The sequence below is a fragment of the Perissodus microlepis genome, chromosome 3 (assembly GCF_051167445.1).
Source record: "Perissodus microlepis isolate ML-2025 ecotype Zambia chromosome 3, ASM5116744v1, whole genome shotgun sequence".
NCBI lineage: Eukaryota > Metazoa > Chordata > Actinopteri > Cichliformes > Cichlidae > Perissodus > Perissodus microlepis.
The window spans coordinates 3,752,295-3,820,258 of NC_140463.1; the positions used below are offsets into that span (position 1 = coordinate 3,752,295).

General features: G+C 40.3%; 1 protein-coding gene across 2 annotated transcripts; it reads left to right on the plus strand.

The window, feature by feature from the left end:
• The first annotated feature begins 2,774 nt into the window (after window positions 1-2,774).
• Window positions 2,775-38,020, plus strand: LOC146389482 (uncharacterized). 2 transcript variants are annotated; one of them, XM_084912308.1, is made up of 10 exons: window positions 2,775-3,819; window positions 6,483-6,721; window positions 12,045-12,086; window positions 13,374-15,165; window positions 15,338-15,511; window positions 17,418-17,591; window positions 17,780-17,953; window positions 34,470-34,643; window positions 35,762-35,808; window positions 36,494-38,020. In XM_084912308.1, the coding sequence occupies exons 4-10, from the start codon at window positions 14,204-14,206 to the stop codon at window positions 37,024-37,026; spliced, it is 2,238 nt and encodes a 745-aa protein (XP_084768434.1). In that variant the 5' UTR covers window positions 2,775-3,819; window positions 6,483-6,721; window positions 12,045-12,086; window positions 13,374-14,203; the 3' UTR covers window positions 37,027-38,020. The 2 variants fall into 2 exon arrangements, 1 of the variants encoding a protein (XP_084768434.1); XR_014797578.1 differs by lacking the exons at window positions 6,483-6,721; window positions 12,045-12,086; window positions 13,374-15,165; ... (4 more) ...; window positions 35,762-35,808; window positions 36,494-38,020 and adding an exon at window positions 3,904-3,923 and having other exon boundaries at window positions 3,704-3,819.
• The last annotated feature ends 29,944 nt before the right edge of the window (window positions 38,021-67,964 follow it).

Consider the following 67,964-nt stretch of genomic DNA (forward strand, 5'->3'; position numbering starts at 1 on the left):
GTGCACCAATACAGTGAGTCCATTTAACCCCACCCACTTAATCAAAAAAGGAACTCATATGGGTCCTACAATCTGATTACGTTTCTGTGAGTATTATTATTTTTGAGTCTGCTAAATGACTTTAATAAAATCTCCTGCAGTTAAATTGTTTCCTTTTGAACGCTTTGTGAAACATGAATGAATGTGAGTATTAATGAGTTTTAGTGTAAATGGCTCTTACAGGTGACACCATCCTTTCAAAGTAAGAGTCCATCGGGGCCACTGTCCAGGCCTCTAAAACCATCCCAGGTAACAAGTTGGTAAATCCATTTAAAGCTTTAATGTCAACCATTAAAAGGAAATTCTTTGATCAGCACCAGATTCCTGTTGATTTTCAGAATAAACTGATAAATCCTTTAATACAACGGCTGATAATTACCAGTATGATTATTTCAGTCAAAGCTGAATCTGCTCAGAGAAACGGGAAAGAAGAAGTGACACCAAGTTACTTTAATTCTGTCAGCACAAAGTTAAAAAGTTACAAACTGTCAGTGTGATGTTACTTTAGTTACAGATTGCTTTTATTGTGAAAATCGGTCTGCGCGCAGGTGAAGGCCTTCCTTTCCAGGAAGCAGCTGAACTATCAGGAAGTAAGTGGAGCTTGTTGTTGGTGTGTGTGAAGAAACCGTAAGTTTGCTTTGTTTCCTCCTTTAACAGTTTGTTTTTAGGAACTTTACTGTTTGCTCAGCTCATGTTTGATTTCTTCTCACAACAAGCTGTGTGTTTTTATTTCCGGTCCCTCCATTCAAGAGAGAGACCGCTCGATAGTTCAGATAGTGATGGCTCGCTTGAAGCTGACGCTCCGGTGCATGTGTCAAAAAAATCAACACACTGCTTCAGAAGCACTGTGTCGAAGCTTGATTCGTTTGACCAGAGTCACGTGATCAGTGATACATACTCCAAATGCGCCGTCGATTTCTCCAAATATCAAGCGTGGTCCGGTGCACGCTTCGTGGTCCCATATATCCCACAATTCATCGCGCGGCGGTGGGTGTGGATAATTTTGCCGCAAAATACGGCAGAAGGGAGCGGCTGAAGAGTGAACTGTCAAAAGTAAGTACTGAATATGAGGTCACGTATTTATGTGCGAATGTTTAATACAAAGAACATTAAAACAGTACTGTTGGCCACATGTCGGGAAAGTTGTGTGACATTAGTGATGTTTGTACTTTCAGCGTTAACTTGGTTTTAAAGCCTTTACACACACACACACACACACACACACACACACACACACACACACATATACATATATATATATATATCATAATAATCTGACAATACTATAATATTGGCCATATTATATTTACATTACCACAGTGAGATGATTTTAGTCTCATGAACAACATTAGCTAATTGTTATTTACTAACTAATCTTAAATGACTGTTCAGCACAGAATTGAAGCCCAACAATCATGTTTTACAGTCCTGTGGTCTCAGCCTCAGATACTCAACTAACCACAGTGATGTCATGTCAAATATGAATGACCAACAAAACATTTTTTCTCCTTCATTTCTGTCAAACAAAGCTGTATGTAACGTTTCTCACGGTTAGTATCATGGTTGCTAGGCAACCTGAACAGCGCGACGAAGGCTAGACCGTCCCATTTCACAAGCCTCTCACTTCTGCACTTCTCGTACTTATAGTATGCACCGTACGTAGTACGCGTAGTGCGCGTACTTCAAGCGTGCAGACCCTGAATTGGGACACAGCCAGTGTCTGATTCCATGGTTTATAAGGAAGTGAATCACTCGCGGGATTTGTGGAGTGTTTTGATGGTGACAGATAGCAAACCACTGATCATTCTTCTGAGAGATATAGAGCCAGTGAGGAAAAGAGGAGTTTCTGTTGTGCAGCAGTATTTTGAGTTGATTTTGGTCAATCAAGTGGGTTTTTCAGCTTTGTGTTCTGGCTGTTTTTGTTTTGTGCGTGTTTAGTTTATCTGAAAACGGGAAAAACTTAAAATGTCAAAAGTCTGCTTTCATAATATAAATATCATTAAATAATTTTAGAAAAACTTCCATTTGACTTGTAACATTTAATGTTATAAAAAATATATTTTATTTTTTAAATAATCTTAAAATGTTAGTCTGCCAAATGTGCAGCAATTTAATTTATTTATTCTCTTTAGCTGATAGTTGGTGGGGCCCAGGTAGACTGTATAACTGCATCTCTACCAGTTTCTCTGCACTCCAGCCTCTTCTGTGTCATGTGAGGGATTTTTCTTAAGGCAGGAGAAATTATCTCCACGAAAAGGAACAGGTTCGGCCATCGCACAGTGGAACAAACTTTCTTCTTAAATAAAATTGAAAAAGGGTTACCTTAAATGCATCATGTTTTTAATTTGCAAGTTCACAAGTTCACAATCAATTCGACCCCCAGGTCAAAAATATGTATAAGAAAATTTCCCTAATGTAATATTATTTATAAATATACCCGTCTAGCGATTAATTGCATAAGGGCGCACTGACAGAGGCGAAGCTGCCGGACACTGGCGCCACCGGGCCCTCTGACCACCACCAGTAGGCAACGGGTGAAGTGTCTTGCCCAAGGACACAATGACCGAGACTGTCCAAGCCGGGGCTCGAACCGGCAACCTTCTGATTACAAGGCAAACTCCCAACTCTTGAGCCACGATCGCCCGTATACTCCATAATGTGTTGTACATTATTATATGTATATTATATGTAACGTGGTATTTTTCAATTATTGTATTTACCAACATGAAGAACTCACAAGCAAAGAAAGACCACACAATGGTGCATGTTTAAACAAGGAGAGTTTTCTGGTCAAAATTATTTATTAAACAAAGAAACCACATTTTCTAACCCCCAAAAAATACACGTTTAAAGCAACACAGCGGCGGCCCAATATCAGACAGAATTCCACTCTGTAGAGTGAGCAATCTTAATGAAGCAGTTGGTTTTATTTTGTGGATTAAAGCTGCTCTTCATATTTTTGGCCACCAGATGTCACCAGAGAGGACGGTATTGAAAAGCTTCTAGTAATGAACCGTTTTTCAATACAAGCTTTAGTGCTTCAGAAAGCTTCATTTGGCCATCACTAGTTCACGGTAACGGACTCACAGCTGGACCAACGAGGCCGAGTGTGTCCGCCATTCTGAGCTACGTTCGTGTTTGTGTTTGTACTTTGAGTTCACTCAGAGTCCGCAGAGGACGCAGCTTACTTAATGACGTCACAGCCCTTTACCTCCTTTACTGTCACTGTGTTTAATATTTACACACAAAACACGTGCCAGAGCTCTGACGCTAAGCTAACAATAAGAACTCTTAAAGACACGAGTTAAAAAGCTGCTTTTCCTGTGTGATTAGAATCCAGGAATGAGAGCAGCAGCAGAGTTGGTGGTTGATGAAACTCCCTGATTACTAAATGGAAGAAGCTTCTCATTACCAGTAAATCCATGTGTGTCAGTGAATGCATCGTTTGTGCTTCATGGCTCCATCTAGTGGACTGATAGTAGAAGTAGAGCAGCGATGGCAGCTTCCTCTGCCTCACACTGCTGTCTGACTGCATTCAGCTGACACTGACATGAAGCAAGAAAGCAGCAGCTGATATTTGGACAGCACAGTGATGGAAAGGAGGGTTTCAGTTGATGTGAACATGAATGACTTGTGTTTCCTCTGCAGCTGAAGGTGGAAAGTGTGTGTGAGCTGATGTGAATTGAGCAGCATGGATCAGTGTGAGGACAGAGAGGAGGGAGTCCCTCCCTCTAAAACCACTCTGTGTGGGGAACATGAGAGCCAGACCAAAGCTCAGAGGTGAGATGACCATCTCTAACTGTCCATGACTCTTCTCCATGTCACAACTCAGCACTCACATCACTGCTCCATCATTATTCACAGGAAGAAACGAGGAACTAAACATGAACCTGGACCTTATTAAACCCAGATTCTTTTGTCCCCATGATAGAACAGAGAAAACCGACTCATAGTGGTCAAACATTTATAATTGTTTATTTAATTATCTTCCGGAAGAGAGAGCCCTGCACACCCCAAAGGCAGCCGCAGATCTCTAACATTAGAATCATAAACTGTCTCATATAGGTATTATTTTGGTACTTTACACGTCACAGTTTCGATACAAACATTCTTGTATAGCTCTACACTAACTTCCTGTTTTTCAGTCTGGCTGAGCACTTAGTTTATGAGTCAAAAGTGGCCTTGCTTTACAAACCTTCATTATTAAAGTACATAAAACAATATAATAAAGAAAATAAGCACTAAGGATATATTAATTACATGACAACCTCCACCCAGATCTGTGTCCTTACTGAGTGACAAGTTAAAGGGCGGTGGTTCTCCTGCAAAGAGGTAATGTGTGTGTAAATGTTGTTGTGACTCAGTGTTTGTGAATAAATCCTCTATCATGTTTAATGTCAGCTCAGCTGTGTTTCACACACATTTCTATGTTCATATGTGAAGCGGTGTATGTTGGAGTGTTTTCACAAACACAGCAGTCAGAGTATAAAGAGTGGATGTTGTAGGTGTTTCTGTAGTGAAGAGGCTGAGTAGGACACCTGCAGATGCTCCAGCAGGTGTCTCCTTTGTGCTTTGCTTCAAACACAGTGTAGGGAGGAACTTCCACTCAGATGTCTCAGGTGGTGCTGGATAGACGAGGATGAATAGTTTGAGCGTCAGACATTTCCAACTGTAACCAGAAGAAAGATGTTCTGAGTAATTGGGATTTGTGTGAAACTTGTGTGTTTTAGAGCGAGTGATCAGCTCCAGCCTGTGAGTGCAGCCCTCAGTGGCCTAAGTTTAAGCTCAGCTAATACTTGTGTTTGTCTGCTCTGACAGAGGAGAACTAGCTCATTAGTCAAAGGAGCTTGCAAAGAAAAGCGTCTGGACTTCTTTAAGTTTACTTGAAGACGTTTCACCTCTCATCCGAGAAGCTTCTTCAGTTCTAAGGTCAAATGGTGGAGAGTCCCAGATATAAACCTAGTGGGAGTATCCCCCCACAGAGGGACAAAAGGACCCCCTGATGATCTTCTGTGTTGTGCCATGTGTTGCATGGCACAACACAGAAGAGCCACCTCCACAGGACAAGACTCAGCAGTCCATCTGCATCTTAAGGATAAAGGACACTCTTTCGAGGATGCCAATGTTCACATTTTGGACAGAGAGGACAGATGGTTTGAAAGAGGAGTGAAAGAAGCCATCTATGTCCACTGTGAGCGACCATCTTTGAACAGAGGCAGGGGTTTACGACACCAACTCTCTGCCATCTATAATCCAGTTTTGAGATCCCTTCCCAGACGCCTTAACGCCCACTCACATCCTGGGCCATCTGACCTCAGGAATTCGCATGATAAGGTGGGGCCAGGTTTCACAATGAGCTCACCCGAAACTCTGGCTGATTGGGACCCACACCCAGTTTCACACCTTGGCTCAGGCGATTAGAAGATCATCAGGGGGTCCTTTTGTCCCTCTGTGGGGGGATACTCCCACTAGGTTTATATCTGGGACTCTCCACCATTTGACCTTAGAACTGAAGAAGCTTCTCGGATGAGAGGTGAAACGTCTTCAAGTAAACTTAAAGAAGTCCAGACGCTTTTCTTTGCAAGCTCCTTTGACTACGATGACCTGGATGACTGAGAACCTTCACAGACAACTAGCTCATTAGATTCAACGGGAACCTGAGAATATCTCCAAGGACCAGAGTTAACCCATCATCAGATAATTATATTGTAAATGTTATTATAATGATTTCCTTGGTACCAGATTCCTGATTTAGAAACCTCACTTTAAACATCCTCAGGTATAACTCTTTAACAGCAGTGTTAGGATTAAAGTTGCATGTCACACTTATTTCTGCACAATTCTCTTTTAATGATTCTTTGGTGTTTTGGGGTTAGTTCTTATTGTATCCGGTCTTATTGTTGATTCTTTATTATTCAGTTTGTGATGTTATTCCCATCCCAGAAGAATCCATCCAAGAAAAAAAAATGTTAAGTAAAACCTAAATAATCCAGATCAAACATTTAATCAGCTGTGCAATATACAGTGGAACCCCGACTTAAGAATACCCGTTTCACAAAAAATTCAGGTTACGAAGGCGCTGAACCCTCGGGAATGAATTAATTTCGTAAGTCGGGGTTCCACTGTACTACATTTCTTTAGTAAAATTCTTGCAGAAACTTGTAAATGCTAACTAGTCGTAAATTCTCTAATATTTAATAATTTTTTTCCCCTCCTTTTGTCTTTTATTATTACCACTGGTAATTTCTGTTATTTTCTCGTTAATATAACTGCACACTCTCTCTATGCTCATGTAAAGCTGAGGGGCACGAGCCAAAGAATTTCATTATGGATACATGTGGCTACACTATTTATCTGTACATGACAATAAAACTTGAAACTAAATTAGTAAAATGTAGATGTGATAGAGACTGTGACTGTTCACATGATTTCATGTTTAACAGATCAAAGATGGAGAAGCCCTCACCAGCGCAGCTGCTGGAAATGTTGAAGAATTTGGGAGAAGAGGAGCTGAAGCTTTTCCACTTTTACCTGCAGTATGAACCTGGAGCTGACTTCCCTAAAATCTATAAGTGCCAGCTGGAGAACGCAGACAGACTGAAAACAGTAGAAGTGATGGTGCAGGTGTATTCAGACCATGTGATGGAGGTGGCGAGGTCGATTTTAGGGAGGCTGAAAGGAGGTCAGTAAGAGAAAAAAGAAACATTAAACACTGCTGACACAATCAGAATCAGAAAGGGTTTATTACCTAAAGTTGAGCAGGTTTACAAGATTAGGAAATTGCTGCAGTACTTAGTGCAAAACATGCTGTAAGACAAACACTTAAATAAAATTTAAAAGTGCTGAGCAGATTGATATATACAGTGGGATGCAAAAGTTTGGGCAACCTTGTTAATAGTCATTATTTTCCTGTAAAAATCATTGGTTGTTCCAATAAAAAATGTCAGTTAAATATATCATATAGGAGACACACACAGTGATATTTGAGAAGTGAAATGAAGTTTATTGGATTTACAGAAAGTGTGCAAGGATTGTTTAAACAAAATCAGGCAGGTGCATAAATTTGGGCACTGTTGTCATTTTATTGATTCCAAAACCTTTAGAACTAATTATTGGAACTCAAATTGGCTTGGTAAGCTCAGTGACCCCTGACCTACATACACAGGTGAATAGAATAATGAGAAAGAGTATTTAAGGGGGTCAATTGTAAGTTTCCCTCCTCTTTTAGTTTTCTCTGAAGTGTAGCAACATGTGGGTCTCAAAACTACTCAAATGACCTGAAGACAAAGATTGTTCACCATCATGGTTTAGGGGAAGGATACAGAAAGCTGTCTCAGAGATTTAAGCTGTCTGTTTCCACAGTTAGGAACATATTGAGAAAATGGACGACCACAGGCTCAGTTCAAGTTAAGGCTCGAAGTGGAAGACCAAGAAAAATCTCGGATAGACAGAAGCGACGAATAGTGAGAACAGTCAGAGTCGACCCACAGACCAGCACCAAAGACCTACAACATCATGTTGCAGCAGATGGAGTCACTGTGCATCGTTCAACCATTCAGCGCACTTTACACAAGGAGATGCTGTATGCGAGAGTCATGCAGGGGAAGCCTTTTCCCCACCCACAGCACAAACAGAGCCGCTTGAGGTTTGCTAAAGCACATTTGGACAAACCAGCTTCATTCTGGAATAAGGTGCTGTGGACTGATGAAACTAAAATTAAGTTATTTGGGCATAACAAGGGGTGTTATGTCATGGAGGAAAAAGAACACAGCATTCCAAGAAAAACACCTGCTACCTCCAGTATAATGTGGTGGTGGTTCCATCATGCTGTGGGGCTGTGTGGCCAGTGCAGGGACTGGGAATCTTGTCAAAGTTGAGGAATACATGGATTCCACTCAGTATCAGCAGATTCTAGAGACCAATGTCCAGGAATCAGTGACAAAGCTGAAGCTGCGCCGGGGCAAGACAACGACCTGAAACACTGCTCAAAATCCACTAAGGCATTCATGCAGAGGAACAAGTACAACATTCTGGAATGGCCATCTCAGTCCCCAGACCTGAATATTATTGAAAATCTGTGGTGTGAGTTAAAGAGAGGTGTCCATACTTGGAAGCCATCAAACCTGAATGAACTAGAGATGTTTTGTAAAGAGGAATGGTCCAAAATACTTCAACCACAATCCAGACTCTCATTGGAACCTACAGGAAGCGTTTAGAGGCTGTAATTTCTGCAAAAGGCGGATCTACTAAATATTGATTTCATTTCTTTTTTTGTGGTGTGCAAATTTATGCACCTGCCTGATTTTGTTTAAGCAATTATTGCACACTTTCTGTAAATCCAATAAACTTCATTTCACTTCTCAAATACAGTGGAACCCCAACTTACGAATACCCCATCTAACGAAAAATTCAAGTTAAGAAGGCACTTAACGGCAATATTTCTGCCCGTGTTATGGGCAAATGCCCGCGTAACGAAATCCTCTGGCTCTGATTGGCTGGGCCCAGAATGCCTTCCGAATCATGTGACAACCCCTTTGCTTTTGTACTTGTGCTTCGCTGTTCCACTTTAACCGTGTATTGTTCTTGCAGTTAGCAGTTATCCTATAGACCAGTGGTTCTCAAACTTTTTTCGCTGGGCCCCCCTTTGTTTTACAGAAAAATGTTCGTGCCTCCCCTCGCACGCGCGCACACACACACGCGCGCACACGCACGCACGCACTAACACATCCTCCAACCACACACACCCATATTTTGCTCAATTGCGGTTTATTTCACACCTCAAACATTTAGTAAACAATTAAGCAAATACAAGTAATCTGCAGGTAGTAAGAAAATAAACTACTAACTCTTTTATGCTACGTCCGCACCTACACGGGTATTTTTGAAAACGCAGCTGTTTCGTCCACACGTAAACGGCGTTTCAAATCACCGAAAACGAAGATTTTTTAAAACTCATTTTTTGCGTTTATGTGTGGAGGAGGAATACAGAGTTCCTCACGCAATGTTAAAGGTATGTGCCTTTTTTCACGTCAGCTGTGCGCCATGTTATTGTTTACATGAGAGGAATTGCAGAATGGCAGATAGTCAGATTAACAATATTTTGTCTATATCTTCAGGTTTTACACTCTTACATATAAACACGCAGTTACTGTCCCTCTATTTAGAAAGGCAGAGGCGTCACGGTGTAATTATTTTACATGTAGTTGTTTTTTTCCTGTGTAATAATATTCAACATTGCTATCAATACATTTTTCAAAAAAAATGTCTCTCTGTGCAAAATTGGTTTAAAAACATAAACAGCTGTGGGATACTGTTTGTCCGTGATTTAGACAGGGGGAACAAATCGTGGCAGGATCAGCCTGATATTATTTGTATCCCGCTGTAACTTTACTGTATAAAGAGCTAACATCTCCAAAATGTCAGGAGTAGTTAGTCATTACAACAAGTGTTTGTGAACTAAAAATCAAGAATATGGGATACTGTTTGTCCGTGATTTGGAGAGCCCAGCGCTGCTCCCCACGAAGGGAAAACCAATTCTGCAGGGAGACCTACCTCGGCACTTGTGCAGGTGAAACCAAAGGGAAGATATGCTTCACCATATTTTCTAGTTTTTGGCTTAGAATGAAGTTGGTTTGGAAACATATTCAGCGATGCTTCATCTCCTGCTTTGCGTTTGTGTGGGAGCCCCATGGTTGTTTTTTTTTTTTGTTTTTTTTCCTTTTCATGCCGCACCCCCCCTGCAATGGCTCTGCGCCCCAAACTTTGGGAAGGTCTGCTATAGACTATCGTTCATTCAAAGGCGCGATGGGTACTTAATTAGCTTGACAGACTGGTGTTTGGAGGTACAGCAGTTGGTGTACAGGGAGAAGAGCAGAGGACAAAGAGCACAGCCCTGGGGGGAGCCGGTGATGATGGTCCGGGAGTCAAAGACATTCTTCTTCAGTCAGGAAGTCAGTGAAACACCAGCAGATGGGATCAAGTATAATTATCTGGGAAAGTTTGTCTTGGAGATGGTCTGGAAGAATGGTGTTGAAGGCAGAGCTGAAGTCCACAAATAGGATTCTGGCATAGGTTCCCAGGAAGTCCAGATGCTGCAGGTTAAGGTGTAGAGCCATCTTGATAGCATCGTCTACAGACCTGTTGGCACTGTATGCAAAAAGCAGGGGGTCCGTGAGGGTCAGGCACTCAAATTATTTTATGACCACGGATGTGAGAACCACAGGTCTGTAGTAATTTATTCAAGTAAACCTTGGCTTCTTGGGGACAGGGACTGTGGTGGAGGACTTGAAGCAGGCATATTTGCATTTGCACAGTCTCTGAGAGTGACAGGAGACACATTGAGTCAGGAGCTTTCTGAGCATTCAGGCTCTTAAACTGCTTCCTCACATCTGCTTCATGAATATGAAGGTTTGTAGTGGGAGAAGGTGGTGTGAGATCCTCATAGGTGTGGGGTGAGAAGGGGGGTGTTGTGGGTGAAGTCTTTGGTTGTAGTGATGGCTCTGTGGTGGGGGAGAGGGGGAGGTGGGTTGATGAGTGTCCAGAGTGTCCCTATTGTTGGGGCTGGTGGAGGTATGAAGGGTGCTTGATGGCTCATCAAAACGACAGTAAAAGTCGTTGAGGGTGTTGTCCAAGAGCAAGTCATCAGTGGAGTGGGGGGTTTGTTTTCTCTCTGTTTTGGCCTCACATCCACATTGAGATGTCGTTTTCCCCGAAAGAAAACGCAGCTTTTTGAAAACGCTCTCGAAAATTCCTTTCTTTTAAAACGGAGCTTTCGCATCGCAGTGTGGACAGCGAAAAATTGAGACTTTCTAAAACGATGACGCATGTTAGTCATATGATGCAGTCGTGTGACCAATTAAACTAAGATAGCAGAGGGAATTATACAGCATTTGTTTTGTTTGCTGTCAATTTAGACAGCCCTATTAAAGATTAATATCAGTTTGTACATGCTTCAAATAGCTTTTCTTCACATTTTTTAACTTTCACTCGTTTTTGCAACTTTGTACTTTCTCGCAGCAACAACTCCACCTCATTGTTAGTCCATTAAAAAAAAAAAAAACTCTGTGCTTTTCCTTGACATGTTGCCCCGACGTTTCAAAGAGCCAGAAAGTAAATAAGTGCCAGACAGAAATGAGGCAGGTTGAATCTTCTTGCATTTCACGCATGTGCAGTACTGGAACGTAAGTGTTTTCGGCCGTGTCAATGAGGACGCGCAATTCTGTGAAAACAACTGAAAATGATAGTGTGGACGTGGAGCGTTTTCATATGAAAACGCCGTTTTCAAATCTATCCGGGCTAGTGTGGACGTAGCCTTAGGCTTGTAGTTAGTGATATTCCTAAATTATTCCTTTTCCACACAGAGGCTGAGTCGTTATCTGAGATCTGATGCGTCTTCTCAAAATGCTGGTGTTTAGCAGTGTCCACTTCTTTACTGAACCTGTACTTGGCGTCTCTGTAGTAGTCCCTGACTCCGCATCTGAACGCCTTTCACTTTTCTAGCCACAGCTGTTTGATTTTAGGAGTAAACCAGTGTTTGTCATTATTATAACTCACCGTGTTTGTCATTATTATAACTCACCGTGGTGCGTGATGGCACACGCACCACGCTATCCTCGCAGAAGTGGAGGTGACAGTGTCTCTAAACTCATCCGCGCTGTTAGAAGCAGCCCTCATTGTGTCCAAAGTCTGTAGTAAATCCATCGCAGATGTGACAAATACTGGAAAAAAAACAAAAGTGTTTTAGTCCTGTAGTTCTCTGGTGTAAGAATATCCAGAAGCATGTCCAGACACACAAATTATGCACAAAAACAAGACGGAAGTACCAGGGCATCCATTTGTGACGCCATCTTGGATCTCATATTGTCATTCTTATTTTATAAATGTATTTAAGTATTTTAGTCTTACTTTTTATTTTGTCTTTCCTTCTCAAATAATTGAGTACAAATATCATACTTACATTTTTTTGAAGACATATTTATTACTCAACCTGAACTTTCCTCCAACAGGAAGTCCTTCAGCCCAGGCAGCTTCATCACTTTCATCAGAAGGTAAGAATTCAGTAGTTGGTCTCAGGAAATACTGATGAGTCCATAACACATAAAGCCTGATGTGACTAATCAGAGCTCTGGTTTCTCTGTAGCCTCAGCTCTGCATTACGACAAATGTCCGAGCTCTATTGAATGAACACCTGGTTGATTTAATAGTCTCTTTAGTTCACTAGATTTCTTGATGGATACAGAGCTTCAGTTGACACGTGAGGATGGTTCATATTCAATTGAATTTATTTATACAGCACCAAATCACAACATCAGTCACCTCAACTCGCTTTATATTGTGAGGTAGACCCTACAATGATACATACAGGGAAAAAGCCAACAATCATATGACCCCCTATGAGCAAGCACTTTGGCAACAGCGGGAAGAAAAAAACGTATGAATAGAACTCTCCATTTACATGAACAAACTGGTGTCTATTAGATAGATAAGATACAAACTGCACTGAGTTCTAGCAGGACAAGCACAGAGATGAGTCCACTGTCAGAGGCCATAAGACGATCATTTGTAATCTTCACTAAAGCTGTTTCTGTGCTGTGATGAGCTCTGAAACCTGACTGAAACTCTTTAAATAAGCCATTCCTCTGCAGATCTGTTAGCTGTTTGACAACTACTCTTTCAAGGATATTTGAAATGACAGGAAGGTTGGAGATTGACCTATAATTAGCTAAGACAGCTGGGTCTATGGATGGCTTTTTGAGTAAAGGTTTAATTACTGCCAGCTAGAAGGCCTGTGGTACATAGCCCATTATTAGAGATAGGTAAATCATATTTAATATTGAAGAATGTTAATGTTAGAGCTAATGTTAAAGCTGAATCTTCGAGCTAATACTCATTAAAAAAAAAACCCTGAAATTAGCAAACTCAGCGCTCTACAAAACTCATACTGACTGAGTCACTTAACAACAGATTAAAATGCAGCAGTTTGGATATATTCAGATTGCAGCTTCTGTTCTTGATAAATTTTCATTAGCTGAGAGCAACGTGGCAGTGACTTATCTTCGGTCAAGCTGAAAGGAGCTGTGACCGGGGCACACATGCTTGCGCCTACATGACCACACAGCGCACACGAACACACACAGACTCAGATCATATAGGCAGGAGATTAAAACACAAAATGAAATATTTAATAAACAAAGCATGTTTTGGTGAAATTCAAAAGAACAACATATATTTAACCAAACATCTAATGAATTGAAACAAATTTAAGGTGCAAATAAATAAATGTATAAATATAGACCATAGTAGACTAATCATCTCAAATACTGTTTTTAATTCAGAGACTCTTCAGTGCTGTCAACTTAAACTCAAGTGTAACCTGAAGGATGAGTTTGAGTGTGTGTTTGAGGGGATCGCAAAAGCAGGGAACCCAACCCTTCTGAATCAGATCTACACAGAGCTCTACATCACAGAGGGAGGGACTGAAGAGGTCAGTGATGAACATGAGGTCAGACACATTGAAACAGCATCCAGGAAACCAGGCAGACTAGGAACTACAATCAGACGAGAAGACATCTTTAAAGCCTCACCTGGAAGAAATAAACCAATCGGAACAGTGCTGACAAAGGGAGTGGCTGGCATTGGGAAAACATTCTTAACGCAGAAATACACCCTGGACTGGGCTGAAGACAAAGCCAACCAGGACATCCAGTTCATATTTCCATTCACTTTCAGAGAGCTGAATGTGCTGAAAGAGGAAAAGTTCAGCTTGGTGGAACTTGTTCATCACTTCTTCGCTGAAACCAAAGAAGCAGGAATCTGCAGCTTTGAAGACTTCCAGGTTGTGTTCATCTTTGATGGTCTGGATGAGTGTCGACTTCCTCTGGACTTCCACAAAACTACAATCCTAACTGACCCTAGAAAGTCCACCTCAGTGGATGTGCTGCTGATAAACATCATCAGGGGGAAACTGCTTCCCTCTGCTCGCCTCTGGATAACCACACGACCTGCAGCAGCCAATCAGATCCCTCCACAGTGTGTTGGCAGAGTGACAGAGATCAGAGGGTTCACTGACCCACAAAAGGAGGAGTACTTCAGGAAGAGATTCAGAGATGAGGAGCAGGCCAGCAGGATCATCTCCCACATCAAGACATCATGAAGCCTCCACATCATGTGCCACATCCCAGTCTTCTGCTGGATCACTTCTACAGTTCTGGAGGATGTGCTGGAAACCAGAGAGGGAGGACAGCTGCCCAAGACCCTGACTGAGATGTACATCCACTTCCTGGTGGTTCAGGCCAAAGTGAAGAAGGTCAAATATGATGGAGGAGCTGAGACAGATCCACACTGGAGTCCAGAGAGCAGGAAGATTATTGAGTCTCCGGGAAAACTGGCTTTTGATCAGCTGCAGAAAGGAAACCTGATCTTCTATGAATCAGACCTGACAGAGTGTGGCATCGATATCACAGCAGCCTCAGTGTGCTCAGGAGTGTTCACACAGATCTTTAAAGAGGAGAGTGGACTGTACCAGGACAAGGTGTTCTGCTTCATCCATCTGAGTGTTCAGGAGTTTCTGGCTGCTCTTCATGTCCACCTGACCTTCATCAACTCTGGAATTAATCTGCTGAATCTAGAAACACCTCACGTATTTAAAACCCTCAGAACAAAATACAAACTACATTTCTTCTACCAGAGTGCTGTGAACAAAGCCTTACAGAGTCCAAATGGACACCTGGACCTGTTCCTCCGCTTCCTCCTGGGCCTTTCATTGCAGACCAATCAGACTCTCCTACGAGGTCTGCTGACACAGACAGAAAGCAGCTCACAGACCAATCAGGAAACAGTCCAGTATATCAAGGCACAGCTCCATGAGAATCTGTCTGCAGAGAAAAGCATCAATCTGCTCCACTGTCTGAACGAACTGAATGATCATTCTCTAGTGGAGGAGATCCAGCAGGGCAGGAGTTCAGGAAGTCTCTCCACAGGTAAATTGTCTCCTGCTCAGTGCTCAGCTCTGACCTTCATCTTACTGTCATCAGGAGATCTGGATGAGTTTGACTTCAAGAAATATTCTGCTTCAGAGGAGGCTCTTCTGAGAATGCTGCCAGTGGTCAAAGCCTCTAAAAAAGCCCTGTAAGTAAACATGAACTCATCACTTAAAATCCTATAATCAGCAATAAATCTTAAAATCATGGGAAATAAATCAGAAATGCCGAAAACATAAAAATAGTAACAATTATTATTAGCTCAGTTGGTAGTGGTTTCCCTATGATCTTCTTTTCTTTTTTTTTCCTTTCTCTCTCAGCCTGAGCAGCTGTAACCTGTCAGAGAAAGGCATTGAAATTCTGTTGCCAGTGGTCAGCTCCCAGTCCTGTAGTCTGAGAGAGCTGGACCTGAGTACCAACAGCCTGAAGGCTTCAGCAGTAAAGCTTCTGTCTGCTGCAGTGGAGAGTCCACACACCAAACTGAATATTCTGAGGTCAGATCAACTTGTTTAGTTTAATTCAACAGTTTAGTTCAACTGTTTAGTTCTGTTGGTTATATGTTTGATGTTTTTTTTGTTTATATAAACCGACAAAAATAATCAACAATTTAACCAGTAATTGTTGATTGCACTCTGATTGCACTCTGCACTCTGTCCTCTCACACCTGGACAACAACAACACCTACGCCAGAATGCTGTTTATAGACTTCAGTTCAGCGTTCAATACAATCCACCCCTCACAACTCATCAGGAAACTGACAGACCTGGGCATCAGTTCCCTCATCTGCAAATGGTTACTGGACTTCCTGACCAACCGCCCCCAACATGTCCGGCTGGATAACCACTGCTCATCTACCATCACAATGAACACCGGTGTACCACAAGGCTGTGTGATGAGCCCCTTCCTCTACTCCCTCTTCACCCACGACTGCAGACCTGCTGATGGTTCCAACACCATCATTAAGTTTGCAGATGACACCACGGTGATTGGCCTCATCAGTGACAACGATGAGGCCGCCTACAGGGAGGAGGTGGATCGTTTGGCTGAGTGGTGCGACACAAACAACCTGCTGCTTAACACCGAGAAGACCAAGGAGCTCATCGTGGACTACAGGAGGAATGCTGACCCACATCCACCCATCCACATTAAGGGGACGGCTGTGGAGCGTGTGAGCAGCTTCAAGTTCCTGGGAGTCCACATCTCCGAGGATCTCACCTGGACGACCAACTGCTCCAAGCTGGTCAAGAAGGCTCACCAGCGCCTCTTCTTCTTGAGGACTCTGAGGAAGAACCACCTGTCCTCAGACATCCTGGTGAACTTCTATCGTTGCACCATCGAGAGCATCCTGACCAACTGTATAACAGTCTGGCACGGGAACTGCTCTGCCTCGGACCGGAAGGCGTTGCAGAGGGTCGTGAAAACTGCCCAGCGCATCGCCGGAGCACCACTTCCTGCCATAAAAGACATCTACAGGAAGCGGTGTCTGAAAAGGGCTGGGAAAATCATCAGAGACCCCAGTCACCCATCACATGGACTCTTCACCCTCCTGCCCTCTGGGAGGCGCTACAGGAGCCTCCGGACTAAGACCACCAGGTACCGGAACAGCTTCTTCCCCACAGCTGTCAGACTCCTGAACTCTGCCTCCTGACATCTGACCCACGTTAACACATGGACTGAACATACACACACCCACAATGGACAACTGTATCCTCAAACACACAATAATAACATGGACTGAACCACCACTCACAACCACTAGCACTTTATATAGATACTGTAGAAATTATCCACATATCTAATTTATCTTAACTGCACTACTGTATAGCTCTGTAAATAATCATTCTGTACATATGATAATTTTTAACCCGACAACTGTTTACAACTTGCATAGTTCCCATTTCTGTATAACTGTATATCTCAGATTTCTGTAAAGTTATTTATTTCATATTCTGTATAGTTTTTCATATTTATATCCTGTTCATAGCCTGTACATAGCTTGTACTCACTACAGCCTGTACATACCTATAGTTATAGAATATTCACAACATACTTCATACCGTGTACATTATAACATACCATAATAGACCCATTTCTGTAATATACTTACATATCTATATTATTGCTAATATATATTGTAATATATCTATATCACTAAAGCACTTCTGGATGGATGCAAACTGCATTTCGTTGCCTTGTACCTGTGCATGTGCAATGACAATAAAGTTAAATTCTAAATTCTAATTCTAAAGGTAAACTTTATCCAGTTATCCTTGTTTCATAGCATTTTTATTCATTTTTAAGTTAAAGTAAAGTTTTACTAACCTGCTCAGCGCAAGACAATACGCTATTGCACCTTGATTACTCTTTAATAATAATCTTTATTCATGTTTTTATCTTCAGACTTAACATCTGTGAACTCTCAGAGGAAAACTGTGAAGCTCTGTCCTCAGTTCTCAGCTCACAGTCATTGAGACTGACAGAGCTGGACCTAAGTATCAAAAACCTGCGGGATTCAGGAGTGAAGCTTCTGTCTGCTGGACTACAAAGTTTAAACTGTAAACTGAATACTCTGAGGTCAGATCAAATTACATTTTGTTTTCAGATTTATTAATTAAATATTTAAGCTAAGTTCATCCATATGATGTTGTATCCTAGTATGTTAATGTTTCCTATAAAAATAGAAAGACAAGATTTAATGTTGTGAAAAGTATTAACAAACTTTACAGGAGTATTTGTTTTATAGACTGTCTTTTATTTTTCAGACTGAGTGGATGTAACTTCTCAGAGAGAAGCTGTGAAGATCTGTCCTCAGTTCTCAGCTCCCAGTTCTCTACTCTGAGAGAGCTTGACCTGAGTAACTGTGACCTGCAGGATTCAGGAGTAAAGCTTCTGTCTGCTAGACTAAAGAGTTCACAGTGTGCAGTGGAAACTCTCAGGTGAGGATTCCAACTTTTCCACAGATGATCATTTTTCCTTGATTTCCTGCAAGATTCTTTGTAATACAGGTGCCAGAATTGTAAAGAATTATTTGTAGAATTCTGCAGGAAAGTCATCTGGAACTCGAGGCTTATTATTAGGCATACTTATCAGGGCTTCCTGGAGTTCCCCTGGTGTCACAGGCAAATCCAGTGCTATTGCTTCACTGTCTAGTAATTTTGGAAGAGTTACATTGTCAAGAAACTGATGAATTTCATTTTTAGATAGGTTTATTTGTGGTAAACATAAAGTTTCGTAGAAATCCCTAAAATATTGTTTGTTGATTATCTAAGAATAACAAAATTGTTATTGTGTTAAAAATTCTGCAAGGGAAGTCTTTGCTTAGGAATTTATTTATTTTTGAATTAATAATTTAAGTTAATTCTAATTTTGTTTCGCATGTTTTGTTCAGTATTTCCTGATCTTGGTCTGACATGTAGGGTTTTGTTTTTTTTAAGGATTTGATGTTTTTTTTATAGTTCCTGTATATTTTTGTTTTCTTTTTTCTTTTTATGTGATGAGAAAGAAATTATTTTACCTCTCATCACAGCTTTCCCTGCTTCCCATAGAACAGATGCTGATGTTCCAGGAGTGTCACTATAGTCTAAATATAAAGACCACTCTTTTTTAAAATATTTAATAAAGTCTTTATGTTTGAGTACTGATGTATTAAACCTCCAGCTTTTACTTCTTCTTAGTGTTCTTCTTATGTATTAGTTTTAAAGATACAGGAGCATGATGGCTGACAGCGATAGGGTGAAGTTTAGTGTCTGAAATTTTACTTAACAGTGAGCTGCTGACTAGAAAATAATGAGTGATAACCATGTGAGAAGAAAGTATATTCCTTACTGTTGGGGTGATGGGAGCGTCATACATCGCAAAGACCAAAGACGCATATATACTGTTTGATTATATTTGTGGACTGCCAATTGCGCCAAGTTCCTGCTGTGTTTAGCCTGTCCATTTCTTCATTCAGTCCAAGGTTGAGTTCGCTTCCTAGAAAAAGCAGTCTAGGTGTTCAGAGAATGCACTAAAAAATCTGTGAAAGAATGAGCGATCATCAACATTTGGGCCATATACACTTACAGTACATAGCTTTTTGTTAAGTATAGATGGTTAATAATTAAGAATCTGCCCTCTGGATCTATAACTGCGTCGCATACTATAAAATCAACAATTTTACTCTACTCCCCTTTGTCTAGATTTAAAACAGGCAAACACATTATGAAACTCAGGAGTTTTAAGTTCTTTTAAACTTGTGACACATCTGTGAGTCTCTTGTAATAAAACAACATCTGCCTTTAGTTTTTTGAGCTGCTTAAATATCTTTAACCTCTTTTCTCTGGTGCCATCTTCATTTACATTCCAATTTATAAACCTTAGTGTGCCCATATTTGTGTGTATATGGCTAATGATGTACGCTGGATATTTTGTTTTACGGGTGAAGAGAATGTAGACACTTGTTTAAAGAGAAAAAAGATATGTGGTGTAATGCTTCATAAGTCTGACTATGTGTGTGCATATTAACTAATATTAGCAGGCGTGTATGAGCTTGAGTGTGTGTGACCTATATGTCTATGTGCACTGTGAGGGTGTTGTAAATGTGCTGACATTGAGCGCATGTGGGTGTGTTCCACTATTCACACACTGGTGGAGGCAGCTACAGTTGTAGCCACAGCTGCCCTGGGGCAGACTGACAGAGGTGAGGGTGCTGTATCACCCCTCTGGCGATACGGCAGCCGAGTAAGCTTCTCGGATGAGAGGTGAAACGTCTTCAAGCAACTTAAAGAGGTCCAGACACTTTTCTTTCCACGCTCTACGACTACGATGACCTGGATGACTGAGAACCTTCACAGACATAAGATACCATTTACTTTTCTTTTCCACCTGACGTGACCTACAGCGTGACACATGTACCTTTTGCCTCACTTCCATCACTTCCCTCTCTGTATGTGTTTTCTTTCTTTCTAAAACAGTAAGCATTTGTCACATTTTCAGATGCTAATTCTGACCAATCATAAGCGTCAATTTCACGCATATCTTTAAGTCGTCCTCTGCTGAACATCTTCTGAACTAGGGCTGGGCGATATGACCCAAAATTCATATCTCGATATTTTTTAGCTGGATGGCGATATAAGATATATATCTCGATATTTTTTTAAAGCCATAAAGTAAGAACAAAAAGAGTTCTTAGTCAAAGCTGTGTCCCAGATGTCACACAGGCACTTTTATTAACATACAGCATAGATGTACATGAAAAAAACTACTCAAAAATAAATTATGAGCATTTATTAAACAATAATGCTCCATAAATAAAAGAAAACAATGTTGTTTTTGTGCATAACAAAAAGCTCACAATTGTGCAGTCAAAATGTAAACTAAAAGATGCTGAGCATAATAACAAAGAGACAGATTTCACAGCTGCTCTGTTCCCGACTTTTACTGCGTGACTGACAGCCTGCAGTTTGAAATCCGCTTCGTAACCATGTCTCTTAACAGGTGCCATTTATGGTCCTTATACACACACAATACTGTAATATTACGTTGAAGCACAGTACGTATTACTACTCGAGGCATCTTGGTAGCCGTAATGCTCCGACAATCCATCAAGCGGTGCAGCTCTGTAGCTTACCAAAGTCGTATTAAAACATTTTTTGACAGATTGCTGAGCGCATTGTTCCACATAAAATCGGTTTGCGGTCATCAAGCACAACCAGAATTCATGCATAAGGTGTGCTGTCAACTTTTGAGAGAATGAAAGGATTTGAGGCTGTGCAGCCCCTCTGGGCTGCATGGCGTTGGTGTGGTTAGCTCGTTAACACGTTGACGCCGTCTAGCCATACGCACGGGGCGATGCGCGGAAACTTGTTAACGGAGATTTGCCGTGTCCATCTTGTCGCTGCCTGCAGGTGAAGCGATGGGAGAAGAGGGGGAGTTGTGTTTAGTTAAGGAGAGAGGCGAGGTCGAGTAACATTAACGTAAAGTAATGTAACGTAAAGACAAAAGTGGACGAAAGAGAGGCAAACTAGTGGCTCCACAACTATAATTATAACGTAACATAGACTATCGATATAAAGGATATTGTTGCATCTTATATCTCGTATAAAAATATATCGATATTTTTAAAAAAACTCGATATATCGCCCAGCCCAATTCTGAACCATGAAGAAACTTTTCTGAACTTTTGGGATTCTTTTAACACTCGCCTGATGTTTCACTGTCAGACTGGAGTTTGGCTTATAGGGAACCTGCATAAGTCCTGTTGGATTTCACAGACTCACAATAGAAGTGTCAGTGGAAATCAAAAAGGAAAGTCGATGGGCTAAAATCAATGAATGTTTTTCTAGCTTCACTTTTTTTGCCTGGGCGGGTACTCCTTCATCAGTCGGCCGCGGACTACTGGTCGTGGCGGAGAACTGGCTGTGGTGTATCGAAACTGGTTTCACTGTCGCTCATTGATGGTTGAAAAAATGTCAACGTTTGAACTACAGCTGGTTAAAATTGGAATTAAAGATCCGTGTTACTGTGCTGTAGTTTATCGTCCACCTGGACCTAACAGTCAATTTTTAAAGGAATTCAGTGACTTTTTATCTTCCATCTTGAAGTTGTCCAGATTGCTAATAATTCGTGATTCTAACATGCACATTGATGATGACTCTGACCTCTTTGCCAGAGGTTTTCTTAGCATCATGGACTCTTTTCATTTCACACAGCATGTATCTGGCCCCACCCACACCAAAGGGCACACTCTGGACCTTGTTTTTACTATTGGCTTAACCATTGACTGTATTAGTTCTGAGGATATTTTTATTTCGGACCATCATTGTATTATATTTAATTTGTCTTTTTATTTGCCTCCTCCTCCTGAGCGTCATGCTTTTAGCTCGCGTGTCTTAGATTCTTCTACTGCTGCTAAATTTTCTGACGTTTTTAATTTGGTTCTGCCTGCTTCTAATGATGTTGACTTATTAATTGATTTAGTCCTTGAAGGAGAGGTGGTGTTTTTACTGAGATATTCTAATGATGTTACAGACAGTGTGTGGCTCTCTCTCTGAATGAAAAGCATTCATTCAGTCATTACAAGGCCCAGTCCAAAAGACCAGCCAATCAAAAATTGGAATTCCTGAGCCTGGCAATGCCTGAAAGCAGCAGGTATGTGGCAGCCAGAATCACGTGATCTGACTGTTTGAACCACGGCGCAGCATTTCCAAACATCTGCACTTTAGAAGCTCCAAACTGTGGAAACGTCAATGTTGAGTGTCTCATCCCTATTTAAGAGATCTTCTTGGCACTGCAAAGCTAAGCTTGCAAACAGCACCATAGTTTGAGAATCCCAACTAATCAGAGCGCGCCTTATGTCACGTCACATGACCCGTGTGTTTTCTTCTTTGATTAGCACCCAAAGAACTAAAGAAAGGCCAGAAGGATGTTCAGCTAATCAAATCCCTCATAGGAACAGGAAGTCTAGAGACGAAATGGAGCAGAGAAGGAGAATCACCAGTTTAAAAGTCTGAGTTTTAAACTGGTCACCCTCTAAAGAGGCTTTTATCGACTCTTTTTTTTTTTTAATTGACTTTCTCTTTTCTTTACAGTTTTTTTCACCATTTAAACTGTTTAATATCAGATTTAGAAATAACTTTTGGATAGTTTTTCTACATTTCCACTAAAATGTGACACAAATAATGACTTTCTGATTTTACTTTGGACTAATCTAACGACTCAGCCTGGCTATGTTGGACTTGGTGTGGAAGCAGCTTCCAGTTTGAGTTCAGGAGACAGACACCCTCTCTACTTTGAAGATCAGCTTCAAACTTTCCTTTTTGATAAAGCTTATAGTTCGAGCTGGATCAGGTGACCCTGAACCATCCCTTAGTTATTCTGCTATCGGCTAAGGCTGTTGGTGGACTTCCCATGATGCTCTGCTTTCTTCTCCACTCCCCTCTTTTCACTCCTGATGCTTTTATATGTCATTTATATGTGTATTCCCACACAGCATTTAATTTAGCTAGTTTAGGAAGATCAAATAACAGGTATCGCTTTAGAAATAAACTGTGATACTTCTAAAAGCAGTGTATTCCCACACAGCATTTAATTTAGATAGTTTAGGAAGATTTCACTTTTCTAATAGTTTCACAGGCTAATAGTTTTTAAATAGAGCACCACAAACAACATGTATCCCTTTAGAAATAAACTGTGATACTTCTAAAAGTACATATTCACACTAGCGCTGTATCAACCCCAATGTGGCTTTAATGCAACTAGTCTTATAATTATCTACTAGGCTGCAACAGTTAGACTCGATGATTACACATAGATGATTTAACTATTTTAGGGGCATTTCACTTTTCTAATAGTTTCACAGGCCAATAGTTTTGAATAGAGCACCACAAACAACATGTATTCTTTTAGAAATAAACTGTGATACTTCTAAAAAACACATATTCACACATAGTCACACTCTGTAACAGTTAGACAGAGGGGGTGCAGTTAGGCTCCCAACAGTCTGTAAAAAAAGGTATGACCCAACAAAGAAGCTCCCTTATCAAGAGCATCCCAGCCCAAAGGTGTTTCTTCACAAACAGTTAATTCCCACACTCTGTAACAGTTAGACAGAGGGGGTTGCAGTTAGGCTCCCAACAGTCATGAAAAACACCCTAATCAGACACCTTGTATTCTTCCACACTACTTCACAACTGCCGCAAGGTATATCGTTTTAACTTTTTATTTTTTCACCTGAATGTGCGTTGGAGCCGACTATGCTACCCGCACAGAGCGTTTCTGACAGTCGGGGCTCTGCTTATACAATAGAGAAAAGCAACAATACAGAGTGTTTCTCTGCTCCAAGAAATCCGAGGGCCTTTCACAAGGTAAGCATGTCTGTTATACCAAGGGCATAAATGTCTGTATGGCGGTGCTGATTATTCAAACCCTGTTTAAAATGTGACATATATGTTGTCCGAAAACAATTCCTCTAAATTTGCAAAGTTACTGATTTAAAAAATATATATTTTCGAATTTTTAGTTGCATGTCAAACATATGATAGACTCTTGAGCATATTTATATAGCTAAATTCACAATGGTATAACCGTGCTAAATAAAAGAGGCCCAAGCACCAATGCACTCTAATCCACTCCGCTAAACTGTATGTTGATAAGTACATGAAGCGTACCTCTACAGCTGAAAACAGTTTGTATCCACACTCTGAGGGTCTGCTGAATTGTTTTTAATACGGCACTTTTTGACAAACAGCAGATGATGAAATCCTCTTTATTGTAGAAACTGTCCCCAAGCTATTGTTGCTCATACTTACTGAGGTCCCTAGCTACTTCCTTACTATGTCAGTAAACTTTTTTGAAAAGGAAGCTGGTGTAGATTTAAAGAAACATCTTAATTGAAGCAAAGGCAAAAAAAACTGGAATGAATTTTATGTGACCGTTCATATTAAAGCCAACAACAAGTGAAGATCCAAAAACGGCTCCAATCCTTTGTATTAATGATCTCCCCCTCTCTCTCTCTCTCTCTCTCTCTCTCTCTCTCTCTCTCTCTGTGTGTGTGAGTGTGAGTGTGTGTGTGTGTGTGTGTGTGTGTGTGTGTGTGTGTGTGTGTGTGTGAGTGCCCTCACAGAAGGAAGGTCACAGCAGGAGCTTTTCTCAAACGCATTACCAATCAGTTTTTTACAAGAAGTGTAGCTCATACAATGGTATAAATGTATTCTTTGCGATACTTTATAAATATGAAACTAAAGATTTTGAGTTCGTGCACATTGTGAAGCAAGAATCTAAATATTTGTGTCACAATGATTTCTATAAAAGCATGTTGTTTATGGGGATAATGCAACAAATCTTTTGCGCGTCCTATTAATGATCAATGATAATTGAAGAGGAACCCTGGCTCAGGACATTTTCATGACCAGTGACAGCGCAGACAACTACTAATGAGAGAACCTGTTTTATCATCATAAAGACTGTGATATGAAGCATCGTTAAAGTGTCACTTCAGTAATGTTGACTCATGTTTTTAATAACGACTTTTAAACACTAAACTCTAATTTCTGTGGTTATTTTAATTTTACAGAATATAACATGTGGTAAGACGACGAGTTTTACTTCTCACTGTCCGTGTTATGTGTATCTATTTATCATGTATGCTACTTTGCTCTGTGGACTGTAAAATGTTTCATTGTGTTCATGAAATAAACCAGACTTTCACTGTCTGCATCTTTTACTGTTTTTCTGCTTTTGTTCACTCCAAGTTTGACAAAACCTACAGATATCCAGAGTTAACTCACTAACAATGTGGAGCAGTCACAGTGTATTTAGCTGCTTTTTCCCTGAACACAACCAACTGAGAGAAACGCCTGTAGTCCTCACTTTGGTCATTTGAACGCTGAAGGAGAGTTGTTCCATAGACACCTTATACTAGTGTTTCCTGCACTACTATGTTCTATTTAAATCCAGATTCCTTTTATAGTTTGCAGTGAAATTTGTTAAACCATTGCTTAATGGGACAGAAGTACAAGTCACTCTTTACTAACACATTTGTAGATGAGTTTATTGCTGAACAACACAGCTAGCAGTCTCACACACTCTTTAGGTTTTTCAAGTTATGTGTGTAAGGGTTTAGTCTATCAAACCTTACCCTTTTCTCCCCAGTATCACAAGAGTATGACTTCCAAAGTACGGCTCAGTAAACAACCAACGATTCTAAAGCCAGAACAGAAAGATACAGTTGGAAGATGAATGATTGCATTTTTATGATACGTAGTAAAACGACCCCCTCTTCTTCTTCTCTGTGTTGTTGTTGTTGTTGTTCGTGTGTGTGTGTGTGTGTGTGTGCCTTAGAAGTCAAATAATACATTAGCCATACTTAAAAAAAACATCTGAATTTCATTTAGAACTGAGATTCTAAGTTGTAAGCAGAAATCTTATGCACAGCCAGAAACATGTTTCCCCACTTTCACAATGCTGAGGTGACAAATCCACAACCCCCCAACAAATGGTTTTGTTACACGCGGGTGTGAAGGGCAAGCTTTACTTACACAACCTCACACACAGTAGATTTTTAAAGTTTTTGGGTACAGGGGTTTAGCCACAGATGCAACATCCACTATTGATAAAGATCACTCCACCTGTTTATTTCGTAAGAAATTAAGCATCTTTATTAAGCTCTTACTTATAAATGTCTACACAATAATAGACACCGTGTGCTCTGTGACATTATAGTCTTCTACTTCTGCTTCCATTGGTTTGCATTTTAAACTCCCAGCCTTTCAGTTTGTTATGAACGACTTATATTTCTAACATTTTGTGATATAAAAGTGAACCATGCGACTTTTTTTTATTTTCTGTTTGATGGAAGGACTTAAGACACGAGTTATTTAAACAATTCTAAATGACAGTGTGATGGCCATAGTACTTTATGTGGGCCAAATGTGTTAAGGATAATGTTTATCAATGTAAAATTGCAAAGAACTTGTGGATAGAATATAACATTTTGTAAATGGGTACCTCAGAAGCTGTACTGGCAGATCTATGTATGTAAGGTAAAACTTTCCACAGTACTTCCACTTAAGTAACTAAACACATAAAGTCACCCTTACCAATAATCCACTGCTCCTTGAAAAAGTAGCACAAACAGACAACTGACTGAGCGATGATAAGTAGAGCTACCCGAGGCCGATACTCAAGCAGAAGAAAATTAAAAGTTGTTGTTTTTGTGGCTCGAAAAATTAAAGAAAGTATGTTTAATAATTCAACAAGACCCGCACCTTCAACACATGTACATTCAAATTTTGGAACAGGCTCAACATTGCTGTTGTTCAATAGTTTTTACCCGTTCGAAAAAGTCATTTTACGGCTTTAATGTTTCCAGCTGGTAAGGAGAATGAGTGCATTTCAAGTGAGCGTCCAAAGGCTTTAAACATCTGCTTTGTCTGTAACGACAGTATCAAACTACAGAGCATTGTTTTTACTAAAATTCAACATTTTCAGATGAAAATTTGGCTGCTTTTTGTTTTTTTCACTGTAACACCCACCTCAATGCCATTTTTAGGATGTTCTTGGTGATCCCACCTTTTTCATATTTATGCTTTTGGCACTGAGGGTATCTAATACGCATGTTGTCACTGTGTTTTTGTACTACCAGCTGTGAGGGCTCTGCTTTTGCTTTGAGCAGTCTGTTTTTATTTTGTCTCGTGACTGTGTGTTTTTTTTTTTCAAACGTGATCCTCGTCAGTTTGATTTTGTTACCACAAACTTTGTGTGAAGTTCACAACAGAGGTAAAGAGATTTAAACACCCCAGTTTAAGGAGGCTGGCAGGGGTTGGACCACCTGCACAGGACAGGTGAAGCAGAGAGTGTCCGGGGAGATGTGCAACAGAAGCAGAGGGAACATTTTACAAGATGATAAATGGCAGATTTAGGTGATTAAGGATTTGTTGACAAGATTAAAAGACACGTCCGTCAGAGTTCAACAACATTACAGTTTGATTAAATAAAAAGTTTTTAAACTACACAAGGGTCATTTTCTCCTCTGATAGTAATCATAGTAAACATGTCAAGAAAGAAAGAGTATAAAGAAAAATAGTAAATGTGTGTCTAATTAAACTCTTCCTGTGAACCTTATATATGTTTGGTGTTACAAACTTGAAGAAGCACAGAAAAGATCATCAGACATTAATCTAATCAGTTTTCAGCCTTCATTCATATTGAAAAGTTGAAATCTTCCCTGCTAGACCCAAGTGCAGCGTTTAACACCGTTGGCCATAACATTTTATTACAGCTATTATTAAATGGAGAGTCCTCTTCACACACTGAGGTTAATTATGAAGCTCCACAGGCTTCTGTGCAAAGAGCAGTTTTGTTTACATTATACGTGCTTTAGAAGGCATAGCATAGCATACATTTTCACTGCTATGCATATGATACCCACCTTTATTGGTTAAACTGCCGGGATGTCTTAGACACATAATGAGCTTTAATTTTCTGCTTCTAAGTTCAGATAGAACTGAGGTTATTGTAACGGGGCGTAAAAATCTTAGAAACACTGTGGCTAACAAGATCCTTACTCTGGATGGCATCGTCTTGAGCCGCCTGTTGTAGTGATTTGGTACATTATAAGTAAAATTGAAACATACAATCCCATAGCACAACATCAACATTTATTTATATACAAAAATAAAAATGCTTTTTCAGAAAAGAATTGTAACTTCACAATTCATTACCGATTACGTGGGTACATAGGGTAAGTCCTCATCATTAACCCATAGCGGTTCCGGTAATCTCTCAGGGCCTTGGAAGGGTGGCGATGCCCGGTCTACCTCATCAATGTCGGGAGAGTCGCCGAAATACAAAAAATCTTCCTCGTTGTCAGTGTCCATAGTCCACAGTTGTGGTGATGAGGGGGGTGTGCTCCACTCTGACACTGGTGAATACAGTGCGTCTTCACTCCAATCTTCAAATGTAGGGTTCGTGGCTGGATCTTCAGAGACTAAAGATTGCTCAGTATCCCTGGTACCAAGTACCAAATATGTACCAAGTTCTGTCACTCTGATGGTTGATTGAGCAGAAGGGCTGGAAGATGCCATTTTCATGGAGAATTTCAAGCCCAACAGATGGGAATTACCGTTCTTTTCCAAAGTTGCAGCTGCTAGAGACACAGTGGCCAACTCTACGGTTTTTGAAAATTGCTGCCACTCCTACCCGCACCCTTTAAGTTCAACCCACTTCCAGATCACGCCCCCTTCTGTTATTTTAAAAAGAAGACCGCCGTCTCATTCCTTCAAACCTTTTTTTTTTTTAGCTCAAAAACAGAGAGAAGTATGGCCTCTACAGCCCTGCGCCACCCTGCGGAGGAGGAGGAAAGTTCTGCGGACGAGGGCACAATATTACCTGACACGCCCGGTTACTATCGCCCCTTGGAAAAGCAGCAGCAAGCGGACAAGCTTGACGGTTGGGCATCTTCTTTGTTCATCGATACCGTGAAAACCGCGGTGTATCATCTTGTCAACCTAGTAATCAACAAGTACCTCACTGACAAATGCAACGGCTGTATGTCCGATCAACCCCGCCAGAAACAGCACGAGTGTGTGCGAGTGTTGGAGGATGACTTTTACACTGAAAATTATTACGGCATCAGAAAAAGACTCCTCACCCCTCGTTTCATTCCATCCATTCAACGGCTGCTGATTGCTCGCCACATCAAAATGGACGACGTCAAAGTCTGCATGGTGGCGGAAACTCTCTTGCACGAACTGAAATTGGAAAGGAAAGTCTTTGACGCCATCGCCGAGGCATACACCAAACTGGTAGGGTTGGACATGGTGAAAATCAGACAGCTACGGTTGGTCGCAGAGTGTTACAAAGGTGGCTGCTAATTTTTTCTCTGAAAGACTGATTTTTTCATTCTAAGAACGTGTAACCAGCATTTTACCAAACAATGTATTCTACATTTAGTGAATTAAAAAAAAATGTACCCACGTAATCGGTGATGAATTGTGAAGTTACAATTCTTTTCTGAAAAAGCATTTTTATTTTTGTATATAAATAAATGTTGATGTTGTGCTATGGGATTGTATGTTTCAATTTTACTTATAATGTACCAAATCACTACAACAGGCGGCTCAAGACGATGCCATCCAGAGTAAGGATCTTGTTAGCCACAGTGTTTCTAAGATTTTTACGCCCCGTTACAATAACCTCAGTTCTATCTGAACTTAGAAGCAGAAAATTAAAGCTCATTATGTGTCTAAGACATCCCGGCAGTTTAACCAATAAAGGTGGGTATCATATGCATAGCAGTGAAAATGTATGCTATGCTATGCCTTCTAAAGCACGTATAATGTAAACAAAACTGCTCTTTGCACAGAAGCCTGTGGAGCTTCATAATTAACCTCAGTGTGTGAAGAGGACTCTCCATTTAATAATAGCTGTAATAAAATGTTATGGCCAACGGTGTTAAACGCTGCACTTGGGTCTAGCAGGGAAGATTTCAACTTTTCAATATGAATGAAGGCTGAAAACTGATTAGATTAATGTCTGATGATCTTTTCTGTGCTTCTTCAAGTTTGTAACACCAAACATATATAAGGTTCACAGGAAGAGTTTAATTAGACACACATTTACTATTTTTCTTTATACTCTTTCTTTCTTGACATGTTTACTATGATTACTATCAGAGGAGAAAATGACCCTTGTGTAGTTTAAAAACTTTTTATTTAATCAAACTGTAATGTTGTTGAACTCTGACGGACGTGTCTTTTAATCTTGTCAACAAATCCTTAATCACCTAAATCTGCCATTTATCATCTTGTAAAATGTTCCCTCTGCTTCTGTTGCACATCTCCCCGGACACTCTCTGCTTCACCTGTCCTGTGCAGGTGGTCCAACCCCTGCCAGCCTCCTTAAACTGGGGTGTTTAAATCTCTTTACCTCTGTTGTGAACTTCACACAAAGTTTGTGGTAACAAAATCAAACTGACGAGGATCTCGTTTGAAAAAAAAAACACACAGTCACGAGACAAAATAAAAACAGACTGCTCAAAGCAAAAGCAGAGCCCTCACAGCTGGTAGTACAAAAACACAGTGACAACATGCGTATTAGATACCCTCAGTGCCAAAAGCATAAATATGAAAAAGGTGGGATCACCAAGAACATCCTAAAAATGGCATTGAGGTGGGTGTTACAGTGAAAAAAACAAAAAGCAGCCAAATTTTCATCTGAAAATGTTGAATTTTAGTAAAAACAATGCTCTGTAGTTTGATACTGTCGTTACAGACAAAGCAGATGTTTAAAGCCTTTGGACGCTCACTTGAAATGCACTCATTCTCCTTACCAGCTGGAAACATTAAAGCCGTAAAATGACTTTTTCGAACGGGTAAAAACTATTGAACAACAGCAATGTTGAGCCTGTTCCAAAATTTGAATGTACATGTGTTGAAGGTGCGGGTCTTGTTGAATTATTAAACATACTTTCTTTAATTTTTCGAGCCACAAAAACAACAACTTTTAATTTTCTTCTGCTTGAGTATCGGCCTCGGGTAGCTCTACTTATCATCGCTCAGTCAGTTGTCTGTTTGTGCTACTTTTTCAAGGAGCAGTGGATTATTGGTAAGGGTGACTTTATGTGTTTAGTTACTTAAGTGGAAGTACTGTGGAAAGTTTTACCTTACATACATAGATCTGCCAGTACAGCTTCTGAGGTACCCATTTACAAAATGTTATATTCTATCCACAAGTTCTTTGCAATTTTACATTGATAAACATTATCCTTAACACATTTGGCCCACATAAAGTACTATGGCCATCACACTGTCATTTAGAATTGTTTAAATAACTCGTGTCTTAAGTCCTTCCATCAAACAGAAAATAAAAAAAAGTCGCATGGTTCACTTTTATATCACAAAATGTTAGAAATATAAGTCGTTCATAACAAACTGAAAGGCTGGGAGTTTAAAATGCAAACCAATGGAAGCAGAAGTAGAAGACTATAATGTCACAGAGCACACGGTGTCTATTATTGTGTAGACATTTATAAGTAAGAGCTTAATAAAGATGCTTAATTTCTTACGAAATAAACAGGTGGAGTGATCTTTATCAATAGTGGATGTTGCATCTGTGGCTAAACCCCTGTACCCAAAAACTTTAAAAATCTACTGTGTGTGAGGTTGTGTAAGTAAAGCTTGCCCTTCACACCCGCGTGTAACAAAACCATTTGTTGGGGGATTGTGGATTTGTCACCTCAGCATTGTGAAAGTGGGGAAACATGTTTCTGGCTGTGCATAAGATTTCTGCTTACAACTTAGAATCTCAGTTCTAAATGAAATTCAGATGTTTTTTTTAAGTATGGCTAATGTATTATTTGACTTCTAAGGCACACACACACACACACACACACGAACAACAACAACAACAACACAGAGAAGAAGAAGAGGGGGTCGTTTTACTACGTATCATAAAAATGCAATCATTCATCTTCCAACTGTATCTTTCTGTTCTGGCTTTAGAATCGTTGGTTGTTTACTGAGCCGTACTTTGGAAGTCATACTCTTGTGATACTGGGGAGAAAAGGGTAAGGTTTGATAGACTAAACCCTTACACACATAACTTGAAAAACCTAAAGAGTGTGTGAGACTGCTAGCTGTGTTGTTCAGCAATAAACTCATCTACAAATGTGTTAGTAAAGAGTGACTTGTACTTCTGTCCCATTAAGCAATGGTTTAACAAATTTCACTGCAAACTATAAAAGGAATCTGGATTTAAATAGAACATAGTAGTGCAGGAAACACTAGTATAAGGTGTCTATGGAACAACTCTCCTTCAGCGTTCAAATGACCAAAGTGAGGACTACAGGCGTTTCTCTCAGTTGGTTGTGTTCAGGGAAAAAGCAGCTAAATACACTGTGACTGCTCCACATTGTTAGTGAGTTAACTCTGGATATCTGTAGGTTTTGTCAAACTTGGAGTGAACAAAAGCAGAAAAACAGTAAAAGATGCAGACAGTGAAAGTCTGGTTTATTTCATGAACACAATGAAACATTTTACAGTCCACAGAGCAAAGTAGCATACATGATAAATAGATACACATAACACGGACAGTGAGAAGTAAAACTCGTCGTCTTACCACATGTTATATTCTGTAAACTTAAAATAACCACAGAAATTAGAGTTTAGTGTTTAAAAGTCGTTATTAAAAACATGAGTCAACATTACTGAAGTGACACTTTAACGATGCTTCATATCACAGTCTTTATGATGATAAAACAGGTTCTCTCATTAGTAGTTGTCTGCGCTGTCACTGGTCATGAAAATGTCCTGAGCCAGGGTTCCTCTTCAATTATCATTGATCATTAATAGGACGCGCAAAAGATTTGTTGCATTATCCCCATAAACAACATGCTTTTATAGAAATCATTGTGACACAAATATTTAGATTCTTGCTTCACAATGTGCACGAACTCAAAATCTTTAGTTTCATATTTATAAAGTATCGCAAAGAATACATTTATACCATTGTATGAGCTACACTTCTTGTAAAAAACTGATTGGTAATGCGTTTGAGAAAAGCTCCTGCTGTGACCTTCCTTCTGTGAGGGCACTCACACACACACACACACACACACACACACTCACACTCACACACACACAGAGAGAGAGAGAGAGAGAGAGAGAGAGAGAGAGAGGGGGGAGATCATTAATACAAAGGATTGGAGCCGTTTTTGGATCTTCACTTGTTGTTGGCTTTAATATGAACGGTCACATAAAATTCATTCCAGTTTTTTTTGCCTTTGCTTCAATTAAGATGTTTCTTTAAATCTACACCAGCTTCCTTTTCAAAAAAGTTTACTGACATAGTAAGGAAGTAGCTAGGGACCTCAGTAAGTATGAGCAACAATAGCTTGGGGACAGTTTCTACAATAAAGAGGATTTCAACATCTGCTGTTTGTCAAAAAGTGCCGTATTAAAAACAATTCAGCAGACCCTCAGAGTGTGGATACAAACTGTTTTCAGCTGTAGAGGTACGCTTCATGTACTTATCAACATACAGTTTAGCGGAGTGGATTAGAGTGCATTGGTGCTTGGGCCTCTTTTATTTAGCACGGTTATACCATTGTGAATTTAGCTATATAAATATGCTCAAGAGTCTATCATATGTTTGACATGCAACTAAAAATTCGAAAATATATATTTTTTAAATCAGTAACTTTGCAAATTTAGAGGAATTGTTTTCGGACAACATGTGTCACATTTTAAACAGGGTTTGAATAATCAGCACCACCATACAGACATTTATGCCCTGGGTATAACAGACATGCTTACCTTGTGAAAGGCCCTCGGATTTCTTGGAGCAGAGAAACACTCTGTATTGTTGCTTTTCTCTATTGTATAAGCAGAGCCCCGACTGTCAGAAACGCTCTGTGCGGGTAGCATAGTCGGCTCCAACGCACATTCAGGTGAAAAAATAAAAAGTTAAAACGATATACCTTGCGGCAGTTGTGAAGTACTGTGGAAGAATACAAGGTGGGGGGGTGGGGCAAAAAAAGTACAGGTATATTACTACTTATGTCACTACTGCATGTCCTTAACTTTTGTCTTCTCTCTCCCTAGTTTGTATTTTGTTCTTGTCTCTCTGAGCTCATCTCTTCTCTTTCCCCTCACCCTGCAACCAGTCATGGTAGATGCTCCTCCTGGAGCCTGTATTCACTGGGAGGATCTTTGTGTCAAAGGTAGTTCTTCTTCCCACCATCACCAAGTGCTGCTCAAAGTAGATAGTCTGATAGTTGGGGCTTTCTCTCTAATATTGTAGTATATTGCCGTTACCTTACACTGTTAAACAGCTTGAGATGACTGCTGTTGTCTGTTGGGAATTGTCACTTATAAATAAAGTTAAATGTAATGCATGTAAATGGACAGATGTTATTGTATGTGACAAACAGAAAATTATTGTTGACAGATGGATTGTTGTTTTGTGTGTCTGCAGTCTGTCAGGCTGTCTGATCACAGAGGAAGGCTGTACTTCTCTTGCCTCAGCTCTGAGCTCCAACCCCTCCCATCTCAGAGAGCTTGACCTGAGTTACAATCATCCAGGAGACTCAGGAATGAAGCTGTTGTCGGCTGGACTGAAGGATCCAGGCTGGAGACTCAGCACTCTCAGGTATGGAGAGAATGTCTGATAGAGGAGAAAGAGCTGGAAACATTTCCTGTGTCCTTCACTCACTTCCTTTCTGTTTCCTGCAGATGAGACATGAACAATCACACCCTGTAGTCATTGTTTGGTTTTGTGTGTCAGTTCTACTAGTTGTGACAGCCAGTGGGCTGGCCTTGTGTTTTGCTTTTCTTGTTGCCTGTCTTTTTCAGGTAAGTGGTAGGTGGAGCTGACCCAATTATAGATGCAGTACACCTGAGAAGGCCAGTCCCAGCATATAAAGCCACCTTGATTGAATCTCTGTCTGGCATCCATCGTGTTCATTCGGTGCTTTTGTTATGGCTGCTATATCATTTAAATTGTGTTAAACTTTCTTCACCTTATTTTCATTAAAAATATCTTACAGCCTTTAAAAGACTGTATGTGTTATCCCACTTGCTTATCACGTCCTTGAGCCGGGTTGTGACATAGTGAAGTTTGAAATGCTTATATAAAACCACCTGAGGCCTTGGCTGCATTTTTAGGGAAATAGTTGCAGTCATGTTGTTTGCAAAACGTGTGCATCACTTTTTAAAATGCACAAATTTTATGTGCATTTCAAGTTCTGAAAATGATTGGTTAAACATGTTTGTGGTTTTTACAGTAAAAATCTGACCTTTTTCTACTCAGATATTTTCTCCAATGACTCGAGATATGGTATTGATGAATGTGTCAGAACTAATACAAAGATATAACCCTGTGCAGTCTGGAGAAATTGGCCATCATCCAGTCCTGTCCTGTTTCTGTCACTGTCTTGTTGGCCTCAGTCATGAAGCAACAGACAATAAGGTCTTTAGAGAGGCTCATCTGTGCTGTCTTTCCTCCATCCAGGACCTGGAAAGGTCCAGAATGAGGAAATGGGACAAACACATCTCTACAGACCTTTCACATCATGGAGATAAACTGTTCGCATTTCTTTCTTCAGGCAGATGATACAGAGTGTTGTTAACAAAAACAGACACCACAGACAATTCATTCCCCCGGGCTTTCACTTTGATGAACACTGTGAATGTTCATGTGTACGAGAGCCATGTAATGTCCATGTGTGCATGCTGACTGTGCTGGTCTGACCCCCCTCCTCCTTTCAGGTTGGAGCCTGCTGGAGTCCGATGGTTGAGACCAGGTCTGAGGAAGTGTAAGTGTGTTTTAATGTGATTCATGAAAACAAAGCAGCACACATTCAACCATCTTCAAACTGTCACATCACTCATTCACATTTCTGATGTCAGGAGTCATCATCAAAGTGTCAATTATTAAAACCCGATCCTTTTATCCCCACGATAGAACAGAGAAAACCCGACTCATAGTGGTCAAAACATTTATATTTCTGTTTTATTCAATCGTCTTCCGGAAGAGAGAACCCTGCACAGCCCCAAAAGCCAGTTGCAGAAACTCTAACATTTTTAGCTCAACATGTGTCTTACATAGTGTTATTTCGGTACTTCAGACGTCACACACGTGACACACAGTCTCATTACAAACAAACTCCTTCTACTCAGTTCCTCTTTTCTGTGTCTGATTTATTAATATGCCTGTGCACTAAACCTTCCTGTGCAGCTTGCAATAACTTCCCCTTTCTGAGGTCTGTTGCCAGGGCAACCTGTCTGAACTTAGTTTCACTCTGTCTGTTGCTCATACTCTACAAACAACATGCAGTTTCCTGTCAGCCTGTGACCTAGTCTCAAAGCTGGCCCTTTTTTATACATAAAACAATATAATCAGCAAATAAGCCTTAAAATATATATTTAAATCTCAACACAATCAATGAACAGATGATGGATCAATAACTGCAGCTTGATTGTGTTTGTTCTCTCCATCAGATTCCTGTCAACTCACAATCGACACAAACACAGTAAACAAATGGCTCCAACTGTCTGACAACAACAGGAAGGTGACACATGTGGAGAAGGTTCAGTCATATCCTGATCATCCAGACAGATTTGATGTCAAGTGGCAGCTGCTGTGTAGAGATGGTCTGACTGGTCGCTGTTACTGGGAGGTCGAGTGGAGAGAAAACGCTGATATATCAGTGAGTTACAGAAGAATCAGAAGGGAAGGAAGCAGTAATGACTGTGTGTTTGGACTCAATGACCAGTCCTGGAGTGTGAGCTGCTCTGATGATGGTCCTCAGTCTGTCAGGCACAATAAGATAAAAACATCCATCTCCTCGTCCTCCTCCTCCTCCGTCTCTAACAGAGTAGCAGTGTATGTGGACTGTCCTGCTGGCACTCCGTCCTTCTACAGAGTCTCCTCTGACACTCTGATCCACTTCCACACCTTCAACACCACATTCACTGAAAGTCTTTATCCTGGATTTTGGGTTAATCCTGATTCCTCAGTGACTCTGTGCTGAGTGGAGTGTAAAGAGTGTCCTCCTGTTAGAGAACAGATCAGTTCAATCTGTACATTTCTGACTCTTTCACTCATGGATTCAACCAGTTTTTAACTGATTTTAATGTTTTAAATCATGTTTTAATGTTTTAAAGTGTTCTAAATGATTCCTTGTAAACTTCTTCCTCTTCAGTCCTTTAAAGATGGAAGCTCCGATTATTCCAGGATCCACGTGTTGTTTTTGTGTCTTTTTCCACTCAAAGCTTCACAGTATGTTGTGTTTCTCTGAAGCTCAGTTCACAACCAGCTCCTCTGCATTTTCAACAAGTCTGAGCTCATTAAAATGAATCCAAATGTTTGATTTGATTTCTTAGTGGGATGTTTCCAAACTCTCCACATGCTCTTACTCTTTCACTTATTGTTGAAAGCTTATCATTTGAAAATGTTTCAGCCATATAAGCTGAAAATATTGGCTCAATAGTTTTTAAACCTGGTTGCTTTCTCACAGTGTTGTGTTCATATGTTACACAAATATTGCATTCCTTGTATTTTATGTTTACATGCTGTAATGTTGGCAGTGAACCTCTGACAGTCTGTCCTGATGTCAATTGTGGTGAAGTGGTGTGTTGACAGTGTAACGGCAGCATTGGTGTGGTGTGAGAGTCCAGCTTCAGCCTTTATGTTGGACACTAAGATCTTGTATACAGAAACACTAATAAAGAATCAATTATGAATAATTGTTGTTCAGACATTAGTTCCTGATGGAGAAACTCCTTCTTTATCACAGCTCTGATGGGGCTACAGCTCACTTTCACACTAATCAAGCTCTTTGTTTCAATTCCGTGATTCTTATTTGCAAACCTCTGCCTGCTAAACCCCCTGCTTCTTTTTCTGTTACACCAGCTCGACTGTGCAACAAGCGTTTTCATAGATTTCTTTTAACAGCTGATTTTGGGCTAAGTCCAGCTGTTAAAATGCAGTGGCTGTTCCCTTACATTTACTCTGTTTGTGTCAGAACAATAAATGGACCGTAAGTGGCGCTCCATATGGGAGCACACTTATTCCTTCTACAGTTTATTAAAGCTTGACAAATGAAACACGAGCCACACACGGAGACAAGTCTGAGGGCGGAGCTTGTGCAGCATAATCAGAGCTGTCCCCGTGGAGACAAAATCCATCCTACAGTTTGGGAAGTTAGGGGATCATCTTTCCTGTGGCTTCTGGCTTTCCTATATAATGCACCATTACATTGCTAACGTGCTTGTCTTTAACTACTGTAGCTTCTACTATTGTGTTTCTGTAAAAAAACTGTTCAATGTTTTGTTTTTCAGCTAAGTTTAACAGATGCATGAAGCTGTTGGAATCATTCACAAGCCTGAGTTTTGAAGCATTTTCAAATATGCTGATGTCCTCAATGACATGTCACAAACGTGATTTGTGTCTGTAATACTTGGTGTTAAATGATTTAACTTAATGCTTCAGATATTAATCAGATACCTTCTTTTCAGTTTAAGGCTTTCATTGTCTTTGTTAAGACAACAAAATTGGTTGTAACTCAATGCATATGATCATTGATTTACAACTTACTTTTTTGTCAGTAAATGTGTGTTTGTAATTAAAATGTAATGATCATCTTACTGTTTCCCACTTATGAATATTTTCTATACTGATTGAAATAATCCCATACGGAGAGATGGTGTGGAAAAACTAAACCTGATTTATTGGGATACAGATATTCATGAAGCTATTTGACGGTTAGACTCCCACAGAGTCTGGATGCTGATGGTGCTGTAGTTGAAGATAGAGGCATGCTTCAAAGAAGGCAGCTGAGACAATGATTGGACCGTGGAAATGATTTGAAGTATTATTGAGTTTGACAGTGCAGGGAAATGGAAGTGATGGCAAGAATAAAGAGCAAGGAAGCAGCAGAAAAAAAAAGGTGTACAGCTTGTGTCACTGAATAATGCGAGTTTGATTGATGACCCTAACCTTGACCTTTTGACCTGTTACACCCCAGCCCAGGGAAAACTGGCGTGCAACATAAGAAAAATAAAAATAAGGAGAAATGCCCCCACACTCCCTGCTCTCAAGGAAGACGAACCAACAAAAAAACAGCTACCACGGATTTCACAACAGCCAGTCAATTTATCAAGTCCCAAAAGGTAGCAGGCGTCAGGGTGAGCATGGCCAAAACAACAAACAAACAAACAAAAACTCTAGAAATGAAATGCAGCTGGCTTACCTTCACAGAAAACCCCAAACGAAAATTACAGGTGTCTTACCTGCCTCCCTAACCAAAAACAGGAGAAAAGGTTCCCAAAGAAAAATGGCTTCTCACTCCTACAGCTACCGAGTAAGAAAAAGTATCGACAACTATTTACATCTATATACGACAACTATTTACTAGTGATGTGACGTTCTGTATCGAGGCTTCGAAGCTTGTGTCGAGTAATGGAGGGGGCGTTTCCGCGATGCGCGTATCGAGGCTTGCTTCATTTATGGGAGGAGCTGAAAATGATGACGTCCGAAGCCTCGCTGCCCGGCTGTACCACGTGACTGGTTCATGAAGTGGTTCGAACTTTGCCGTGAGCTATGATTGCGATATAAACCCCTCAGACTTCATTCAAAAATGTGGGTGTTTGATGGAGAGTTGCGGTTAGTGAGAGTTTGGAGACAGTTTGGAGGTTTATGAGAGTGAGGAGAGAAAGTCAGGAGAGAATGGAGCCAGCTAAGAAGAGGAGGATGTCCTCCCCTGTGTGGGAACATTTTGATTTTATTCCTCCCAACAAGGCATGTAAATTTCTACAGAAGATGTATTTTCATAATACTGATGGTGCAATACAATTTATGTTAAGCTGTCTTGACTTTTGTACAAGGTGAAGTGTTTGCTATGTGCCAGGGAGCTGGGATATAACAACAACACCTCATCCATGCTTAGGCACTACAGAGCTTTGCATGAGAATAAGGGGAACACCGATTGTGGAGCAAGACCAGGTGAGCCATCAAATGCCATGATAATATAGCATGCAGTAATGTTACTAAATGAGATAACAATATTATACAACTGTAATAAGTTACGTGTGTGATATTTATATTTGTGCTTTGTCTTTATTGTCTTTCCTCAGGAGAACAATCTCAAATAGATGAAGACCTGGTTAGCATGGTGATTGAGGACTCCCAGCCATGTAGCATTGTGGAGGACAAAGGATTTAAAAGATTTGTTAAATCATTAAATCCTAGCTATGTTCTCCCCACTAAAAAGGTCATAAAAGCAGTGAAAATTTAGTTTTTACAGAATAAAATGTGAACAGGCAGTGTGTAGCTGTTCATACCTCAACGTTACAAAAGCACAACTACTGTCCACACTCCAACCACACCTCACCTCACAGTAAATGATCATTTCCATTTTAAGCATTTCCAAATAATCATTTTCCATACTGCCAGTATAAATATACACAGTATACTGCCATCACTACAATATACATGTTTTACACACTGCTGTTGTTGTCGACATTTACAGGCTGTGTGCAAAAGGCCACACTCTTCAAATTCATGCCAACTAATATTTTTACGTCCAGTAGGTGTCCTACTAGAGCAAATGAAGCTTCAAGAAGCTTTGCGCTGGGATGAACCAATTGGATGAAAAGCTTCAGTGCTTCATGAAGCTTCATCTGCCCATCACTAATATTTACATCTATATACGACAACTATTTACAACACGGGGGGAGATCACGACCATGACAAACTGAAACACAGGGCTTAAATACATAGAGGGAGCAATCAGGGAATGGACAACAGGAGGGAAACACAGCTGGGGCAAATCAGAACTGACGAGACAAGGAAGCGTAAACTGAACACACTGAGATAAGACAGACCGTCAAAGTAAAACAGGAAACACATAACAGTCACGCTTAAAACAAAACACTGACAACATCGAATCGTAACAGACCCTACCGGAAGTACTCCGGAAGTGACTAATCGATTCCATATGTGTGACTAATCACATCCGGTGGGAAAAAAAGGAGGTGTGGTTCCTGGGGGGGATGCTTCAGGGATAATTCTGATCAGAGAGGGAGGGCTATGGTTACTGGGGAGGGAGGAAAAGTTCAGGGGGGTAACGCAGCAGATTTCTGATGAGTGTATAGAGACAGAGAGAAGGATTGCAGCAGTTAGTTTTTCACAGACAAACTCATAGTTTGGATTCTGTTTAATTGTTTCAGTATTATGACAATGATCTTGATAACCATTTTCTCGGTAAAAAGCTATTTCTTTTTTCAATAGCGGCTTTATTTTGCTTTCTTACGTTAATCTTATTACAGGCGCAATAAAATAAAAACCTTTAAGATTATCTGACTAGTAACGGATTGCATATATATATATATATATATATATATATATATATATATATATATTAGTGCCGGGGGGAGGCAAGCTACACCATTGCTTGTATGTGTAAAAATAACCCAGAGTTTAAAAAAAAAAAAAAGCACCGCGCCCATATTCAAAACTCGGTCCTATTTAGAAATTGGCCCCAAACAATTTTACACCCTCGGATGAGGTATTGTGTGGGAAAGACTTTTCTTTTTTTAGAGTCACTTTTCCAACGGGTTTTCTCATTAGTTGAAAACTCTCGACAGACAGAAATCCTAAGAGAAAACGGTCTTGTTTTACAAACATCCAGGAGGAGTCAACTACCCCTCTAATCGAAATTAGTATTTCTCAATACTTGTAACCTAGCAAATAATTTCATACAGGTCTCAAGTCCTTGTATGTGTAAAAAAACAAAAAAAAAAGCAAAAAAAAAACCTTAGTTAAAAAAAGCACCGCGCACATATTCAGAACTCTATCCTAAATAATTTTATTGAATCACCCCGATTAGGTATTTCTGGTTTTGTGCAGCCACTCCTTCTCAGACCAAAGTAAAGAGATTTTCTTCATTTTTTGAGCTACTTTTGCAACAGGTTTTCTCATTAGCAGAAAACTCTGGATAGACAGAAAAACAGAAACCCTAAAAGAAAACAGCCTAGTTTTACACACATCAAGGAGTCAGATGACCGTCGGTTCATCCCGGTCAATTACTTCCGAGAGCTCGGGATGCTTCCTCCATCGGGTACCATAAGCGTATAAGAAAAAAAACAAAAAACCTCCTGACCACTCCAGATCAGGAGGGCGATATAGCATGGAACGGTCAGATGACTACGCCGGATGGAAGCATAACCGGAAGCGTCCCAGGGACTTTCTATTTGACCTTCATCCTGCTCCATGATCAACCGTAAAATGTTTCCTCAATATTGCTGTAATGTAACAACAAAGTTAGTTTTTTAAGATCAGACAGGGGTACAGTCCCAAAACATTCCTTACACATTCCCGCAGTCACCAAATTAGCATGTGTGGCACCCTCGGAAACTAGTTAAAAAAAAAAAACACGATACTGTTTAGTTATGGTGAACACTTACCTCAACTTTGATGCTTTTTTTCTCAGCTATTTAATCTGAAAAAAGTAAACGTGCTACAAGGACAGTTTCGACACAATGCACATTGCAGAGTACATGAATGGGAAGTAGGAATTCCTCCTCTCTATACTTACACTCCTCCCTAACAAATGCCAAGTCATCATCTCCATATTGTGTGACCTACTATTCGAGTTTCATTGGAGTGGACTCAAGTGCACGAGATGTAAAACAATGTATTCATTTGTTTAAGCCATTCACCGAGTCCACGTCAAGATGCCATTCATTTAAGAGACTAATAATTTTTTGAATTTAAATTGTGCTAACTTCAACGCAGTAACATTAAAAATAAAACATATTAGAACTAATTTTTGTTGGACACAAGAACAACTCGAGCATCTTTTTCGGGAGCCGAACTAGGGCTTACAAGTTTGCCGTGCCCCTGGGGACCAGTGCGAGGTTGTGCGGCAGATCCCGGCGTGGAGGGTCCAGACACTCCCACAGCGCAGGCTTTGCTATCCGCACAGAGCGTTTCTGGTGTGGCTTATGCAGAAGAGACAATACAGCGTGTTTCTCTGCTCCCGGTAAGCATGTCTGTTGTAGCCTGCCCTTTATAAATATCTCTTTGATTATTCAAACAGTGTTTAAAATGTGACTCGTTTGTTATCCAAAAACATTTTATCTATGCTACTGATTTAAAATATACATATATATATTTCAAGTTTTTAGCTCAAATAGACTCTTGAGCATATTCATATAGCAAAATCCACATAACCAGTGTGCACCCTAATGTACATCTTTGAACTGTATGTTAATCAGTACATGAAGCGTACCTCTGAAAAGAGTCCATCATTTGTGAATTTACTGATTTGTTTTTTAACTGCAGTTTTCACAAACTGCAGATGATGAAATCTTTTTTATTTTAGAAAATGTCTTTAAACTATCGCTGCTCCTACTTACTGAGTTCCCGAGCTACTTCTTTACTATGTGAATAAACTATTTGAACAAGAAAGGATTTAAAGACGCATCTTAATTGAAGCAAAGGCGAAAAATTTGGAATGAAATTTATGTGACTGTTCCTCTAAAATCCGGCAGAGAGTGAAAATCCAAGAGCTGCTGCAATCCTCTGCATTAATGATCTTTCTGTTTCTCTCCTTCTGCGTGTGTGTGTGTCAGGAGTTCCCTGAGTTGACACGTATGAACCATAAAGTCAGTTTGGACTGAGGAGCAGTTGGTAAACACAGAAGTACATTGAGTGTTGACAAAATTACTTTTTTATCCAAAGCATGTACAAGAATCCAAATCTCTGTATCACAATGATTTCATTAAAGCCTTATTATTTTATGGGGGCAATATTGCAAATTACCGTAGATCATTAATAGGGAATAAAAAAAGGAGGATCACATCAGCAATGTTGCTGGGAGACAGAAGTCTTGACACGTGTTTATAACTTAAACTTAAAACACAAAACTCAGTTACAGCTGGTATGATTTATGGTATAAACCAGACTTTCACAGTCTGCATCTTTACAGGGTTTTTTTTTCTGCTTTTGTTCACTCCTAGTGTGATTAACAAACAATAACCCACAGACATCCACAAACACAGAGCCAACTAACTATTAGCCACTTTTCCCCCCTAAACAGTCAGTTGACTGAGAGAAATGCAATCCATCATCGTGAAAGCTGAAGGAGATGTGCTCCGTAGTCAAACTTATATTTCCTTAACTTACATCCTGTTCTGTTTAAATCCGGCATCCCTTTATGGTTTGATAGAAAATCGGTTAAACCATTGCTCAACTTATGTTTGAATGACGGCAGATAATTCTATCTAGCCCGCCTACTATCCTTGGAAACGTAAAATGATTGGCTAGAATCTAAAGTGTATGACATCTCAGGAAAAAAAAGCACCGAAATAAAGCACAGAAATGTGCGCTGCTTTTCGGTCTGGTGCCATAATGGCACCGGATACCAGTACCCATCCCTAATGTTGAGGCGATGTTATACCTGCTGCTTGGGGCTGTGACTGACTCGTCAGTCTGTTTCTGTGGAGCCATTTCCATTTCCTTCAGTGGTCACTGTCAGTAACTACAACTGTCCACATACAATAATACTGACATTAGGACACATTCACTGCAGCGTTTCAGCACTAATATTCATCAGTGTGATAATGACACTCTATATGTGAACACAGATATTATTAAACTGATAAAAACACTGTCAACAGAGATATACTGACTGATGAGAGCTTACTGGCCTCAGGTGGCCACAGTGAGGAACTGCATCATATTAAACCAGTGACAGGTGTCGTCCTTAATGAAGAGCATTTCCAACCAATATATATACATTCCAACAAGGAGCAATAAGAATCATTAATAACACTGGCTTCAATCAATCTGAGATAGCATCATGCCAAAAACAGGAGGGTTAGGAGAGGTGTGCTAACATGTGGCTGTCATACTCTACGCCCTTCTGGCAGCGCTAAATAAATGCTGATTAGTGCATCCAATAGCAAAGCAACTATCTGGCATTTTGGTTCAGTTCAACTCAAATACATTCAAAGGATGGCTGGAAGGCAAAGGACCACTGTCAGGTCTGCACTTGCAGGACCCGCTGGTTCAGAGACTTACTCCCATGAACGAAGCAAGACAGTTAGAGCTCAATCCATTTTAACTTAAATTAAAACTTACATTGAAATTCAAAAATGTCATTTCAAGTGTTGTCTCTCCAAGAGGAGCAGAAACTACAACAAATATAACAATAGTTATTTAAGGCTATTTTAAATGGCCAAAAAGGACCAGATTGATTATAATGCAACTGCTTCAGAGCAATAAAGATACTTGAAAAACAGTTAATTTTTATTTTTTATATAACATCTTTCAATAATGTGTTCACTAAAGTCTATTGACCAGTATAAGTAAAGACATCAGACATACACAAACACATGGAAACACTGGAAATCTGTTTTTCGCGCAAGAGCGGTCCCAGCTGCTCGCCTTTATCTAGACTGGGTCGGCTGCTTATCTCAATATAATCAATGTTTAAACTTTTGTTCTCAGTGTTTCTGTATTGCTTTGTATAGGATCTCCCAGCATCATCAGCTGTGCTGTCCAATCATTGTGTGCTAGGTTACCCTTATAGTGCAATGTGTGTTTGCACAAAGAGAAGCATGTGTGTCAAATATAAATAAGCACAGAACAGAAAAAGCTGCGAGTTTCTTCTATTTAGAGTCAAGTTAGTGTTTTGTGTCTTTGTTTTAGGCCTAATGTCAAGCAGAGGTGTGTGTAACTGGACTGGTCTGTTATATGTGTGAAATGTGTGCTTCTCTTCAGCATCATCTTTGTCACTGCTGATTCCTTTGTGTCATCATTTGTTGAGAGGAGAGAACAGTTATAATGGAGGAGCAAAAGGAAGCCCTGAAATCTGCATCCAACAAGGAATGACAACTGTTGGCTCACCAGTGATCCCAGCAGAGGCCACTGGTTTGCCTCCAGTTGTTACAGATTCAGTGATGTTGTTCCTACAGAAACATGTTAGCATCTTTATTGTAGTAAAGTCTTGTAATGTGAAGATAGAAACAAGGCAGAAAACAGCTCCATGATCTGATCTTAATGATGTTGTTTTTATTTCTGTCTTTCAGAACTGGATTGGAAACTATCAAAGATCTAAAAACAGCCTCAACCCTCCCAAAGAGCAAACTTTACACACGTCATCTTTCAGCTACAATCTTTGTTGCAGGGATCTTCTGCCAAACAAGGCTGAGAGAAGATTTCTTACAGCTGTCATGTTGATGCTGTTTCAATCTTTGGGCAAACACACTCATATATTAGGGCTGATATCAGGGCTGCACAAGTTCTTTGTGTTTGTGATCATGAATAATAGAAGTGTGCCTGTTGAAGATCATGTTTGCTACATTATTATATGTCCTGTTATTGTTCTGTATTATATTCAGCTTTCAGCATCCTTTCCCAGCCCCCTGTTACACCATCCATACAAAACCAATCTGACTGTGAGCCAATGTGTTTGATAGTTTGTGTTGGATCAATAGATTTGACAGACTTGGTTCTCATCCAGAGGGAAACAGTCCAAATTCAGATCTAATGAAATGATGGAGGCTGTTTCCTACCACGGTGCTAATGTGTGACTAACAAGGCTCATGGTCTCCAGCAGACAAGCGCCTGGAATGAGGTGAGCTGAGTGTTGCTTTGGTGGGTCTATGCCCACGTCATGCATCAGGATTCATATTGGCAATAGTTCATATCTCTGTTCTTTAGCCTTCATCACAAAGCTGTGAAGGAAAAACAATCCAAACATCTAACAGGATTTGATGGATGCAAAGTCCACTGAGCTCTTTGTCATTTAGAAACTTGTCCAACCAACAAGAGCACAGATGAAAAACACAGTGACAGTTAAAGGATTTTGCCATATATGAGCATAGATTACTTTCATATAGATTTTCAATGCAGGCTTTTGGTGAGCCGCTGGGTTCTGTCTAATAATCATCTCAGCATTTTACAATAGAATAGCTCTTTATTAGCTCTTCATTTATTGTTATTGGACATGAAACAAGGAAGCTGTGTTTCTCATCTGATGTTAGTTTCATGTTAATCAGGATCATTTTCTAAAGAGCTGATATTTAGACCATTTACTGCACTGGCTGCACATCCTGTCTACATTTCTCTGTATGTGCTGTGTTTGTCTTTTCATATTTCTCCATATTGACACAAACAATGAACAGCAGTAGATATACTCTTAATCTGTCTGTAGACCCAGTGAAAGATATGAAGCAGAAATGGTGTCATTAGGAGAAGATGAGCAGAACAAGGACGTCGAGGAGGCAGCAGCTCTTAAAGATGAAACACAGCAACTTAGCCCTGAGCTCAGAGAGCTTCACATGAAAAAGCTCCTCAAGCAGATCATGTCAGAGGTTTGTCATCAACAGGAGGAACTGTTAATATCATAGGATGAAGGATGCTTGTCAGCTGGATGAAGAAGGTTATTTAATGTCAAACGTTCACATTGAAGTCAAATTGTTGTCGTGTTGAACAGATTCATGTACTGATTGTCTCCAGAATGTTAGAAGAGCTTCAATGAATCACCACCTCGTGGCACATGGTCACCTGCTCATCCTAGTGAGCTCCACCAGCAGCCCTTTTACACAGTTTACACTGTCAAACACTGTGTGTGGACCTCAGCTAACAATAGGCTACATTTACGTTTTTTTTTTTTTTGTTTTAAACATATATTTCTAGTTAGAGAAATTTAAGAGGCTTGTCCCTCAAAACTGTAAATACAAAAAAGTTGCACAAAATAGTTTCCCACCACAGGGAATTTATTTTGAGTGTCTTCATAGTTTTATTTTTGAAATACACCAATTTTATATACTTCAGGAAAAACGAAAATAAATATTATAATGCAAATTTGCAAAAAAAAAAAAAAAAAGCATGTGCATCAAAATAAACTATTTCCAGCAGTGCAATTTGAGTTCTAAGCATCCCAGAAACTATACAGAAAGTCAAACATAACTTTTAAAAACACCAGTTTGGGCTGATGAGGCCCTGAAGGTAAAAAACTACCCGCTCCGACCGGCTTTAAAGGGTTAACCAAACTTTAAGAATGCCAAAAGTTTTAAATAGGCAGGTTTTAAAGGGTTAAGATTCTCTTTCCACACTGTAGGATTTCCCTTTGATTCACTGCAGGGGCATTTTGGAGTCTGTCAATGAAACTCTTCATGTTTGTGTTTGACACCAGTTTATAGAAACATAGAAATGTGTGATGCTTTTGTTCGGCCTCCACAAATATACACATTTGTTCATTGGTTGAACTTTTTGTAAGGAGACACAGTGAAAACCATGTTAATAAGATCTTGTTGTTTTGTGTTTCCTGTGGATCAGACACACAGAGTGGACTTCAGAAAGAAACCGTGGAAGAGATTTTAGAGGCCGTGTGTGGCAACAGGAAGTTTCTGTATGTTTGCTGATCTTACATGTGGAAAACAACACGTGATGTTTATGAAGTTCTACAATGATCATTGTTCTCACAGCATTTTGAGTGGGAACAGTTCAAAATGAGAGTAGTGGGAGTTATTTACTGATTGAAACAAGCTGAATGTTTCTGTGCATGATGAAGATCAGCAGCAGCTCAGCTGATCAATGAATTGACATCTATCAGTCATTTCATGAGATGAAGTCATCAGCAGACATTTGTTCTAACTGTGTGATAAATGTCAGAACGTCAGGGCTCTGCTTTAGTCACTACTTCATTGGCTCATTGTTGAATCCAGTGGCCCAGTCTGACCTCTGACCCTTTGCTGCAGGTCTTCTGTGTTATCTCCACTTTCATGTCTGATCTTCTGCTGTATCGTCCAAAATAAACATATGAATCATTTCCAACACTTCAGCAGATCTTTAGTTTGGGCAGTACAGTACAAAATAACACATATTGTACTATACTGCCCACTTCCTGATCTTATTGGATCTGTGTGTGAGGTTGGTGAAGGAAACACATGTTTACTGAGTGAATTGCTGCCATTAGGAACTAGTTTTTATATCACAACCTAGAAATCACACAGGACCATTTCTGCAAGTGAAAAGTTGTCATTGGAGGAAAATAATTGTATAGTTTGTGCGACTGTTGTTTGTAAATGAAGAATTGTCCCAACTACATGTGCTGCTGACCTTTTCTTTAGGTGCACAGAGGAGTCTGTGGAAACATCCAGAACTGAGGCAGTACTACAGATGGGATGTCTGTTTTGTGAGTGGATTACAATTTGAAGTTCATTTAAACCTATAAGAACATGTTATTCCAAACCAACTTTATCCAACAGGAAGAAGCATCAGGGGAACAGGAAACATTCAAACATGTTTACTGCAAGAACTGCACAAAGGAAGGAAACACAGTCCTACACACGACCACTTTAAAATGGACATTTAGCTTTTCAAACATCAGGGAGTGCTGCAATAACAACACTGTGCCCATTCTGATCAGATTGAAAGATTTATATAGATTTATCCATGTGCTGGAAAAGGATTTGATATCAACATATATGCAGATTAGTAGGAGCATTTTCTTCATATTGATTCAGAGTTCAGTACCAGGAATATGTAGAATTAACATCTGTGTACATGACGAGTGATGAAAATTCAAAGTCAGGCTTTCAAAGGACGTCAGAATTGGAGTCGCTATCTGTGACTGTCCCAGAGGAACCTACCTGAGGGATTATTAAAGATCTGTCTATCTAGAAATACTTGCATTGATTCACAGTGTACAATTCTTTCTAATCTATTAACATCTTCCTCCAAATCCTGTTTCTGCTGCATCAGAAGGGCTCAAACCTCCTGCTGTTTCTACTGGACCATAAATTCTACTTTATGATGATCTTCAAAGATAAAAACGTGAGTTTATTTGTGAACTCTGTGAAATGCGTCTGATGTTTAGTTTGAAACAATCCTGTGTCAGCTGCAGCCACATCATTGTCACGCATACAAATGGGTGCGTTCCTGTTTAGACCTGCTGGCTGTCAATGGGCTTCATTCCATTTCAGACTGCCGGTGGTCGGCTGTGATCTAAACTCAACATGGCTGCCAGTGTTAGAAGAGCCTCTGATTTTAAACTATGGATTTGCACATTTAATAGTTTCTTTCCAACACTATGGAGCTACCAGCCCAGTATATGTAGCCCACAGTAGATGGAGTTATCAAGCTGACTGACAGACATTTCTCATGGCTCATGTCCACAAATGTTTGGCTGCATATTTTTATCATCTATATTTTCCAGTCTTCATACAGCCGATATTTGTTTGTTTGCAGATGACACTACAGTGCTCGGACTTATATCCAACAACAATGAGACAAACTACAGGACAGAGGTGCAACAACTAGAGTCATGGTGCCACGACAATAACTTGGTCTTAAACACCAAAAAGACCAAGGAGATCATTGTAGATTTCCGGAGGAAGGGTCATAACAACCATCTGCCTCTCTTCATTGGCAGTGAGGCGGTGGAGAGGGTGAGTAGTTTTAAATTCTTGGGGGTAACTGTGACCGAGGACCTGTCCTGGGGCAACCATATCACCTCAGTTGCACGGAAGGCCCAACAGCGCCTCTACTACCTGAGGAGACTGCGGAGCGCAAACATTCCCAGATCTCTGATGTTGAACTTCTACAACTGTGCCATCAGCAGTGTTCTGACGTATGGATTTCTAGTGTGGTTCCCCAGCTGCACCAAGGCCGATCAGCAAGCACTCCAGCGGGTGGTGAAAGAAGCTGGCAGAATTATTGGAACAAGTCTGCCAGAGATTAGTAATATCTTCCCCACTCGCTGTCTGAGGAGGGTGCATAGTATCCTGCGGGACCAACATCACCCTGCGCGCCACCTTTTCCACCTGCTGCCCTCAGGGAGAAGGTACAGGTCTATACAGGCCAGAACATCCAGATTGGCCAACAGCCTGTATCCACAGGCTGTGAGGCTTCTGAACTCTCTGCCCCCCTCTCACGGACAATAACCATATCCAACTCTTTAATAGCACTGAACTGGTCTGCATTGGTGCATCATATCTTTATTCTCTTTCCCCCTCCTGCCCCCCCCCCCCCCCCCCTCTTTCTTAAATAGATAACTATCATATCGGACATCATATCTCACAGTACAATAATAATATTGTATAGGTTGCATTGTTGTACTTTGTCATGTTTCTCAGGTCTTTGTCTGAATTTCTTATGAACATTACTTGTCATGTTCTCATGTTGTTGCTAAGGATTGTCTTATTGCACTGGAGTCACACTGGGTTAAATATTTACACTTGGGTTTTAAGGGGTATTTATTATTTTCTTTATTATTGTATTTATGGGTTGTACGGAAGCTCCAAACGCAATTTCATTGTTCTCTGACAATGACAATAAATACTTATCTATATCTATCTATCTATTTCATGTGAACTCCAATCTGCCACCTCCCAACACATTTTCAGGGTTCATTCAGTGTTGAAATGTAGGACAAACAGGAGCACATGTTCTCTAAATGTTTGCAGTCATTTTAAATGAAGCTGATACTACATGAGACATTCTCCACATTTATTGTCTTTGAACAGAGAATAATAAAGCCATCAAACATATACAGGCTTGTGCAAATACAAACTTCTGTAGTGCATTTGATGACCTGCAAAGGAGAACAAGTCGGGGTTTTCAGCCCTAACACAACCTCTTTGTTCTCAATACTACAAAACCTTAAAAGGCTGATATGCACATTTGCATGAATCACTAACACAGTTGTATTTGTTTCTAGTATAGTTATAAATAAGGTGATCAAATATCTGCTCACTGATTAGATCCAGTATCTATTAAAGATGAACTGGATATCACAGCGCATGTTGTTAATCCGTCATATCAAACTAAACAGTGTTGCTGGTGTAAATATCCTCCAATAAAGTCAGATGAGGGCTGCTGTTGCCAGGTAACGCATGATGTCTCACTGGATCTTCTGATCTTTAGCATCGTAGCGCTCGGAGTCTGATGTTGGCTCATGTGTTGTCATACACCAACATGACGTTCTACTAGTCAAGGCCTCACCTTAACCCACTGATGCTGATCACACAGACCCACTAATAGAACTGTTTTATCAGGTTTTTGCAGCGTCACCATTAATGTCATATTTAATCAGACCACATTTACATTACAAGCCCACTACAACCCATCATCAACATTTAAATTACTTTATACATCTTCAGTCATTTAAAGTACCACTATTTTAACCTGATTCATTTTTTCCACTTTAACAGTTCATTCCTCAAATCAAGCTTAAAGATATTTGACCCTCAAAAAATGTACCAACAATTAATTTTGCAATAAAATATTTATTTTTCAACTTTTCCAAGTGAAATCCAACAAGTGTATTTAACAGTGAAACCAGAGTAGAAGCTGGTTCATATATACTCCAACCCAGGCTAAAAGTAAGTTGAGTAGACCTGCATCCTCATCATCAAAGTGTCAGCTCTCTGAACATGGTGCAAGATCGCCATCTGCAGGACAAAACTAGTTTTTCTCGCCCTCCTCGTCAACGTTATGATGATGTCATCGTACAGCAAAATATGCAGATCAGGTGACATGACTGTCTGAGAGGTGGAGTTAAACTCTGGCAGATAAGCATGTGGAGGAGGAGCAACAACTGCAACATGACGCTGGAACATCATCATTGCATTATACGGTTTCCTCTCTAACTGGATAATGCTGTGAAGAAGAACAGCTGTGGAGCCAGAGTCCTGAGTGTCGTCTATTGATGAATCCAGGTAAGTGTGTTGCTGGTGGAGATGATGAATCACAGCGTCCATCTCACGTTGGAGTCAGAGCTTTTCTTCAGTTGCTCTGGTCTTCAAATGTAAGGCATCGACGGCTCTCCTTTTCAGGTCCGTTGGAATATCACCTTCTTCTGTCTGAGAAATATTCATGAAACAAACCTGAGAAAACAAAAACAGCAGCAGTAACAGTAAATTGTACTTATAAATTCACTGAAAAGCCACATTTGAACTCTACCTACTTGTTCATCAAGGCATGAGTACAAGGGCAAGGAGACTTCACAGACATGTTGAAATTGTCCTTGTGATGTGAAGACGGTGGACTGTGGTGGCCACTGCAGACTGTTGGACTCCGTTACAATCTTCTTCAGTCTCCTGTTACAGTCGTGGATTTGCTTGGACAGCCTGATAGCGACTCCCTGTCTGTCTGGAACAAAGCATTTATATTAAAAAGACATTTACAGAAAATACAAACACCAACAACACATGTCAACATCACATTTGATTATTTATTATATTATATATTATTATCATTTATTCATATTTATTTTTCAATGAAGATGACAACCAACTGTGGCTTGAATCACTGAATTTACACCAAGCACTGCAGATATATTTTAAGACTTCTTATAAATAGTGGAAAAAAATGCTTTGGGTTGTCAATAGAGACACATTAAAGCAAACTTTGCTAGATGACAATAAGCACAGTTAAATCAGTACAATAAGTGTGGAGCCTTCAGAACGTGTCTGTGTAGGTTCTCAGTCATCCAGATCATGGTAGTCTAAGAAGCAAGCACACCATCATCAGTTTTTCAGCAGTTATGATATCAGGGGAAATCTAGACACGTGTGACAAAACTGAACATGTCACATGACACACCTTAATAAGCATGTGATCCAATCTCAATCTGCACTTTCATTCATTACTTCAACATGTTAAATGAGCTTTGAAGAAATATTCAGTGAAATAAAGCTTTCATCACAGGATTCATGTGAGCACCAGATGAACTGTACAAAGATTCAGTGGATTTATCTTCTGTTTCAGATCAACTTTGATCACTTAGCACCATCTAAAGTCCGTTTTTTTTTTCTTCTAACTTCTCACTCACTAACATCTCATATGATTTCAGATCCCTGCTGTTCCCCACCTGAAAACCTGAGGTGGCCTCAGTGTGCCTCAAACCATTTACAGATGATTACGTGTCATTCCCAGTTCATATTTAAATAGAAGACGTGGGACGTTGATGTTGAAGCAGTTTAAACACGTCGATCCATCCATGAACATGTAAGAAATCAAAATAAAGGTTTACTTCATGTCTGAAATGTGTAGAAAATATTCTGGCTATAACAGTTTGGGTCAAAGTGCAGATGTTCTGCAGTCTCTCTGTGTTTCATGTTAACATGTAGATGTTGTACCAAAGTGAAGTTTTTTGATGTGACTGCAGGAATGTGAAGTGTAACTTCACAGCTTTAGAAAATGAAGCTTTAGAAAATGAAACTAAATGGACTTTTTCACCTTTATTTATAGGAAAGTGTAGGAGAGCAACAGATGAACAAGTGTTACTGTAACAGGAAACACAAACATGTCATCAGAGGATCTTTATGTTCATCATTATCACTGTTTCCTTGTTCTGTCCATCACAAACACACAACACTTCCTGCTCTCTCTCTGATGGCTCTGATGGCTGTTTCATTCACAGGAGGTCAGGGCGTCGCACAAACAGCTTTAACTACACAACGACACACTTTAAATCATCTACAGACAAACTTGTGTGTTTGTTTTATGAAGAAATAATAAAGAAGTGTTCTACAGCTGTTCATAAAGCAGCTTCTCACACAAACTCTGACACTTCAGTCACTTTGATTCCTGCAAAGCTGTGTAATAAAGAGCTGTGACTGCTATGAACTGTGTATGATGATTGCATTTAGATTGGTTATTTATGGTTGGTTTACACAGCTTGTGTATGTTTGTGTATGTATGTGTATGCATGTGTAGCAGTATATATCCACATGCATGTGTGTGTGTGTGTGTGTGTGTGTGTGTGTGTGTGTGTGTGTGTGTGTGTGTGTGTGTGTGTGTGTGTGTGGGTGGGTGAATTGTGTTGCTTACATTGTTGAGATGTACATTGCTGTGCTTGAGAGTCACCATCTACCGGAACCAAATTCCTTGTATGTGTCTGTGCATATACATGGCCAATAAATGTGATTCCGATTCTGATTAAGCTCTCAGCTGAAGTTTCATTCATTTATTTTAATGTTAATGTCGCCTTTTTAAGTCTGTGTGACGATTTTAATGACAGACACTAAAGGAGGTTCTTTGATGATAACCAAATTCATGTTGATTTTCAGCCTGAAATGATAAAAACATTAATAATTTTGTTTATAATCATCAACCTGGAGACTAATGAAAAGTATAATAGTAATAAAAATCCTTTATTATTTGAGTAATGCCTGTATCTGCTCAGAGACAGAGACAACACAGAGCTGTTGATGACAGTTTGATATTAACTGAATTAAAAACAAAGTGCTCTTATTCTGAAAATCTGCCTCCTACTTGCTTCAAATCATTCTTATTTATTTTTTAATGTCACAGTGAAACTTAGAAGCATTAATCTTACACAGTTTCATCAGCAGCTGTGTTTTCACAGACATTTCACTTTGATTTGTTCAGATTGAGCAGAGAGAAGTGGCTCTCTGTGTGCGCACTGCTGATAAAAAGAAGCTAATTTCTGCTCTTCAGCCTTTAAACTCTCAGCGTGAGGACTGAGTGAAGAGTTTCTGAGGAGAGAGTTTTGGCTCACAGCTTTTAGCATCACACAAAGAGTCGATTACGCACTCGTTCTGAGAACATCTCCATCTCCTAAAAACAAACTCTCCAACTAGCAGCTTTCACAACCACAACAGGCAGAAGACTGGATTTCGTCAGGCTCAGATTTCATGCAGTTTGCAGCAAATTGTGTGTCACAGACTTTGTAGTTCACATTTGTGTGACTCATTTAGATCTTCCCCTCCTGAAAGTGAAACTCTTAAAAAAACATAAGGCCACAACCTGCTTCAGGTGATTGATCTAAAGACAGCTGACCTTTAAAGCAGTTTGCCTTTAATTCCTGAAGCACAGATAAATGAACACCATTGGACTTTATCAGAAATGAATGAAATTTACTGGGATCCAGTGTAAAGTGACACGTGGAAGAATGGGTTTGTTTTATAATATTTAAAACACGGTTATCAAATGGAAACACAGCAGAAGCCCAAATGTTGCACTTGAATACAGAGAGTACAGAAATGATGTCGGAATCATTTAGTTCCACTCAGAAATATGAACGTCAAGTTAGTCAGACAGAAAGTATTTCCATATAGAAACACTGTTTGTTCTTCTTAATCATTCACTCAAAAAAGAGAAACTGGATGCTTATTACATTTACAAGAGTTTGAACAATAATGTTTCTAACGTGAACATCATTAAATTATATACGATCTGCAGGAAATTCAACTACTTAACACGTCTCAGTTCTTGTTGAGATGATGTGACACAATGTAGTAACAGTGGTTAGTTGCCTTAAAAGCTGATACACTCGCAATATCACAAGACCGGGTGAGACTTCAGACCAAGGGAAAATCACTGGGGTTATCTGTGAAGAGGCAGAAAAGCATAGGCGTGGTGTCACAGTTTGAAAAGGTAAGAATAATGTCTTTTGATTCATCTATGTGGAAATATAGAACCAAAAACCAAACAAATAATACAACCAAATCACTCCCAGTTTATTTACAACATTTGAAACACACAGTGTAGCTCAGTCAAAACACCCCAAGGCCAAGTGAATGTGCCAAGAGGGAAAAGATAATGATTAATGATTTATTTAAACTCATAACTGGGTGCAGCGGCTGAGCCTTAACCTGTGAGCTGCAGCTTAAGACTCTTTTATAGTTCCGTGTTTAATGTTTAAACTGTTTATGGTTGCAGAGATGCCCACAGTCAGGCTGTATACTGTTGAAATGTTATATACAGTGTGGCAGCTGACCTTTGACCTTTAACCTGCGAGCTTCAGACTCATTGCTGGTGTGAAGTGTTTAATGCTCATCTATTGAAGCTTGCAGACACACCCACATAATCTGATTTGTTTTCAGGGTTGTTCAGTGTGTTGGAGTGTGAGCAGAAACCTGCTGCAGATTAATTATTGATCAAATTAATATCACACAAGGTGTAGCAGCTGACCTGTGAGCTTTAGACTCTTTGCTGGTGTGAAGTGTTTAATGTGACACAGCCTGATGACGAGGACACACACACAGAGGACTGATGACGGAGAAGAAGCAGAGGATTTTCTCTGTTTCTACACAGACCTGGTCCAGAAAGCAGAGAGCTGCAGAGTGAAGACGTTTATGGGAAGAAGCTGAGTAAGTGCAACGTCCTCTTTTATTCCTGGATCAAGAAGTGACGCCGGTGAATATTTGGTGTTTAAATAAGGTTTCTGTCTTTGACTCAGTCTGCTGTCGTTTGTTTTAGAGAGAGAAAGAGATTTCAGATTAACTGAACAGATTCCTCCTGCTGCAGCACTAAAGGACAGTATAGGTGACCGCGCTGATGCCTGTTCATAATTTACCAAAGTTAATAAACTGTTGGCTAAATGTTCTTGTTGTCAGAGGTAAACAGAGGTGACAGGAGCAGGTTTGAAGCTTCGTTTAGCACCTAACTGCTTCGGTATCTGATTCCATGGTTTATAAGGAAGCGAATCATTCGCGGGATTTGTGGAGTGTCTTGATGGTGACAGATAGCGAACCAGTGATATTTATTTATTCTCTTTAGCTGATAGTTTGTGGGGCCCAGTTAGACTGTATAACTGCATCTCTACCAGTTTCTCTGCACTCCAGCCTCCTCTGTTCCATGTGAGGGGATTTTCCTTAAGGCAGGAGAAATTATCTCCATGAAAAGGAACAGGTTCGGCCATCGCACAGTGGAACAAATTTTCTTCTTAAATACAAATGGAAAAGGGTTACTTTAAATGCATCATGTTTTTAATTTGCAAGTTCATAAGCATTTTCCCTTTCCATTTCACAATCAATTCTATCCCCAGGTCAAAAATATGTATAGGAAAATTTCCCTAATGTAATATTATTTATAAAAATACCCGTCTAGCGGTTAACTGCATAAGTACATGGAGGCGGGACCTCACAGCAGAAGCATACTCCATAATGTGTTGTACATTATATTATATGTAACGTGGTATTTTTCAATTATTGTATTTACCAACATCAAGAAGTCACAAGCAAAGAAAGACCACGCCATGGTGCATGTTTAAACAAGGAAAGTTTACTGGTCAAAATTATTTATTAAAGAAATAAACAACATTTTTGTCACCCCAAAAAATACACGTTTAAAGCAACACAACGGTGGCCCAATATCAGACAGAATTGCTTTATTTTATAATAAAGTTATTTGCTGTGCAGCAGTTGAAATACTGACAAGTATAGCTGGATTATTTCTTTTAACTATTTTAAACCAGAGGCTTCAGAGGCAGGTTCAGCAGCCTCTGCACTGCTGTGCCATCAGTCTGTTGGACAGTATTTGATAGATTTCATCAGGGAAAAATGAAGGAACGTCAACAACTGGTCAGAAACACTTATACTTTATACATCATGCTTTTCTTATGCAACATCCTCACATGAATCATGAAACTTGGACAACATTTAAAGTATCGTAGCTCTGTTGCTACATTTACTGACTGTTGTTTTAATGGTAATAGTCAAAGTGTGATTGGTGATTTGTGAACAGCAGAAAGGAGGAAAGCACTAATGCTGGCACAAGGGGGCCACATGCCAGTGTACTCCAAGTGCCAGCCTGGACTCATGGGATACTTATTGAATATGATTTTGGAATATCATAGAATCACTACAGAACAGTTACCAAACTCAACTTTGATATTTGTATGTATGCAGCAGCAGCAGCAATGACAGAGAAATCATTTCTTGAAGAAACTATGATGTTCATTTCTTCACATTTGACTTCAAATGTCACAAATCGAGTATTTAAAGTCAATTTTGGGGGCTTTGATGAGTTAAATCAATGAACTGGATCATTGATTAGAGATCATACAGTTAAATGCACATTAGAAATGGTCCAGCAGTACAACAGCTAACACATGGATGTGAATGATTCCACTGTGAAAGTTCCACATGAATTGTGGGTAACATGCAATAATGTTTGCGCTAACATAAGATCTAAACATAGACTGAACAGCTGACTGAGGACATTTATAATCTGACCTCACATAAACACACGTTCATCAATGAATTATTGTCAAAGTTTATCATCTGCAGTCTCTCATGTAGAGTCCACTCTGCTCCACCTTAGTCTGCAGCTCCGCCTCCTCAGCCCTGAACCCGTCTGACTGGCTGCTCTGCTCTCACTTCTCTCTGTATTTGCTCTCATTGGTTCCTCACACTCTGGACTCTGTTCAGCTTTTTAAGCGTGTCGTTTTTAGGAGTGATACACTTCCCGTTGTCAGGTCTGTGATGTGTCTTAATGTCTGCTGGTGGACAGGAACTATTTTTTGTAGAGGCACAAATCATTTGTGTGCTATCTTATTGTATGTGTACCTGATTGTTGTGGAAACACTTTAAAGTATTTGTACAGATAATACCCGAGTTTGCTTTAGCTTCATTTCATGTAAAGCTTGTTTATAGATTTGGTGTTTGGAAAGATTTTGGACATGAACAGTTTATCTAAGTTCTAAAAATGATTCATTAAACATGTTTGTGGCTTTCACAGTAAAAATCAGACTTTTCTACTGTCAGCTGGGAGGACTTCAGTGAGCCTCCAAACATGGCTGCTGCTTAGTTTTCCACACATCTGTACACATCTGTATGTTTCAGCTTTGTCCTTCAGTCACAACATGGTTCATCTTAACTTCCTGCTTCTATCATGGTTAAAGCTCATGAATCCTCTGGACATCAAACACTGATGTTGTTATTGGAGCTGAGTGAAGTTTGATGGCTTTGTTATCCATGCTGTGACACATGGCAGCTGTCAGAGCAGAACACATGAAGTCAGCAGGTGTGTTTAAATTCAGCCTCTGCTTCCTCTGAAAGTCCATGACATCACAGCGAGGCCACCAAGGCCGTCCAGAATCCCAGGGTCCCACAAAGGTGTCCTCCTTTCCCCTGGATTTGAAGCACAGGTGGGCCCACCCTATCCCAAGATGCATTGCAGCGTGGTGGTGGAGCATATTTTTTGGGTCCAGAGATGGAGCAGCAGCTCCAAATGTTTCCACGTGTTTCTACTCTGCTGTGTGTTTGATGATTATTTAAGGTATAGATCAGGGGTGGCCAACCCGCGGCTCTCGAGCCGCATGCGGCTCTTTGCCTGGTTTCATGCGGCTCTTACGTTCATATCAAAGTTTGTGTTTGTGTTTTGGGGTTTTTTTATGTTCTTGTTTTAAAATGTGCACGTTCGCTTCGCTTGAGTTCAATACGGTATTTTCATCAAATGCGCATGTGTGTGAGATGAAAATACCGCAAAGTTTCCCAGTAGGAGCAAGTTCGCCCTTAAAATGGCAGGGAAAAAATGCACAGCAAAAAGAAAATATGAAGATGAACACAGGATGTTTTTAACAGAGTGGGAGAGTTTATATTTTTTTGTTGAACGCAATGGCAAGCCATTCTGCCTTATATGTCAGACGTCATTAGCACATTTCAAAGCTTCAAATCTTCAGCGCCACTTCAGCTCACTCCATGCTAACATCGACCAGGAATTTCCAAAAGGGACTGAACTTCGCAAGCACGAGTTGGCCACTTTGAAAAGTCAGGCAGAAAAGCAGATACAGTTTTTCCAAAAATTTACGAAGCGGTCAGAGACCATAACGCTCGTGTAACCCTGGTTAACATAGCTGTCAATAAATAAAAGCCTGTTAGTAAAAACAGTCACAAGAAATATATTACAGGTGATAAATAGTCAATAAATAGATCATAATGGTTAGAAAATTCATTAAAAACATCAGCAATGATATAATTCATGGTATAGGATTTCATTTGTGTTTAAAAACATGTTAAAAGGGTAAAAAACTTGCTAATTCATGGTGTTTTATGTTAATTCAGGTAAAATGGCTAGAATATGTGTTCAGACTCTTATTGTGAAAGGGCACGCTGCAGCGTGACTCCTGTGATAGCCACACCCAATCGGGTTGTTCCTTCTTTTTGATGCTGGAGAGGGAGAAATGCAGACAGTCCTTGCAGAGCTGCTGCTTAAATGAGTGAAAAAATAGTAAAAACAAGCCAGAAATCTACTTAAAGCCATTTTTGTGCTCTGGAGAATGTATTTTTGTTTTTCCGACCTGTCCTTGCCTTGGTGACGTTGTAAACATAACCGAACGGGTAGTGGTGAGTTCAGAAATTGTATTTTATTTCATGCAAGAAATGTTTTGTTGTATTATATTGCTCATTTCATGCAAATGGAGAGCCAAGGTTGCCGATTTATGTTGTTTTATGTTAAAAACGGTGGATTCGTGCTTAAACGACACACAGGCTGCAGTTCAAAGGCTTTTGACGGTGTTTCAGCGCGCCATATTGGCGTCACCTCATTTACGGCTAAATAAGCTGGAAAAAACGGACTTTTACTGTTATTTAAGGGCTACTCGTGTGTTATTTTTGAATGTTTATGCACTTTATTTTGTTGTTATGGTAGGCCATTAAGGTTTGGATCGGGAAATGCCGAGCTAGAATCGGAGTTTGATCCGCTGAGCGAGAAACAAGATGGCGAGCCACCCACGGACCCATTGAACTGTACCGAGCAGGAAAAGGGAAAACGCCCCCTGCTGGACGTTGAGCTCTTTCGCTGAAAAAAAACTGGTAGGATTAATCCATACACCTCTGCAAAAGAACAGCGGACTTTCAAAGCACTGGATAATCATTCGGAGTAATTCCAGGATTAATAGTTAAAGGACACAGAGACAACTCTCTTTTGTTTATTTGTTTGTTTAAGGGATTTATTCAGCCTTTTGCTGAATTGTTTTCAGTTTTACATTTATTTATTTATTTTTGTAATTTATTTTGGTCAACCTTACATTTTAATGCTGTAATTGTATTAATGGAAATGTAAATAATTTTGTTGAGTTAAAACAAAATAAGAACTGGTTGAGAATTTAAAGGTGAACCTAGACCAAGATTAAATTAAATCTTGGGCTTAAAGAACTGAACTTAATTTAAAATAACACAGTGTTAATGCAAATAGATCAAAGGATAAACTTGAACTTAGAACTTGAAATAAATAAGACAATAACCTAGGTTGAGAATAACATCCTTCTAAAGCCAAATAAAAGGTTTTGAGATAAATAGGATAAACTAACAGAACATACTGAACAAAAAGGGGAAAGGAAATATTTTGTTTTCCTTAAATGTGTGATGTTGAATGTTTTATGTAATGTGTGTTAACTGTCTATTCTCTGTCTTCACAAAATAATAAGCCGGCAATTTAAACGTATTTTCTGGTCTGTGGTCTTTATCACACGCTACACTCATTACTACTCTAGTAGTCGAACCTAACTGGTCCTAGTATACTGTAACGACTCCAGAAGTGTTACACTCGCATCCTATCAGCTGGCTTGGAACACTGCACGGGCTTAAAAGGCATACAATGAAGGGGAGTTCGTTAAAAAATGCCTCAGTGACGTTGTTGAAATCTTGTCTCCTGAAAACGACAAATTAAAACGCATGGTATCAGACGTCCAACTGTCCCGCCACACTGTTGAACACAGAATATCGGACATTAACACGGCTATTGAATCACAGTTGCACTCTGACCTTCAAGCATGTGAGTATTTTAGTGTCGCATTGGATGAGAGTTGTGATATACAAGACAAGCCTCAGTTGGCAATATTTGTACGGTCTGTGTCAAACGATTGTGTGATCAAAGAATGTGCCATTAAAAGACAGAACCTGTGGCATAGATGTGAAAGAAACCATGATGGCTGCATTTGAAAAAGAAAATCTGCCCATAACGAAATTAACTGCAATAGCCACGGATGGAGCACCAGCCATGATGGGATCTGTGAACGGGCTTGTGGGGCTGTGCAAAGCTGACCAAACTATTCCTGACTTTTGGAATTTCCACTGCATCATCCACATGGAGCAACTCGTGTCTAAATCATTGAATTTAGATAACGTCATGAAGCCTGTGATGGAAATCGTCAACTATATCTGCACACATGCGCTTAACCACAGGCAATTCAAGAATCTCATTGCTGAGCTGGACCAAGGGCTTCGAGGTGACCTGCCGCTGCACTGCACTGTGAGGTGGCTGTCAAAAGGCCAGGTACTCTCTCGCTTCTTTGAGCTTTTGGATGCCGTGAAACTGTTTATGGAAAAGAAGGACAAGGACTATCCCGAGCTCTCGGACCTCAAGTGGATTATGGATCTGGCCTTTTTGGTCGACATGCTGTGTCACTTGGACAGACTGAACCTGACCCTGCAGGGTAAGTTAAAAATGCTACCTAACCTGGTGCAAAGTGTGTTTGCGTTTGTCAACAAACTGAAGCTGTTCAAGACATTCAAAAGGGAGATTTAACGCATTTTCCCACTCTGCTAAAAGCCAATGGGCAAGTCGCCAGCGCTGCCCTGAGTAAGCAAAGAGCCAGATATGCAACGCTGATTGAAAACTTGCACGAAAGCTTCGTGACCCGGTTCCATGATCTACAATTGAAAAGGCCACAGATTACGTTCCTCGTCGACCCATTTAATGCAGAGACCGGCTGTTTGACAGTCCCGCTAGTCACAGATGAAGCTGCGGCTGAGTTGGAGATGATCGATCATTGTGAAGAGGACCAATTGAAACCTGCTTTAAGGGAAGGAACCATTGAGTTCTGGAAAAGTGTGCCAATGGAAAAATACCCCAATGTCAAACGGGCTGCGCTTAAGATACTGTCAATGTTTGGGTCAACATACAGGGAGTGCAGAATTATTAGGCAAATGAGTATTTTGTCCACTTCATCCTCTTCATGCATGTTGTCTTACTCCAAGCTGTATAGGCTCGAAAGCCTACTACCAATTAAGCATATTAGGTGATGTGCATCTCTGTAATGAGAAGGGGTGTGGTCTAATGCCATCATCACCCTATATCAGGTGTGCATAATTATTAGGCAACGTCCTTTCCTTTGGCAAAATGGGTCAAAAGAAGGACTTGACAGGCTCAGAAAAGTCAAAAATAGTGAGATATCTTGCAGAGGGATGCAGCAGTCTCAAAATTGCAAAGCTTCTGAAGCGTGATCATCGAACAATCAAGCGTTTCATTCAAAATAGTCAACAGGGTTGCAAGAAGCGTGTGGAAAAACCAAGGTGCAAAATAACTGCCCATGAACTGAGAAAAGTCAAGCGTGCAGCTTCCAAGATGCCACTTGCCACCAGTTTGGCCATATTTCAGAGCTGCAACATCACTGGAGTGCCCAAAAGCACAAGGTGTGCAATACTCAGAGACATGGCCAAGGTAAGAAAGGCTGAAAGACGACCACCACTGAACAAGACACACAAGCTGAAACGTCAAGACTGGGCCAAGAAATATCTCAAGACTGATTTTTCTAAGGTTTTATGGACTGATGAAATGAGAGTGAGTCTTGATGGGCCAGATGGATGGGCCCGTGGCTGGATTGGTAAAGGGCGGAGAGCTCCAGTCCGACTCAGACGCCAGCAAGGTGGAGGTGGAGTACTGGTTTGGGCTGGTATCATCAAAGATGAGCTTGTGGGGCCTTTTCGGGTTGAGGATGGAGTCAAGCTCAACTCCCAGTCCTACTGCCAGTTTCTGGAAGACACCTTCTTCAAGCAGTGGTACAGGAAGAAGTCTGCATCCTTCAAGAAAAACATGATTTTCATGCAGGACAATGCTCCATCACACGCGTCCAAGTACTCCACAGCGTGGCTGGCAAGAAAGGGTATAAAAGAAGAAAAACTAATGACATGGCCTCCTTGTTCACCTGATCTGAACCCCATTGAGAACCTGTGGTCCATCATCAAATGTGAGATTTACAAGGAGGGAAAACAGTACACCTCTCTGAACAGTGTCTGGGAGGCTGTGGTTGCTGCTGCACGCAATGTTGATGGTGAACAGATCAAAACACTGACAGAATCCATGGATGGCAGGCTTTTGAGTGTCCTTGCAAAGAAAGGTGGCTATATTGGTCGCTGATTTGTTTTTGTTTTGTTTTTGAATGTCAGAAATGTATATTTGTGAATGTGGAGATGTTATATTGGTTTCACTGGTAAAAATAAATAATTGAAATGGGTATATATTTGTTTTTTGTTAAGTTGCCTAATAATTATGCACAGTAATAGTCACCTGCACACACAGATATCCCCCTAAAATAGCTAAAACTAAAAACTACTTCCAAAAACATTCAGCTTTGATATTAATGAGTTTTTTGGGTTCATTGAGAACACGGTTGTTGTTCAATAATAAAATTATTCCTCAAAAATACAACTTGCCTAATAATTCTGCACTCCCTGTACGTCTGCGAGTCTGTGTTTTCTACCCTAAAACGTGAAATCAAAGCATTGATCTGTTCTGACTGACACACATGTGAAAGAATTGCTTCGAGTGGCAACAACGGAATACAAGCCAGATTTAAAGAGGATTGTTCAAGGCAAGGAATGCCAGAAGTCCCACTAAACAACATGCATTGTAAAAGTAAATGCTAATGTAGATTATTATATTTTTGTTTGTGGACTTGGTTGAACTGAGAGTTTGTGTGTGTGAGACAGTGCACACAATGTTCATTGTTGAAAATGACTGGCCTGTGGTTTTAGTACTGTAGGAGTCCATTTCTGTCATTATCATGTTGGTGTGTGACATTTACAATAAATCTGGCTGAGCAGAGATGTGTGTATTTTGTGTGTGTGTGTGTGTGAGAGAGAGAGAGAGAGAGGGAGGAAAGGATGAGTGATGTTCATGTGTGCCCATGCGTATGATGTGGCTCTTTGCGGTAACACAGTTAAAAAAAAAGGTGGCTCTTGGTCTCTGACTGGTTGGCCACCCCTGGTATAGATGATGGAATATGACCAGTCTGATGTCAGCCTGCTTCTCTGACAGCGCCTCAGCTCTCTGTGCTGCCCCCTGCTGTAATAATGTGAATTATTGTTTGCAAGATGGTTTGTTCCACAATGGATTGTGTTTCTGCACGGACGTTTTAGAGTATCACACAAGTAAGGAGGGCTGGGCCAGATTGTTAGGCTGTATGTTGCTGTTGTACATGGCAGAGGACCAATCTGAGTCACATGACTTGTTAATAAACCTTACTACCCCGTTGGGTAGGAAATAGATATTCTAGAGTCTGTCGTGAATGAGACCAGAACATGGTAGCAGCGGAGCAGGCAGCGGAGTAAGCTGCACGGCCGGAGTGGACCCCCGAGAGACGCCTGTCGGAGCTGTGAGCAACTAGCAGCTAATCAAGTTAGCATCACTGTTTTACCAGCTGATAAGGGAAGATGCACCGTGGTCCTAAACACTACAGATTACCATACAAAGATCACTACTCTCCTCAGTGACAACAATACCTATGAAGCCTTAAAGCGAGACCCCACAAGCAGCTACAAAAAGAAAGTTATAGCTTGCCTTCAAGACTTTGAAAAGGACAAAATTATTGACCGCCTTACATATCACCGCCTTTACCCAGGGGATGCCATACCCTGCATCTACGGACTTCCTAAAATCCACAAGGAAGCTGTCCCACTCAGACCCATAGTCAGTAGCATAAACTCAGCCACTTATAACATTGCTAAACACCTTGCTACCATCCTTGCTCCTCTTGTGGGGAACACCCCACACCACATCAAGAACTCCACCGACTTCACTGACAAGGTCCAGAAACTTACCCTGGATCCAGATGAAACCATGGTGTCCTTTGATGTAGTCTCTCTCTTCACTTGCATACCCACCACGGAGGCCGTGGAGACTGTCAGAAAACGACTACAAGAAGACAGCTCCTTGGAGAACAGGACCAACTTCACACCCGATCAGATTTGCACACTGTTAGACCTCTGCCTCACCACTACATATTTCAAATACAACGAAGGCTTTTACAGACAAAAACATGGCTGTGCCATGGGCTCCCCCGTGTCACCTATTGTAGCCAACCTTTACATGGAGGAAGTGGAAAGGAAGGCTCTTGGCTCTTTCAAAGGAAGAGTACCCAGCCACTGGTACAGATATGTGGACGACACCTGGGTCAAAATCAAGACACAAGAAGTGGAATCCTTCACTGCGCACATTAACGCTGTGGATAAAAACATCAAGTTCACCAGGGAAGACACAAAGGACAACTGTTTGCCTTTCCTGGACTGCGCTGTGCACATTGAAGAGAACGGCAAACTCAACATCGAAGTTTACCGGAAGCCCACACACACGGACCAGTACCTCCTCTTTGACTCCCATCACCCTTTGGAACACAAACTTGGAGTAATTAGGACCCTACACCACCGGGCAGAACATGTTCCCTCTAAGCCTGAAGGAAAAAAGAAGGAACACACACATGTAAAGGAAGCACTCAAAACGTGCGGCTATCCTAAATGGGCGTTCTTAAAGTCAGCAAAGAGGCACAGAAAAGAAGACCAGACACCAGCGAGGGAGGATAAGAAGGACAGACGCAACAACATTGTCATCCCCTATGTAGCCGGTGTATCAGAAAAACTTAGGAGAGTTTTCTCCAAGCATGACATCCCGGTGCATTTCAGACCCAGCAACACGCTCAGACAAAAACTGGTTCACCCGAAAGACAAAACGCCAAAACACAGACTTAACAATGTGGTGTATGCTGTACAGTGCAGCGAGGAATGCCCAGACCTCTACATTGGAGAGACCAAACAGCCACTTCACAAGCGCATGGCACAACACAGAAGAGCCACCTCCACAGGACAAGACTCAGCAGTCCATCTGCATCTTAAGGATAAAGGACACTCTTTCGAGGATGCCAATGTTCACATTTTGGACAGAGAGGACAGATGGTTTGAAAGAGGAGTGAAAGAAGCCATCTATGTCCACTGTGAGCGACCATCTTTGAACAGAGGCGGGGGTTTACGACACCAACTCTCTGCCATCTATAATCCAGTTTTGAGATCCCTTCCCAGACGCCTTAACGCCCACTCACATCCTGGGCCATCTGACCTCAGGAATTCGCATGATAAGGTGGGGCCAGGTTTCACAATGAACACACCCGAAACTCTGGCTGATTGGGACCCACACCCAGTTTCACACCTTG

Bases quoted from the DNA above. Each gene is read 5' to 3' on its own strand.
- LOC146389482 (XM_084912308.1), top strand. From the start codon at position 14,204: ATGTGCCACATCCCAGTCTTCTGCTGGATCACTTCTACAGTTCTGGAG. The intron at 15,512-17,417 runs GTCAGATCAACT...TTTTATCTTCAG, and splicing joins ACCAAACTGAATATTCTGAG to ACTTAACATCTGTGAACTCT. The intron at 17,954-34,469 runs GTGAGGATTCCA...GTGTGTCTGCAG, and splicing joins TGTGCAGTGGAAACTCTCAG to TCTGTCAGGCTGTCTGATCA.